Consider the following 72,089-nt stretch of genomic DNA (forward strand, 5'->3'; position numbering starts at 1 on the left):
TCAAAATCAAAGCACTGACTACTAAGAGGTGGATGTGGTCCAGTCAAAGCAAAAGCAGGCTGGTCAAGAGCAAAGGTGATGGCAATAGTGTTTTTTGATGCTCAAGGCATTTTGCTGGTTGGCTTTCTGGAGGGCCAAAGAATGATAACATCTGCTTATTATGAGAGTGTTTTGAGAAAGTTAGCCAAAGCTTTAGCAGAAAAGCACCCAGGAAATCTTCACCAGAGAGTCCTTCTCCACTGTGACAATGCTCCTACTCATTCTTCTCATCAAACAGGCACAATTTTGCAAGAGTTTTGTTAGGAAATCATTAGGCCTCCACTTTACAGTCTTGATTTGGGTCCTTCTGAGTTCTTTTTGTTTTCCAATCTTAAAAAACCTGTAAAGAGCACCCATTTATAATGTAAAACAGACTGCATTGACACGGTTAAATTCCCAGGACCCTCAGGAGTTTAGGAATGGACTAAATGGCTGGTATCACCACTTATAAAAGTATCTTGAACTTGATGGAGCTTACATGGAGAAAGTTTACACTTTTTATTTTTAATTCCATTTTTCCATGAACTTTTTGAAGTCCCTTGTACTTCTATGGTTTTATGCTTTTCCCACAGATCCATGTTTCTTTGAAAATTTTTATAGTATATTTTTATAAAATTTTAAAGTTTATATAAATTGCATCAGACTGTGCCTATCATTCTGGAATTCAACATTGTTATTCAACATGTCTTCAAAATTTATCCATTGACTATGTGCTTCTCATATATTATTTTTATATTTCAAAAGTTCAAAATTTTAAAATACATAATTAATATATAATTGCAACTTGAAAATGACAAGACAGAAAAATTTTACAGAATATTTAAATTAAAAAGTCTTAGTGCAGTTAAGTAAAATATTCAAACATATATTGCTATCACATGCATATTAAGAAATGTCTCAAGTTACTATAGAAACTTACATAATACTATTAAATATTACTAAAGTATTTAATATTTAGTTATTTGGCCTCAAATTCAACATCCTTTAAATTATAGGTATTAATATTAATATTTCTTTAAACTAAATTTCAGTATAAATTTTGAATGTGGAACCAGCAGACAATCTTATGTAATCTGACACTCAATGAAACCAAGCTCTAAATATTTCTGAAGGCAGACAAATATTTGTTTTAAAAGTCAAAAACTTATCAGGAGCTCTGTTTTTCTTTCTTTCTTTCTTTTTTTTTTTTTTGGAGACAGAGTCTTGCTCTTTTGCCCTGGATAGAGTGCCATGGCGTCAGCCTAGCTCACAGCAACCTCAAACTCCTGGGCTCAAGCAATCCAACTGCCTCAGCCTCTGGAGTAGCTGGGACCACAGGCATGTGCCACCATGCCCGGCTAATTTTTCTATATATATTTTTAGCTGTCCAGATCATTTCTTTCTATTTTTAGTAGAGACGGGGGGTCTCGCTTTTGCTCAGGCTGGTCTCGAACTCCTGAACTCAAACAATCCACCCGCCTCGGCCTCCCAGAGTGCTAGGATTACAGGCGTGAGCCACCACGCCCAGCCTACAATTTCTTTATCGTGATAAAAAGAGAAGGACCTAAGTTATGTCCAATAGGGAATTAATGAATATAATAGGGAATAGGGAATTAATGCAGTATATTTCATATGTCCACTTAATTTAATTTTATGCATCTGTTAAGTTGGTTATGAAGCTTATGTAGAAATAAGAGAAGTGCTTATAAAAGTGAAGCGACAGGAACAAACCTATGTTCATGCTATGATTACAACATTATAAAATGAATATGAGTGGGGAAAAAGTTCCAAAAGAAAATACGCCAAATGCTAAGAGTGGCTGTGTTACGATGAAGGATTTTTCTTTATCGTCCTTATGTCTTTCAGTGTGTTTAAAATTACTTTTACAATGAAAACAATGACAATTACAAAGGTTGGAGATAAAAAGCTTCCTCGCTGGCCCTCTGATTTGAATATAAAGTATTAAAAACCCATTTTATATTCATCATTAACAAATCTGTAGGCTTCTACAGACTTTAACAGTTTGAGATTGTCAACCTCAAAGTGTATCTACTTTCTGGTAGGTATTCCTGCCATGATTTGCATGGAAAGGCATGACAGTCAGAAGGGACTCTTCCATCCTCTTCAGTTTACAAATTGGATCGCTGAAGCTCAGCCCTCAGCCCTCTTAGTAGCAGAACCAAGACTGGGACCCAAGTTTGCTAGGCTATCGAACAGTATCTAATCCCATTTATAGCTTCGGGTCCGCCCTGAGTATTAATAAACTTGTCAGGTCTGTTGACTGCACCCTGGCGTCACTCCCGTTCTGGCTGGCCTGTGGGTTTGACTCCCTTTCCTGCAGTCATGCTCAAGCTCTATCGCTCTGTCACGCCGCGACCCGAGAGGCTTAGCCCTGATCTCCCTTTTCACGTTCCCCCTTCTCGCCCCCATTATCCGGCAGGGGGCGCTGCGACCCCCCTGGTTCCCTGGCCCCTCCCCCCGGCCAACCGTCGATTGGGCCGGCGCGTGACGTCACGCCGCTTTAGCCACACAAATGGGTTTCGGGGCGAGCGTTGGGCTCCGCCTCAGCTGTGGGGAGCTATCCCGGCTTCCAGCCGCCGCCGGCGTAGCGGGCTGGTGCATCCCCGGGCAGGCCCGGGCCCGGGCCGGAGCGCAGGTGGGTCGGGGCCGGAGTGGGGCGTGGCGTGAGGGCGGCGCGGCTGGGGTCCCGTGGCGGCCACGGTTGCCGCTCCGGGGCGCCCGGGGGGTGGGGGCGGAGGCGCGGCCGGTGCCCGCAGGTCTGGGGCTTGCGGCCGCCCGGCGCGTGCGGAGTAGGGGCCCGGCGGCCTGCGCCTTCTGGGCTGCCCTCAGCCGACGCACGCGTCCGGCGCTAAGCGTCTCCGGGGGCCACGGAGGGTTCCGCGGGCCGGCGGGCGGGAGCGGGGTCCCGGGTCGGGGTTGAAGCCGAGGAGATCACTGATAGGTCTTGAGCAGGCACCGGACCGGCGCTCCCACCCGCGATACCGCGCGGGTGAGGAAGTAGGGCTCTGGGTGGGGGTCGCCTCGGCCCTGTCGCACCCGGCCACTGTGTCCGTCTCTGCCCCAGCGCAGGTGAGCTGGCGCTTGTCCTTAACCTTCCTCGGGGACGGGGCAGGACGAGGGTCGGATGCTTCCCTGGCCTGGGCGGGCGCCAGTCTGCTGCGGTTCGGCCCCAGTCCGCGATTAAGTCATAATAATACTGTGGGTCCGCGTGTCTGTGACGTCAGGGGTTTCCAGGCGATGGGCCGTGATGTCACTGCAGGCCCGGGCTGGGACCTGAGCGCGCGGAAGGGCCAGGAGGACCAGCAGGGGAGGAAAAGGAAGTTCGGTCCTCTGTCAACGCCTGGGATCGTAACGGGTTTGAATGGAAAGTTGTTTGATACTGGCGTTTTACAATTTTAATGTAATAGCTATCAAGGTCTTTAACTTAATTTTAAACTAGGACCGTTATTACAGTTAAATATGAGACACATTTGATTTAGAAAAATCTAAGGTAGGAGGCTTTGGGGGAGGGGTTGGGTGTGTAATGTAAATGCCTTTTATGAAGCTGAACTTAGTTGGATGGCTTAAAAAATAGAACCAGTTGGTGTATTGATAATTCGGTTTGCTTTACTTTTTTTGTGTGTGTTAGACATTACCTGCTACAGCATTTTTTGTTAGCAAATGGCCAGGAGGAGGGAGTCGGATTTCAAATGAAATTTTTATTTTTATTTTCATTTTTATTTTTTTGAGACAGAGTCTGTGTCACTCTGTGTAGATTGCAGAGGCATCATCATAGCTCACTGCAATCTCAAACTCTTGGGCTTAAGTGATGCTCCTGCCTCAGCCTCCGGAGTAGCTGGGACTACAGGTGCGTGCTACCATTGTTGCCTAATGTTTTTTGTTTTTCATAGAGACAGGGTATGGCTCTTGCTCAGGCTGGTCTCCAACTCCTGACCTCATGTGATCCTCTTGTCTTGGCCTCCCAGAATGCTAGGATTACAGGCGTGGACAGAGGCTGCCCTAAAGGAACTTTTTGTATTGTAAAGGGGAGGGGGGGTTTGAATTAATGCAACATTCTTCTTAAATAATAATTACCTGATGATTTAATTGATCCAGGTCGTCCCTGTCCTACCCCGTGCTACCATGGATAATTGAGCGTTTTCTATGGCTTAGAGCTCAGCAACAAGCCTTTTTCTTGCTTTCTTACTGAGACTGGGCCATAACTTAGTATAATAACATATCCCCGAACTGCCGGTCAGGAATGGTAACTAAAATTTTGTCTGTAGTACTTTGAAATATGAAATTACAGAATTTCTAGAAAGTGATTTGTGTATGAATATTATTTTTCTTCCAAAGCTTTTAAAAAGGCATAGGCTGGGAGAGAAGCTAGTCATTTGCTATACTGACCCTCTTCAGGTATTCCAGCATATCAATACTTTCATTTCTTCTCTGTAGAATTATGCAAATAGTATCTAGTTCAGAAGGTAGAAAGCTTAAAATTCGAAGCTATAATTGCATTTGGTGTCTTCAGCTGGAAGTTTTGCTAGGAGGCCTCAATCCTTTCTCACTGACCTTGACTTGTAGTGGTAGGATTTTTGTTTGTTTTCTCAATACTTCCTGCTCTTTAAAGGTGATTGATAACATAGTGTCTCCAGGATTTCCTTTTTGGGGGGGGGGGGTCGAGGTTAAGCCCCTTTATAGAGGGGAACAGGGAACAAAAAAGGACGTAGAACCATGAGATCCGATGTCTTCCGCCGGCAGGGACCTCCCAGCCTTTGCAGACTCGGAAAAAAGCCTCCAGGATTTTCTATCAACATGCAGATGGAATTTATGCCCATTAATGCAGGAAATGAAATAAAAAATTTACCCCTGTTAATTACTGTTAGACTTGATTGGAAGTTCATACAACAAGGCTTTTCTGTAAATCTTATTTTGATCCTCACTAGTCTTGGGAGTTCGACAACATTGTGTGTACTACTGAAAGTTATTCTTTTTTTTTTTTTTTTCCTTTTAAGAAATTGGGAATTGTATGGTGACAACGTTGAGTGAAGGCTCTAAAGATGACATTTGAGCCTTTGGAAAGACTGATAGATACTTGACTTAACGTGAAACTGCTGATATTGGGGATGTTGATCAATCTACTCTTTAAGATGAAAGGACCTTGGGGTGGGGGGAGGGGATGGGTGCATACCTATGTGATGAGTGCACTGTCTAGGGCATGGACACACTTGAAGCTCAGACTTGGAGGGGGGGATGGGGGGGCATGGGCAATATATATAACCTGAACTTTTGTACCCCCATAATAAGCTGAAATAAAAAAAAAAACAACAAACAACAACAAAAAAGAACCAGTTTAAATCAACTTAAAATTATGAAAATAATTTTTAATGTAAAAATCTTCTAATAAAACCGTGACCCTATAAAAAAAAAAAAGATGAAAGGACCTTGTCAAAATATTATGTAAAGAAATTGAAGGAGGTACGAAAAGGATGTTTGCATGTTTCTTTCCCAAGGACTAGCCATGCTGGGGCAGGACACCTGGCTGTGTAAATTAAGTATACCAGCTTCAATAGGAAGGGATGAAAGTGAAACTAAAGGTGAGTTGAAAGACCTACAGGTGATGATAATAAAATAGCTCCTCCTTGGCAGTACATTTTTTCCCTTTATTTTGCTTATGGAAAATGAGTTATTAGGTGGCAAATAAATGTTAATTTATTGTATTCTGATGTGACTGAGAGACACTGACAAGTATCAAAAAAACCAGCTTCTGGGTATTGTTGTATAACTGTTTAACAAGCCATAACTTGCATGAAAGATTTTTACTGTCTGTTTCAACTTTTGGCAGAATGTTTTTCACCCGTGCTTTCCAGTTTTGGGTGTGAGAAGCAGCTTTTACTTATAAATGGTTTTATGGAAATTGATTTGAGAATTGAGCTTACTATTGATATTTTAAGACATTTGTCATTTTATTCAATTACAGCATTTGAAAGGACTAACTTAAGCAGTCATTAGTGATGTGGCATCTTTCTGAGGTATAAAAGCAAATGTCATGAAGAATGAGAGTGCTGTGTTTTAGAAATTCTTTAGGATATGTTTGTTGGATCAATTGTTTTAGTAACATAACATAGGATTCCTACAACATTTTCTACTTTATTTTCTATACTTAATTTATGCTCAGCCAGTTTAATTGGATAGTTTTTATTTTCTAGTAAACTTTAATCCTAATATTTTTTGGGGAGAGAACATACTTATCTTTAGAGATATAATTTAGTGTTATCTTCCAAAATTTGCAGCTGTTTAGAACCAGATACTTTTGGGGAAGCTACTATGGTATGATGAATGCCTTCCTTGTTAGGTCACGTGTGACAAAGGAAAATTCAGCAAGTGCATAATCTGCAGTCATTTGGAAGCAACAAAAACAAAAAAGAGCAGATTAACTTCAAATGCATTTAGATCATCTGGAAATTGAATTCCTGTCAATTCTTATCTTTGCATAATTTGTCTTCTCCCCTTTAATTCATGCTTATGGTATTTTGGAGCTGATGAACATATTATATTATCCAGGAGAGCATTAATAATTAAAATGTGGATGTTTCTTAGTTAAAAGAACTTGCCAACCTTTCATTTCCAACTCTATCTTTTAGTTAGTGCTCTATAGAAGAGGCTCTCAATTGTCCCTTTTTAGGTATTCAACTTCAGAAACCTAGCATGTACATTTCCCACCCTCAGCGCAGTATAGATATAAATGTGAAACTAAGTGCTAAATAAGTGTGGTTATTGCGTTATTGTCAGGCATGTTTCATTCATCCAATATTTTTGAGTACCTCTGTGCCAGGTACTCAACCAGGAGCTGTGACACACAGGTAAAATGTCTTTGCTGCAAGGACCGTTAACCTTTGTTTTAACATTCCCTTGCCATGGAGGGCCCTGGGTCTGAAAGGCTAGAATTGGGCCAAGAGGATGAACCATTTATGTTATGCCAGATTGGCCAGAGGTCTTACCTAAAGGTTGGTGTAAGGAGGTATTAGAAACTCCATTAAAATTAATAGGGAATAGATTATTATAGCCTAAGACAGACAAAGGGCCTAGAGCCTAGACACCACAGTTTTGGATTGTCCTAGAATGAGTGGAGTTTAGTAAGCTAGCACTTTCTTTGAGGCAAGAAGAAATGCTCAAGGTCAGAACTAGTGTAGGCACCTAAAATTAGAGGTCGAGGAAAGAGGGACAGTCCAAATATCTGTTCTCCTTTTCTTTCCACTCTCAGGCATGTATTTACTTTCTTTTTTTTTTTTGAAGTCAATCTTTTTCTTTAATTGATGAACTTGAGAAATACACAAGCCGCTCATGGCCTTAATTTCTGGTCTTTGCTTTTCTTCCTCTAACATTTTTAAAGTAGAAAAATTTCAGTCACAGAGCAGTTGAAAAAATTGTTTGTATGTTGAGTACCTAAGTACCCATCACCTAGATTCTGTAATTGAGCTACTTTACCACCTGTTCCTCTTCCATTCATCAATCTTATGTTTTTCTTGTATTTCAAAGTAAGTGTACTTTACACCTAGACACTTCAGCTTGCCTATTACTATTTGTTTTTTAGGTAACGTTTGTATGTAATAAAATGTTGGACTCTTATGTGTACCATTCCCTTAGTTTGGAGAGGTTCATACATCTGTGTAAGCCATATCCCTGTCTGATACAGAACGTTACCATTACTATCACCACAAAAAGTTCCTTCGTGTACCTTCCAAGTCATTGAGCTTTTTAATTGCCTGCAATCTTACTTCCACCAGTTTCTTCTGAAGCTGCTTGTTTAAAGTACCTACTTTGTTAGTACATTAGGGTGGCATTATGCTAGGAGTTTAGAGCATAAAGAAATGTACATATCCCCTGTTCTCTTTAAGTTTATAATTTAGTTTGGTTGTTTTTTTTGTTTTTTTCAAGAGATGGGGTCTTGCCCGGGCTGGAGTGCAGTGGCTGTTCATAGCCATGATCATAGCGCACTGCAGCCTTGAACTTCTGGGCTGAAGCGGGTGCCACCATGCCCTGCTTAGTTTGGGTTTTAAGTAGGTGTGTGAAGAGAAGTAAATAAATGTTACATGAATTCAGAGGAAGCAACTGTGACTGCCAGGGAAAGCTTTCTGGGTGTGGGCATTGAATTGGCCCTTGCTATGGTCTGAATGTTGGTGTCCCCTCAAAATTTATATATGGAGACTTAATCCCCAACGTGACAGTATTAAGAAGTAGGGCCTTTTGGATATGATTATGTCATGAATGGGATTAGTGATCTTAAAGAGGCTTGAAGGAGCTCTTTGTCCCTTCCATCTTGTGAAGACACAGCAAGAGGGTGGCATCTATGAGGAACGGGCCCTCACTGCAACACTGAATCTGCCAGTGCCTTGATCTGGGACTTCTCAGCTTTCAGAACTGTGAGCAATAAATTTCTGTTGTTTATAAATTGCACAGTGTAAGGTATTTTATTGTATTAATGACACCTGACCAAAGAGAAGTCTTCAAGAATCCAGAGAAGAGGTTTTTTTTTTTTTTTTTAAAGACTATATGATTAGAAGTTTTGGTGTTAAGAGTAGCAAACAAGGTTGGGACCAGATTTTGGAGGGAGTTTGAGTCTTACCTTATACCCAATGACAGTTTTTGAGGGAGGAAATAACATGAAGAACAGATCTTTTTGTTAAATCTTTATCCTGTTAGTCATCTTTGATACTCAGTTGTGTAGAACCTTCATTCCTTGAGTTCTCTGTTTTCTTTGGTTCTTTGCTTATCTCTAAATTCTCAGCTTTGCTGGCAATTCTTTCTCTTCCGGATTCAGACTATCCAGAGTTGTTTTTGGTTTTTTTTTGAAACAGGCTCTTTTTTTGTCCCGGAGTGCAGTGACGTGATCATAGCTCACTGCTGGGCTCAAGCGATCCTCCCACCTCTGCCTCCTGAGTAGCTGGGACCATAGGTTTGTACCAGTACACCTGGCTACTTTCTCTATTTTTTATAGTAATAGGATCTAACTGTGTTGCCAAGGCTGGTCTCAAACTCCTGGCCTCAAGTGATCCTCCTGCCTCAGCCTCCTGAGTAGCTGGGACTACAGGCATGTGCCACCATGCCCGGCCCCTAGAGATTTTATTTCAAGTTCAGTCATCAGGGTTATTCTCTGGAGGTTCTCTGTGCTTTCCACAAACCCCAGTCACTGTAGCCCTAGGGAATAGGTTTCTTGAGTGCAGACTGTCATCTTTGCTAGATGAAGGGCTCTATCATCATCACTCTATTTTAGCTCATTTGGGGTACTACAAAGAGGACTATCAAAATGTATCCTGAAACGAAGTCTAAAGAGGGTCTTAGAGCTTTATACTTCGAGGAATTATCTTTCATTGGACATTTTCTTTGCCTGTATTTTATTTATCATATGATATGATAAGCTTCATAAAAAGGTAAAAAACACACCAACATTTTTACCTTGTGGAATTTCAAGGCATATTTTATTCATTTACTGAAAAAAGTACAGTACACTTTATATGCCAGGCATTATATTAAGTGTGTTAGTTAACTTTAGTCATGTTTTTCTCTTAGCACAGTTTTGCAAACCTTATTTATATTCTTTAGCAAATGGCAGTCTTTATTTAGGAATTTATTCTTTTGTCTTTTATTATATTTTAAAAACACCTTGTGTTTTCCCCCCTTTTTGGCAAATATCATTAATAAAATTGGTTATGAAAGCCCAGATAAATATTAACTTCACTGGAGAGTTCACATGTTTGTTTTATTAGCTAGTTGCATATGTTTTTAAGACTGCATAGTATATTTTTACATTTAAAAATAACAGTAAAAAAGATTTTAAGACTAACCTTTTTCTTTTTTCTTTTTCTTTTTCTTTTCTTTTTTTCCCCCCCTTTGAGGGCCTTAAAATTTAGGTGAAAACTTAAACCATGTTAGTTTTATTTCTGAATCTAAAAAATGAATTATTTAAAATTTTCTTCCCTCCTTACTTAGCGCTCTGTATTATGGGTGTTCTCAGTTACCTAAAACATCGTTGTATGTATTACTAGCGAGTCACCTTGATTCTTGGGTTTTTGTCTTGTTTTATTTTGTGAATCTTTACCGTATCTATCTTCTTTGAATTTTAGTTCTCTTATTTTAAAATACAGAGAACAAACAATTGTAAATCTTCTCTTAAGAATTATTCCTTCATGAATGTTGCATGGGGTTTTCCCCTTCTACTTTTAAGGGACATGAGAAAGGGAACATACCTAATTAAAATGTATAATTAATTTTGGAGATTAAAATCTCCTTGCCAAATTATTTGTTGGACTGCTTAAGTATTACAGTTTTGTTAAAGTCCTTTTTAGATGTTTTGAGTGCTTCCAAGCATAGCTTTAACTGAACACTTGCTGAATCTTTCTCATGTTTGATGGCTCTGATTTAAATACCTGTTACCTCTTGACTGAGTTCATATAATCCAGTGGTAATTCCTGTTAAATGTCCTAAAATTTTGGACATTGAATAAGTCTGTTAAGGACTGGCCTGATTGTTAACTAATTTTTGTTTCCTGTAGAATCAAGAATGCTCTCTTAGCTTTAGATGTTCAGTCAAAATTGGTTAGAATTAAATTTGAATAACCCTGTGTTTATATTGCTTGTTTGGTATTCTTGGAGAGTGCTATATGAAATGAATTTGATGAGTCCATTTTTTCCTCCTCCAAATTGATAGCTTAGGAGAAGTTAGGACAAAATAAATTTCCCTTCCCAGTTTGGGGAAAATGAGCATAACTTCCCACCTTTCCATTTGTAAAGGTTGTTAGCCTGCTTGTTTTATTAAAGTAATAGTGATATAATTTTTTTTGTTGTTTTGTTTTTAGAGACAGGGTCTCTCTTTGTTGCTCAGGCTAGAGTGTGGTGGTGCCATCATAGCTCACTGCAGCCTGGAATGGCTGGGCTCAAGTGATCCTCCTGCCTTAGCTTCCTCGGTAGCGAGGACTACAGCTGCCTGCCACCAACCCTGGCTAATTTAAAAACAAATTTTTTTGGTAGAGACAGGGGTCTTTGCTATGTTAACCAGGCTGGTCTTGAACTCCTATCCTCAAGCAGTCCTCCTGCCTGGGCCTCCCAAAGTGCTGGGATTACAGGAATGAGGCAGTATACCTGGCCAGTGATATCATTCTTGAAGATTCAACATGAATTCAATTTAATGTTCTTGACAGACTCAAACTTAGTTTTTTTATCCTTTAAAAGAAAACCATATCAAGCCTTCATTAATGAATCTCGGTGTACTCAGTTTTTTAAGGAAATTTGCCATTTGTATTGTATGGCTGTGGTGTAGACATATTATTCAAAGAAGTAAAGCTTAATTTTATTTCCCTCTGCATTATTTTTCTAAACTATTCAGTTCACTCACCAAGTGTTAATTGTGTGTTTACTTTGAGCCTTCTACATTTGAGTGTCCCTTTACTGAAGTTCTGCTTTCTAGGATAATACAACGAAATGTATTGAAAAGTATAGTCTTTATCCTTAGGAGCATTTACTTTGAAAGAGTTAATGATTATTGTCTATGCCTACATGTGTTTCAGAGGCCCCAAATGAAATTTCCATACTAGTTACTAAGAATTTTTAAAGGATTAGTGATTTTGTTTGTATCCCTCCAACCGTGTTGGAAACGATTTGAAGTTTGTACTGCTTGTCAAGTACCCCTTATCCAACATGCTTGGGACCAGAAGTGTTTCTGATTCTGGATTTTTTTTTAGAGTTTGGACTATTTGCTTATACATAATGAGGTATCTTGGTGATGGGACCCGAGTCTAATACAAAATACACTTATGTTTCGTGTATACCTTCTACACATAGCCTGAAGGTAATTTAATATAATATTTTAAATAATTTTGTGCATGAAGCAAAGCATGTACACTGAACTGTCAGAAAGCAAAGGTGTCACCATCTCAGTCATGTGGGTAATCTGTGGTTGTTTGGCATTGACTCTGAATTGATATGCTACTGATAAGCCATCATTTTCATATACTTATTCACACATAAATACCTGACATTAAAAAAATGACATACCGTTATTACAGTGGAAAAATAATGTCTTCGGGGTGACTGAGCAGCACAGTAGCATCACCAGAATACCTGTGTCAGCTGTTAACAGCAGCAGCAAACAGTGATGGGCTTCCTGTGCTGCTGTGTTCCAATTAAAAGGTTACTGTACGTTGTATTTTATTTTTTTATGTGAGAAGAAACATCAGAAGTGCTCCAGGGACCAGGAAGTGGGTCCTTTAGGGATGAGGAAATATTCTGCTTGGTAGCTTTTTAAAATGTTTTCTCCAAAGTCATCGTTGTCACCATTAACAATGATTTTTGTTTAGTAGTCTCTTTTTGATTTTATAAATTGACATGATTTCTTGTTTGTTATGAATGTGTGCTGCTTTAGTTGTTCAATAAGCCTTTCACACATTTTGACCATGTTGTCTACAGGCACTTATGTGTTATGACATATATATTGGTTTTCATCCACAATTCCTGACTCATAACTCCCATAGTCCTTGTTACAGTCATCTGTTATGATCTTCGTTGCCTTAGGCCTCAGGAAACAGAATCTCTCTGGCTTCCCCCACCTTTCCGATTGTGGGTCATAAGACTCTCATTCCAGAGAGAGTTCCACCCCATAGCCTGAAGGCTAATCACATTTCAGCATGGTTCTCCATAAAAACCTAAGAGGTCTGGGTTCAGTGAGTGTCCACCTGAACACGTGGAGGTACCTGGAGGGTGGTGCGCCCAAGGGAAGGCCTGGAAGCCCCTCTACACCCTTTCCCCCATGCCTCGCACTATTCATCTCTTCCTCTATATCCTTTATACTAGGTCATTAAATATGAAATGTCTGATTTCGAATCAAAAGTTTATTATATCTTAAACAAGAAGCAGTACAATTAAAGTATGTGCCTAAACTATGGGCACAATTTTGCCATCTTAACAGTAGCTTGTTTATGCCAATAGCAAAGAAGTCTGGAGAGCAAGTGGTAATGAAATCGTGAAAGATGTTTTCCACAGCTTGTTGTGAATTGAATATTTTTCCTTGCAAGAAAGGGGTCCAAAGCCTGGAAGAAGTGGTAGTCATTTGGTGCAAGGTCTGGTCAATACGGTGGATGACAGAGTTTCCAAGTCTAGCTTCTGTGGTTTGAGCAGCATCATGTGTGCGACATGTGGTTAAGTGTTGTTTTCCGGAAGGATTGGCCTGTCTCTGTTGACCAATGTCGGCTGCTTAATGGCGAGCACCCTCATCATTTCATCCAACTGGCTGCAGTAGACATCCGCTATAATCAACTGACCAGGTTTCATGAAGCTGTGGTGGACAATACCAGTGCTGGACCACCAAACAGACACCATTAGCTTTTTTTGATGAATATTTGAGTTTGGACTGTGTTCCTTCACTTCATCTTTATCCAACCATTGTGTCGAACACTTGCGATTGTCAAAAAGAACCTGTTTTTCATCACATGTAACAATAGGGTGTAGAAATGGGTCCTCTTTATGTCCTGACAACAGAGAAAGGCAAGCTTCTAGATGATTTCTGGCGCTCGTTTAATTCATGCAGAACCCATCTATACAGCTTCTTTATCTTGCTGATTTGTTTCAAGTGGTCCAATATTGTTGGAATAGTAACGTTGAACCTTGCTGCTATTCATGAGTAGGTTGAGATGGATTCACTTCCACTACAGCTTTCACCCCCTCATCCACCTTGGCCTCAGGTCACCTGCGTGGCTCATTTTTCAAGATTAAAATCACCACAGCGGAACTTCTCAAACCATCAGTGTACTGTGCATGAATTAGCCATATCCTTCCCAAACACTTCGCTGATGTTTTGAGCTGTCTGCACTGCATTGGTTCCACGACAGAACTCCTATTCAATAATAACACAAATTTTTTACTTACCCAGAGTTTCACAAAAATTGCTCTAAAAAGAATTTGAAAGATAATCACAAGCCAAACAGTGCTTTTGAAACAATGAGGATGTACCTTCACAATAAAAAATAAGAAGTATAAAAGTGAAAGTGTTGGAGATATCAACTATGTAATGCAGTACTTACGAAATAGAACATTTCATACTTGATAACCTAACAACCTTTGTAATAAACTGATAAACCTAAATAAGTTTTTTCTGTGAGTTTTTTTTTTAGCCGCTCCAGCAAATTAATCAAACCCAAAGAGAGTGTCGTGGAAACCTCAACTCGAAGCTAGTTGGTAAGAAGCTCTGGAGGCCCGGACTTGGAACTTGTGTAGGGTGGGGGGCAGTTTTGGGGACTGAATCCTCACCCTGTTGGATCTGATGCTGTCTCCAGGTAGATAGTGTCAGAAATGAATTAGGGGACACTAGCTGGTGTCTGCTACTTGGTGTGCGTGGGGAAAACCTGTGACTTTTGGTCACAGAAGTCATCTTGTCTTGATTGTGGTGGAGTTTAGAGGAATGCACAGTTTGAGGGATTTTTCCTAAAACAGCATTTTTTTCTGCAGAATTAACAATGTCACCTTCATTGTTGTGTGCTGGGTTTTGACTGTGACCTGTCACATGAGGTCAGGTGTGGAATTTTCCATTTGTGTGTCATGTCAGTGCTCAGAAAGTTTTGGATTTTGGAGCATTTTGGATTTCAGAGTTTTGGACTAGGACTGCTCCATCTGTACTGTCAGCCTGAAGGTGTAAGTGATGTCTCCTTTATGGGTTTTAAATGTATTTACCTCTTAAGAGATTGTTTGTAATTGGGATGGATCAGTTGCTGTTTGGTGGCTTCTATCTTATGATCTGGATAGTCATTTTTTTTTTTTTTTTTTGAGACAGAGTCTCACTTTGTTGCCCAGGCTAGAGTGAGTGCCGTGGCATCAGCTTAGCTCACAGCAACCTCAAACTCCTGGGCTCAAGCGATCCTACTGCCTCAGCCTCCCGAGTAGCTGGGACTACAGGCATGCGCCACCATGCCCGGCTAATTTTTCTATATATATATTTTTAGTTGTCCATATAATTTCTTTCTATTTTTAGTAGAGACGGGGTCTCGCTCTTGCTCAGGCTGGTTTCGAACTCCTGACCTTGAGCGATCCACCCGCCTCGGCCTCCCAGAGTGCTAGGATTACAGGCATGAGCCACCGTGCCCGGCCTGGATAGTCATTATTTGGCATTGGTGCAAGAAACAGTTTTCTTTTTTTTTTTTTTTTTTTTTTTGTTGAGACAGAGTCTCACTTTGTTGCCCAGGCTAGAGTGAGTGCTGTGGCGTCAGCTTAGCTCACAGCAACCTCAGACTCCTCGGCTTAAGCGATCCTACTGCCTCAGCCTCCCGAGTAGCTGGGACTACAGGCATGCGCCACCATGCCCGGCTAATTTTTTCTATATAGATATTTAGTTGTCCATATAATGTCTTTCTATTTTTAGTAGAGACGGGGTCTCGCTCAGGCTGGTCTCGAACTCCTGACCTTGAGCGATCCACCCGCCTTGGCCTCCCAGAGTGCTAGGATTACAGGCGTGAGCCACCGCGCCCGGCCAAGAAACAGTTTTCAAAAAGGAAATCCAAAATTTTTATGGATATTGCTGAAGTAAAGGAACATTTTTTATTTGTGCAATTTAATTATCCATATACACAGAAAAAAAGTACATGAAAATTGGTTAAAATTATATACACTAATCATAGCTACACAAATATAGACCAAGACTTGGATGACTGTAAAATTAAATGGTCTAGTAAAAGTAGGTAGATTTTGAGTAACTCTTGTTACATTGTTTATGCCATGAAAAGGTAAGAGTTTATAAATGCATATTTTAAAATAGTTTTGAAAACCATCTAAGACCTAAGATCAGAAATCCTCATTTCAATTTCTAATCTGATTCATAGACTTTCAAATGATCCTATTTGTAACTCTTTAGAATGTGTACTCCTTTAGTAAAAGAAAGAAGCTTTATATGACTTCTTCAGTTAATCAGAAAAAAAGGCTTTTTGGTCTTTTTGATTTAGCTAGCCACCTTTGTTTTCTGGAAGCAACCCATGTTATTAGTTTCTTAACTTTTTAGTGTATATTCTGGTCTTCCTACTTTCTTTCTTTTAAAATAAGAGACAGGGTCTTGCTCTGGCTTCCAGGTAGCTGAATATGTGGAGATTCCTGGAGGGTGTTGTGAGCTTCCCAAATAGCTAGGACTATGGGTACCCAGCACTACACCCAGCTAACTTTTAAAATTATTTTTCTGTAGAAACAGGGTCTCACTATGTTGCCCAGGCTACTCTTGAACTCCTGGCCTCAAGTGGACCTCCCACAGTGTTGGGATTATAGGTGATAGCCACCGTGCTTGGCTGCTCTTAAAAATATATATATATATACACACACACAGACACATATGTATATATGGTAGCATACTGTACATACTGTTAATTAAACAGTACATTTTTAAATTCTTTACATATTGTATGAAGAGGGTATTTGAGATAGAAAACCTAAAATCACAATGACTTAAGAAAGTATTTTCTTTGTCTTATGAAAGTTCAGATAGGTGGTCTATTGCTAGTATAGAACTCATGGTATTGTTCTTTTTCTCTTACTCTCTTTAAACTGAGGCATAAGAAGACAGTAAAGTGCACAGATATTAAGCATACGGTACAGTGAGTTTTGGCTGTTGTATGTGTCTGTATAACAAATGGTCAGGATAGAGGCCATGCAATCCACCCTCATCCCCCCGCCATCACATCTGTGATTGTCTGGGCTTTTTCTGCACTTACTGCTCTGTGTGTGTTGCCTATGTCCTCACTGACCCAGCTGGGTCTCCAGCTATTGCAGCGCATTCTGAGCCACGGAATGCAAGAAGGAGCAGAGGTTACACGTATCCTTTTTAAAGGGAGGTTTCTAGAAGCTGCCAGTTCACAGCACTTTGGATTATATTTCATTTGCTAGAATGTAGTGTTACAGTCACATCTGAATGCAAAGGGGGTTAGGAAATGTAGTTTCACTGTCTTTTTTCTATTACAAACAATGGTGCAGTGAATAACCTTATTCATATGTTCTTTTTGTGCGATAAATTCTTAGAAGTGGAACTCCTGGGTCAGAGTATTTGCAGAGATTTTTTCGCATCCTTGCTGCCACAGTTTTTATATTTGCTAATCTCATAGGGTAGTGCTTGATTTGCCTGATAGGACATTTGTGTAGAGAGAGAAAGTACTTCTATCTTAAGGTACCGACGATGCCTTGAAAACATGGATGACACAGTAGCTAATGTAATGCTACGTCAGGTGAAGCATGTTTTCATTGTATTTAGTCCAATCCTCAGGGGAGACTGATGGTTAAGGTTACAAGAGGAACCTTTCTACTCATAAATACTTCACAGTAAACTGACAGCAAGACAAGGGAGCAATGTGTTTTTCAGGAATTATCTTAAGTAAAAAGTAAGTTAGGGTATAAGGTTAATGTAGCATTAATATTTTTTGTTCTGTTTTCTCTCACATACATTCCTTAACATGTAGAAATGTGTTTTCAATTAATCTTAGAGTATCCTTTAACCTAATGGGGAAAAGAAAGTAATCAATACTGTTTTTTCGGGGGTGGAGGGGAAGGTCTCACTCTGTTGACTAGGCTGAAGTATAGTGGCATAATCATAGCTCACTGTAACCTTGAACTCCTGGAGTCAAGCAATCCTTCTGCTTCAGCCTCCTGAGTAGCTGGGACTACAGGCATGAGCTCCCACGCCTGGCTAATTTTTAAGGTTTTTGTAGAGACAGAGTTTTGCTGTGTTGCCCAGGCTGGTCTTGAACTCCTGGCCTTACAGGATCCTTCTACCTCAGCCTCCCAGAGTGCTGCAATTACAGGATGAGCCAACGTGCCCGGCTGTACTTTTGAAATTGTCATTTCTTTAGGTAAAGAAACTTAAGATCCAGATAGCTATGCTCTAAAGATAGAGATTTTGAGATACTTTCAGTACGGTATCATCCCCCTTATTTAGAGATCAAATTTGTGTAAATCTGCACTATTTTTTTAAAAAAAGCAGTGAAAGCTCAATAAGCCAAAGAGCAGGAAAAAAGTATTCCTTATACATATTAAGTAGGCTTTGTAGTCAACCTCAGGTCCTTTCCTGAGGTCTTTATGGCTTAGAATAGAAACTGGTGCCTGTCATGTTCTTTTCTGTGTCCTTAGCACTGAGGGTGTTAGCTAGTACATGGTTGTTGTCCACTAAACGTTTGCTGAATGAATGAATTTTTTTTTTTTTTTTTTTGTTAGCACAGATATTTTTGGGTGGGGGGAGAAGGATACATTGTTAAGAAACTAACAGCAATGGCTGACATTTTTGCTTATTTGTTAGGTAGTGGTGGTGGTGTTAATCAGCTAGGCCTATGCTTGCCTTAGGATTTCCATTGGCTGTGTCCTGTGCACACCTACCTTCTTCACCTCATTGGAATCTTTTCTCATATATCACCTTCTTAAGGAAGTATACTGAGCACCCTAGTTACAACTGCACCTTCTCTGCACTTCCAACGTCTCTCCCCAAGTCTGTTTTTTCCCCTTGGCAGTACCTTCTTGAAACATTCTATTTTAATATATAATTTACTTATGACTCAGATTTATTGTCTCACTACCAGAGTGTTAATTCCTTGAGGGTTTTGTCATTTGTTTACTCTATTCCATGCCTAAAAAATGCTGAGAAAACATTTGTTGTGTGAATGAAGATAGGAAAGAATGTAACATGAGAAATTTAGCTATGAAATAGTTTGTTTTAATTGTATTTAAAAGTGCTATTTCCATTATTTTAAAAATAATTGAAAAATTTAAAATAATTTAAAATTTTTGCTTTTGGAACCCATTGTGTTCCACGGTGGTACCAAGGCAAACAAACCTGTGCTAAGTTTAAGGACTGTATATTTGGTGGGTGGAAAAGGGACTGAATTTTGGCCTGCTCACATACATCATCTGTCTTCAAGCCTCTGGCATCTTTTTGGTGAAATTGTATCTTGTAGCTTTCAGTGGTGGTTTAGTTAATGGGAAAGAGAATACAGATGGTCCTTGATGTAAATCCTAATAGACCCATCATACGTTGAAAAATTGTAAGTTAAAAATGCATTTAATACCCCTAACTTACCCAACATCATAGCATAGCCTAGCCTACCTTAAACGTTCTCAGAACACTTACATTAGCCTACAGTTGGGCAAAATCTTCTAACACAGAGCCTATTTTATAATAAAGTATTGAATATCTTATATAATTTATTGGATACTGTACTAAACGTGAAAACAGATCAAAATTTGAAGTATGGTTTCTATTGAATGTTTGACTTTTGCACCCTGGTAAAGTTGCAAAATCTTAAGTTGAGCCATCGTAAGTCAGGGACCTTCTGTGATTAAAAAACACCTCACTGTAGGTTTGAGTATGTCCCACAGTGTGCAGATGGAACATGTCTTTCCTACTGAACGTAGCTTTCCACAAAGGGAGGTGTGACAATATTAATAGCAGGCTTGCTTTCTTTGTTAATGTGGACTAGGCCTTATGCTAAACACTTTATATATATTATCTTTACTTATTTTATAAAAGATGATTTTAATCTTTATAACAACTCTATGAGGTAAGTATTCTTGCCCCTTTTTTCTTGTGGAAAACTGAGTCTTACATATTAAGCACCTTGCCTAGCTCTGGTAAGTGTTGGAGCTGGAATTCAGACTGAGGCAGTCTGACCTACAGAGGAACTGGACTACACAACACACTTCCCTGGTGAAGAATGCTTAGAAGCAAAAAAGAAATTGGGAACAGCTTAGTGGAACACTAATGTCACAAAGACCTTTATGTTTTATTTGCTGTATGTAGCTCCCCATGACTTAACTAGGTTGAATGAGGCCACTGTGATGGAAGCAGTAATGTTATGTTAAAGTTAACCAATGCTAATTTAAATAAAGTAACTATATTTTCAATAAAGCCAGAGCTAGCTCCTAACTAGATCTTCTACTACTTAGACTTAGCTTAGTTCAGGAACGATTTAGCTTATCACAGGGGAAGAATTTGTATGGTCTTTGTTTATCTTCCCTAAAAATTAGATTTAGCAAGAGGGCAAAAGTTGTAACTGTCTAGCTGGATAGGAAGTATAATCTAGTGGCAGAGTAGAGAGGGGAGGACAGTGGATGGATTTTGCTATTCTAGACTTTTAAAAGAAAACTACCCATAATATATATAGAATTATACTAATGGAAACAGTCTTCCTCTGCCTACCATAGAAAATAATTTTTAATTTAAACTTTTGATTAGAATATACTGATTCTTAAATGCGAATTACTTTTTGAAACTTAATTAGCAATTTGTCTCTTTTTTCTTGTGATAGGGTATATTTTATTCTCCCTCCCATAAAAATATTTCTGTTCTGTTGTAAGGAGCCTCAGATTATACCTGGTTATCTCCAGTATCATCAATTAATTTTAATTTCAGTTTTAAAACAATGGTGGTTTAGGGGGATAAATTAGAATCTACAGTTACAGAAATTATGTGTAAGGATATATATTCATATGCTGAAGCCAGTAACGTGTTCTGTGTATGAGAGGGTGTAGGATCCTACTGTGTAGACAGCTAGTAGATTATTTTATATCAAAGTCTTAAAAGCAAGACATGAGGTACTTTTTTTGAGATCTGTTGAGACTGTTTTGTAGCTTGAGATGATTATTGGTGAGAAAGTCATTCCCTTCTAGAACTGTGATGAGAACAGCATATTTAAGTACTTTGCTTGGCACTTTCACCCAGTTTTAGTGGATGAAAATACTGGAAAAAGGTTTTTCTTGTACACCCTTCCCTCCACCCCCAAGTAGCCAGTAAAGCCTTCTTTCCCAAATGTATGTTATTGGTGGGGAAAAATTAAAAATACAGTGGTTCAGAAGCACTTGTGAAAGTGGTAGTCCCCTCGCCCCACCCCACCCCCCACCTCAGTTTTCTCTCTAGGGGAACCACTTCAGTTGTTTCTGTTTCTGATTCTTGTGGAGATAATCTCCCACATTAATATGCTTATACTTGAGTTTCTTTCTTCTTTTTCTTTTTTTTTTGAGACAGGGTCTTGCTCTGTTTCCTGGGGCTAGAGTGCAGTGGTGTCATCATAGCTCACTGTAACCGGAAACTCCTGGCCTCGATATCCTCCTGCCCTAGCCTCCCAAGCAGCTGGGACTACAGGCATGTGCCACAATGCTGGGCTACTTTTTCTGTTTTTTGTAGAGACAGAGGTCTTGCTCTTGCTCAGGGCAATCTCAAACTCTGGCCTCAAGCAATCCTCTTGCCTCAGGCTCCTAAGTAGCTGGGACTACATGTGTGAGCCACCACGCGGGGCTAATTTTTTGTTTCTATTTTTAGTTGACCGGCTAATTTTTTGTTTCTATTTTTAGTAGAGACAGGGGTCTCACTCTTGCTCAGACTGGTCTCGAACTCATGACCTCAAGAAATCGTGCTGCCTCAGCCTCCCTGTGTGCTAGATTACTGGCGTGAGCCACCGCACTGTCTCTCTTTCTTTCTTCCTCTCTTTCAACTTGAAATTTGTTTTCAATAAACCAGGCATTTTTTGCTCCGTGATTTCCCACAATCTACATTTTGCTGTTTTGTATCCCTCAGGTGTTGTTTCACATATTTCTCTGCCGCTTGTGTTTCCTGTAAATTTGTAGCTGGCTCTAGAGGATGTAGCAGGTTAGAATTGATTTGTTTTTTTTTTTTAATAATGGTTTTCCCTCCCATTAGGAGGCATGGAATGTCGTCTGGTTTTGTTTCAGTTTTATGATGTTAGCAGCTACTGATGATCAATGCCTAGCTATTAATTTAGTAATACTTGCAAAATGGTGAGATTTACTTCCTCTGTTCTTTCTATTTATTTTATTAAAACCTATTAGGAAATAAAATTTAGGGCATTTAATGGTGTTAAGTGTATTTTCTTTTGAATTAGTTATTCTCTCTGTGACATCATAGCAATGATTAATATACAACACCCGATTTGGTGTTGAGCTATGTAGTGTATTATATTGGAGAGTTGATCACTGCAGAATGACTTCAGTCCCCTTGTTCATCTAGTTAGGAGGTTGTCTTAAAGTGCTTATTGGAAGTTACTTTCTAGCTAGAAATCATAATTAGGGATTAGTGTGCACTCAAATTAGTGCATACTATGTTACTTGTATAATGTTATAAATAGATTTTTTAAAGTCTTAGCTGCTTCTGTTAAAGTTTTTAAAAACACATTCATGTGCTTAATTTTGTAAAAGTGCTTTTTAGGCTTGATTTGGTTTTGTGGGTTTTGGTTTTTTTTTTTTTGAGACAGAATCTCACTTTGTTGCCCAGGCTAGAGTGCCGTGGTGTCAGCCTAGCTCACAGCAACCTCAAACTCCTGGGCTCAAGCAATCCTTCTGCCTCAGCCTACCCAGTAGCTGGGACTACAGTCATGTGCCATCATGCCCGGTTAATTTTTTTCTATGTATTTTTAGTTGTCCAGCTAATTTCTTTCTATTTTTAGTAGAGACGGGGTCTCGCTTTTGTTCAGGCTGGTCTCGAACTCCTGAGCTCAAACAATCCACCCACCTCGGCCTCCCAGAGTGCTAGGATTACAGCCGTGAGCCACTGCGCCATATTTAATGACCCATATTTAATTTTTGAAGTTTCTCTTTACCAAAAATAAAATTTGAATGTTTCTAATGATGTCTACTTTTATTGCTAAGTTTATTTCAATTGATTGAAAAGGTTTAGATTTGGAAATGAACGAAAGGCTAAGGGATCAATGTGTATTTCTCAGGTTTGCCATGAGGGCAGAAATCCCTCTGATTTGTTCATGCTGAAGCCCTGGGGCCTAGCACAACTCATGACACATACAGGGAAGTTAAATATTTGATAAACAAATGGATTAGTTTTAAGTAAGGTATCAAACGTGAGCCATTCAAAATTGAACCCATAGCCCCAGTTCTGCTTCCTTTCATGCCTTGAGGCATAAGCTTGCTAAGGAGTAGCCCATCCACTCCTTTCCTCATTGCATAGTGTGGTAGGTGAGAGCGTGGGCTTTGGCTCTTGACTGCATGCTCATCCAGGTTCCATGATACACTTGCTGTGTGATCTTTGCAAGTTCCTTAACCTCACTGTGCTTTGGTTTCCTCATCTATAGTAGGAGATAAAGAGTATTCACTTGTTAGGATTTTGTGCATATTATAAGCTTAGAACAGTGCCTGGTATGTAGTAAACATCTTAAAGGTGTTGGGGCTATTATTCTAGAATAAAAACAAGGTATTCTATTATTATCACTTATGTGTACCTTTTATCGCTAACAGTACCTTGGTTTCTTTCCTTAAGCATAAAAAGAATTCTCCACATTAAACAAAACCCTTGCCTTAAAACTGGCACACTTGTCTTGCTGGTAGCAGTGAAAATTAGCCCTGTCCCTTTGCAGAGTGATTGGGCAAGATAGATCCAATCATAAAAACACTCGCATTCTGACTCAGGAATTCCATGTCTGGAAATCTTTTCTAAGGACATACCTTTAAATGTGTAGGAGACTGTATCTATGCAGATGTTACATTATAATGTCCGTGGTTAGAAGGAATGGTTAATAAACTCTTGTACTTACACATTGACAGGTGATGGGTTTGAAGACCATGTATAATAAGATGGAAAATACTTGTGATAGGAAGTACAGTATTGTATATGCATTATGATTACAACCATGTTAAGGAATACATACTCACGTTCAGGTATTTCCCTAGGATAGGACTTGTAAGGGCTCCTTTAATCCCCCCTCTTTCCCCCCAGAATCTGGATTTATGCAAAGCTGGTTCTAAAGGCTCAGATTTTACCCTGAAATTAGGTGTTCTGTAGACCTTGTTATAAGCTAGTATCTTTGATATATATGGCTTTAGGAATTCCAGGTTTAGTCAAATTTCGTGGAATGGGTTGGCTGTGGCTTTACAAAGATGAAGGTCACTCTGTGTACTCAAGGAATAGTTTTATATGAGGGATAAGCAAGTACGCAAACCCCAGAATGTACTTACCAGGTAACATTTACAGTTTGGGCTCCTTGGTGCCTAATGATTGATTTTTCTATAATGTAGATGTCTCATATTACCTCTTGGATACATACAGCCTGGTAGTGCTGTATTTAAATACCATTGTGAATTCTAAGATGGAAGCTGTGAGCAATGAGTTCTTGAAAACCATACGTGTGTTTCCAAAGCCCATTCTGTGTATTATTCAGTGTCTGTTAACAGACAGCAAAGGATTTTTCCATGGTGTACCTCCAACCACCCAACCCTCCTGAGGCAAAATTCAGAGGTTCCATGAAATGGCTTTAGAAAATATTCCTTAAAAAGGAAAAATGGGAGCCTGGGCAACAGAGCTAGACCCCATCTCTAAAACCTAAAAAATAAAAGCTGAGCTCTGTACTATGAGTTTGTAATCCCAGCTACTCAGGAGACTGAGGCAGGAGGATCTCTTGAGCCCGGGAGTTTGAGGCTGTTGTGAGCTATGATCATCCCCTGGCACTCCAGCCTGGGAGACAGAGCAGACCTTGTCTCTTGAAAAGAAAAAGAAAAAATCGGTGAACTCCCTCCCTGAGAGAGTCATTCCCCCAATATTTTGGAGCTTAGTTTGAGAAATACTATCTTTTCTGACCTGTATTTTTATTGTTATTGTTGTTTGTTTTTTAAGGCACTCTGTGGGAGTTAGGTGCGTTCTTTCTGTCAGTGTTCAGAGGCATATTGGGAGCGTGGGGGGCGGGGAGAGTCCTGTGCCTCTCCCTGTATTCACACCCTCCTGGTCTTGGCACTTTTTCCGGTTCAATAGCCATGGAAGCAGCTTTTACATACCTTTACGTTGGTGTGACATATGTGATATGGCATGTCTTTTTTATACATCATAGTTCTGTAAGTTTTTTGTGGCACTTAAAAATTTACCTAGTTTGAAAGAGAAAGCCATTTGAATAGATGCTGTCAGAGTAACTTTATTTGTGCCATAATTGAACCTAGGTGTTTGATATGCCGTCTTTCGTAGTGCGGAAAAGTATAGATCCAGGAGCCTCAGTTTTCTACCTAGCTGTAGTCTTAATTTTACCACTACCTACCTGTGGAGCTTTAAAAGTCATTTTAGTTCTCCTTCTTCATTTGCAAAAACAAGGATTTCATTATATATGGATTCAGTGCTTTGCTGAAGTTGCTACTCATTTGTATAATGTGCCGGTGAAGAAATCTATCATAAGATGGTCTCTGGAAGCTTTTAGAGTTTTTAAGAAGCAAATGGTGCATTTACTTACTGTGTACTTTTTTCCTCTGAAGATATAATGGGAAGGTTCTTTCATGTACTATTCTATTTTTATTTCTCTGATTTTTATAAGCAAAGAATGGCTCTTATGTTGGTAAATGACTTCTTTTTGGAATTAGTATTCCTGCCCTTAACTGAAACAGGGAAGAAACAGGAAATCCCTTATCTTCTAACCTGTTTTGATGGGCAAGGCTGAAGACTAACAAGTAAGAAAACAGGCACCTGAATCAATTGGCCTGAGGATATTTCTGTCTTGCAGACACTCAAGCCCAACATCTCTTAAACTGAACACCTCTGCCGCTCCTGCTCTAAATATGCTCAGCCACGTTTGTGATTCCTCCCTGGGAGGTATCACTCTTCACACAGTTGCTGAGCCCTAAGATGAGGACCCATCCTTGACTCCTCTCTCTCTTCCTCCATTTTTTAGTCACTAGTTAGAATCTTGTTTGTTTTTCTTACTATTTCACTTACTTGTCATCTCTCCATTCCTAGTGCCTTAGTTCAGACTCTATATTTCTCAACTACCTGAGTTTCCCCAAAGCATCATCTACTTTTGAACCTCCAAGGACTTCAAGGCTTAACTTAGAAAATCAGAGCTTCTCTGACCTGTTCCTACACCCTCAAGTCTGAGTGTGGTGCTGGTGGCCCTCTCTCCCCGCTTCATCCACACTTCTTCCCTCTGTCTTCTCCCACGCCGTCATCATCTCTCCCAGCACCCTGTACTATGCTTGCGACACGTATTTCATTCTGCTATCATTGCCTATTTTCTTTTCTGTCTCCGTAAGGGCAGCAACTATGTTTTTTTCATAATTGCATCAGTAATATCCAGCCCAGAGTGGTTAGTAAACTTATGATGATAAATGGGTGGAAGAAAATGCACATTTTTAGGGTAGAGGTTGGTAGGAAAAAAATTTGAGGCTGTTAAGTTAGTTTTGCCGTCCTGGCTGCCTTAAAAAATCTTACTGATATGATTTGACTTCCCTACCTGGTCTTGTGGTCATGGTTCTGTGAATAAGTCTTCCAAGTGTGAAGTATGATAGGGTAAAGCTGATAGGTTGGCTGAAGTGGGCTCCAGCACCTTGCACTGACAGAAGGTAGGCTTTCCTGCAGCTAACATCAGTGTAGCAGAGATGACTGGAACAGTTGTGCTAGGGATGCAGAGGAGGGCATAGTTTAGTGACCTGGTGATTGGATGTGGGAGTCAGGGAGGAGGAATCTAAGTGACTCAAGTTTCTGGCTTGATGGACTAGGTGGTTGAGGCTATCAACTAGTATTGTTGATTTTGAGATTCTTTTTGACATCCGGGTGACTATGTCCAGTAGGCAATGGATATGACATTTGGGGAGCACGCCTGTGGATAGATGGGAGAGTTAAAACTGCAAGAGATCACTTAGACATATACTTTCAGTGGAGCAGTGGTCTAGAAAAAGAACCTGGAAAGAACACTGATCTTTAAGGGCTGGGAAAGAAGAGAAGAGAGCTGGGAAGGCTGTGTCAAAGAAACTGAAGAGTTGGAGTTGAAGAGGTAATTAGCCATGAAAAGGCCATCAACTTTATTGTGCTTCAAGGAGAGAATAACAAGTAAGAAAATGGGTCTGTTTTTACCTCTTAGAATAGGTACTTGAGTATGAACTGTCTGCCTAGTTTTTGGTGAAGCATTACCGCCTTGCCCCTGTTAGTAGCCTATTAATAGTACCCCAGCCCAAATCCAGAGCCCCACTGACACTCTTACATTGATTGGATCTGACACATGACCTGTAAAGTCCCTTCAAACTCCAATCTAAAGTTAACAAGAGATTCTGGGCCCAATCCCAGAATTCTGATTCGGTGGACCCAGGGATCTTAACAGGGGCCCTTCTGAGAGTCTAAGATGTGTAGGTGCTAATAAACCTCCATTTTATTTCATTGCAAGCGAGCAGGACTTTATTATAGCAAACTCTCAAACTATAATTGTGATGCAGAGCATGGCAACCATGGAAACCTAGCTGGAGCTTTACCCATGCCTGTCTTTGTGTGGGGGGTTTGTTGGGGATGGGGAAAGTGCCACTACCTGGTGTGATCTGTTGGAGGTTTAAAGTTTTAATTTCATGGATTTTTGCAGCAGATGTCCCTGGTTCCCTGCATCATGTTCTCAGTCTACCACTGATTTCAACCAGAACTCAAGATTTTTGGTCCGGGCATGGTGGCTCATGTCTGTAATCCTAGCACTCTGGGAGGCCAAGGCAGGAGGATTGCTTGAGGTCAGGAGTTGGAGACCTGCCTGAGCAAGAGGAAGACCCTGTCTCTACTAAAAATAGACAAATTAGCCAGGTGTGGTGGTGCACACCTATAGTCCCAGCTACTTAGGAGGCTGAGGCAGGAGGATCACTCCAGCACAGAAGTTTGAGGTTGCTATGAGCTAGGCTAATGCTATGACACTCTAGCCCAGGCAACAGAGCAGAGCAAGACTCTGTCTGAAAAAAAAGAAAGAAAGAGGAGAAATGCTCTTTGGAGCATTTTGGATTTTCAGATTTAGGAATGCTTAACTAGGTATATGCCAATATACCAAAATCTAAAAAAAATTAAAAAAAAAATTGAGATCCAAAACACTTCTGGTCCCAAGTATTTCAAATAAGTGATGTTAAATCCATAGAAAATATCCAGTGTGTGTAAATGGAGCACAGAGTAAGTCCTAAGAGTAGCTCTGCCTGTTTGAGTTTTTACAAAATTTAATATTTTGCATTTTTGGAACCTATCAAGTAGTTGACATTTATTGGACCCCTTGGGGGCAATGCCATTGTTTAAAATGATTGAGTAAATGTCACAAGTGGGCAAATGAAGAAGAAAGAGATTCTGATTGTTTCAAGGTCCAGGTAATTTTGGCCATAGCACAGGTGATCCCGAGCGTAGGAAGAAGTCACCCTGGCTGCAGAAGCCAGAAGCTGCCCATCTCCCCTCACCACAGGAGCCCCTGCAGTAGCTGTAGAGCCTCTTGTGCTTTTGGAGACTTGGCACTGCAGAAGGAGCGAGAGAAAGCAGGATTGATGTCTCAAGACCACCCCTGTGGCACTGGGCAAGGCAAACCCCAAAATATCGTCTTCCATGTTGCCTGCCTTTTTTTTTTTTTTTTTTTAACCTTAGTTTCCAAAGATTTTATTTGGAATAAAGAGTATCTTAAAAAAAAAAAAAAAAAAAGCACTTCCAAATCTCACCTGTCCTTGAAAGCTTAGCTCCAACACCACCTTCCCTTCCCCTCTTAGAAGTAAGCTCTCCGGGTTTAAATTCCGTGGCACACAGTCTGTCTCACAGCATTGATGACTTGTTATTTCCATGAATGCCTGTCATCTGCCCTGCTGGACTGTGGGCCCTTTGACCGTACAGATCTATTTATCTGTACACCCAAACCGGAGCCCACAAAGTGCCTGGCCCAGAGAAGGCATAACTGTGTGTAAATGAAGGAATAAATAATGGAGCAAGAGCTGTGTCTGGAGGTCATTGCCTTTCCTATCTCAGTAGGGGTCAGTCAACACTGCTTTCCTTCAAAAACCCAGAGTGGGGCTGTTAGTGGGAACAGAGGGGAGGTGGGCAGTACGAACACACCGAACCCTTTGTAAGGGTGGCGGAACGAGTGCAGGAAGGCAGGTGAAGGAGAGCCAAAGGTAAACCGTGATCGTATTTGTTACCTAGGAAGGGGGCAGAACATCTTCCTCCTCCCACTTCTCCGTCATGCATTGAATGGCCTCTTACTCTCGGGATTCAGATCACAGGCTGGTGTGATCAAAGTGGAAATTATAGGTTAAATAGAGTTCAGTAACCTCGCTGGAAAGCATCCCCACCCCTTGGTGAGATGTTTTTATGGTTCCACACTATTGACTTAGGCATAATGCCTGTAGATTGACTAGAAGTGCCCAGTGAAATAGTGGTGATGCTCAGTTTAAGTGAAATCTTTCAGGACCAGATGATAACCCCTCTTTTTTTTTTCCCCCTCAGGAAAATGGCAGACAGTTTTTCGGTAAGTGTTTCATGTCTGTTTTCTTACCCTCATAGACATCACACATAGGTTGAAGGGTTGGAGGGTCTTGTTTTTACCACAACTTTCCCTTTCCCACTGCATAGCTCCCTTTGGCCTCACTTGTCCAATGAGGGCTTGTTAGCTGGAGCCTTGTGTTTTCAGCAGCAGATTTGAGAAGGAAGCCAGGCAGAGAGAGGCCTAGGACTTACCAACAGTAACCCTTTCATCAAAAGGCCCAGAACAGTAGAGAGTAGACTCTGCTGGCAGGAGCTAAGAAATCCTCTGAGCAGCAGGAAGGGACATGCAATCTGAGCATCTCGATGTTTGTGATTGTTTTTCCCATGTTGATTAGAAAGTATGTGCTGTAGGTAGAGGAGAGCTAACTCCTGACTTGAGCAAATTACAAAAATGCATCCCCCCAGTCTGAGATGATGGGAGGCAAGAATAAAGTGAAAAAGCATATGTAATCCCAACCTCTAATGTTAGTCTTTGAAACTCAAAACTATTAGCAGGTGGAATAAAGCTTACTGATATGAATTTCATATCTTTATCATACTCCTCTGCTTCTCAGAACATATATTTCTGTTTCCCTGAAAATTGTTTTTGTGAATGTTTTCTATCCTGTAATTGCTTATGTCTTTCTTTCCAGCTTCATGATGCATTATCTGGGTCTGGAAAGCCAAACCCTCAAGGATGGCCTGGCTCATGGGGGAACCCGCCTCCTGGGGCAGGGGGCTACCCAGGTGCCTCTTATCCTGGGGCCTACCCTGGGCAGGCACCTCTGGGGGCCTATCCTGTGCAGGCGCCTCCAGGGGCTTATCCTGGGCACGGGCCTCATCCTGGGCAGGGGCCTCATCCTGGGCAGGGGCCTCATCCTGGGCAGGGGCCTCCTGGTGCCTACCCTGGCCCTCCAGCACCTGGAGCTTATCCCGGACCACCTGCACTTGGAGCCTACCTGGGGCAACCAGGCGGGCCTGGCCCCTACCCACCTCCTGGACAGCCCAGTGCTCCTGGAGCCTACCCTGCTGCCGGCCCCTATGGCGCCCCTGCCAGACCACCGGTAAGATGGAATCATTTTATGTACTAAGTGTACAGAGGGCTTCAGGGAGACCCATAGCTTTAAAGCAGCCCCTTAGAGCCACTTCAAGGACCAGCCATGGGTGTATGTTGGGCCACTAGAAGAAAAATAAGTGTTTGTATTGAGTTTAGGGTGTGTGCTGTTAGTATAAAGATAAGGTAATGTATCTTTTGAAGGCATTGATAAAGCTGCCTTAATATAAATGAAGATTACAGTAATGGGGGAAAGTTTTGGTTATTCTAACACTTTGCTGAGTACATAACACGTGCCAACAGTATGCATCTACCTGGATTATCTCATTTAACACCACTACCGCTCTATAAGATACTGTTATTATTCTCATTTTCCACATGAGGAAATGGGACAATAGAGAAGTTTTTATGATTTGCTCAGAGTCATTGAGTGAACATGTGGAGGAACCAAAATAATCTGGTTTTCAAAAACCTTCTAAAGATAATTTGTGACCTAAAGATTGAATTTTCATGCAATTTAAAACACATTTTGGTAAGTGAATTCTAAATGTAAAACCTAACTCTGTGGGGGATTCAGACACATCTCAGTCCCAGATCCTTCCCTTTCAGATTTATAGACTAGTTGGGTCTTGGGAAATAGGGTTAAAAGACATGGAAAATTTGAGGAGTTTTGCAGGGCTTTTGTCTTGAAGGAATCTGTGGGCGTATTAGTTCACAGACCAGAAGTTGCTTAGCAACAAGGGACACAGTCCAAGAGATCAGGGGCGACCACAAAGCAGTGCCAATCTCAAGGCCTGCAAGCCATCGCCTGGAGCTTGTGCAAGGCAGAGCTCGGCACGGGGCCTAAGGTTAAGGGACTAATCAAAGGATGTCAGCCCAGAAGACACCTGCAGCTGCAACCATCATTAGCCTCAATGCTGTTCCTGTTTCACTCCTGACTACATGTCTCAGTTAATGAGGAACTAGATAAAGAAATACATGGTCTCTATGTTTCTGTTTATGCTTTACTGCTAATTGATAATTTTATCTTTCATTTATATACTCAGCCAGGTCTATTCCTAACTGAGGGCTAAAGAAGTTTATCTTGGAAAAATTTTATAACTGTTAGGCCGGGCGTGGTGGCTCACACTTGTAATCCTAGCACTCTGGGAGGCCGAGGCGGGTGGATTGTTTGAGCTCAGGAGTTCGAGACCAGCCTGAGCAAGAGCGAGACCCCGTCTCTACTAAAAATAGAAAGAAATTATATGGACAACTAAAATATATATATAGAAAAATTAGCTGGGCATGGTGGCACATGCATGTAGGCCCAGCTACTTGGGAGGCTGAAGCAGAAGGATTGCTTGAGCCCAGGAGTTTGAGGTTGCTGTGAGCTAGGCTGACCCCACGGCACTCTAGCCTGGGCAACAGAGTGAGACTCTGTTTCAAAAAAAAAAAAAATAACTGTTTGCTTATGTAGATATAATTAATTATGCCATCTCTTGAAACCTTTGCGGGGAGTCTTGAAACTTAAACAAATAATCCGTGTACATAAATCTATAACCACTAACAAGTAGTTGCTGTACTAATAAATGCTGATGTGGGATTTCACTCAGTGCCTCCTAGCTCACGGAATGCTGTAGGACCCTTCACTTCCCCATCACTTTTAAGCTACACTTTGTCTCTATTATTTCCAAATCTCTTGTGACAATCCTGCCTGGGACCCGTTTTGTTGGGCGAGTAGGTGACTTCCAGCAACTGGCGCAGCGAGCAGGGTCCTAAAGGCGGAAACGTCGACCAGAATGAGGGAGATTCCCGTACAGCATCTCAGGGACCTGGAGAAGGCCACGAGCCACCGTCTCCAGGAAGGGTGAGTTCATCTCTGGGGATTTCCCTCCGTCAGGGTGACAAATGGGGCAGAATCAGTCCAAGTTTACTGAGTACATTGAATTGTTGCAGGCTCTGTTACAGAATTCTGGGGTGGTTGCCAAGCAGAAAACTTTCGAGGAACTATTTCATTTAGTTTCCAAACACTGCTATTGGTTTCCCCCTCTAGGTATGCTTAAGCCATGGCAGTGGCGGCGGGTCGTCTAAGTGCTGCCCTGTGCACACCATAGAGGGGAGAGGGTCCCTCTTTCTGTGTGGCAACTTGGCTCCTTAATTACTCAGGCTCTGCAACCATTCCAATGGGACTCGGACTCTGATAGTGAGACGGCTCACTCCTGTCCTAAAATAAAGACAGTGACAGATCCGGAGCCTGGCTTTCATACAGAAGAGGAGATTATGTACCATCTTCCGAAGGAATCAGGCAAGGATGAGAAAAAGCCGCTAAATTTGGCTAGTGGTCCTCAATATGGATCCATGGAGAGAATGAAGGAGAGGAAACATTCTGAAGATGCCTTTCCACTTCCCCCTCCCTTTGCTCCTTATGAGACTGAAAAAAGGGACAGAGCATCAGATAGAGACTTCCCTCCCTCCAACTGTGGAGCTTACCAGCACTGCTTTGTTATGCTGAGTTTTCCGTGAAACATTATCCTCCCCTATTATAAAAGGCTTTAAACAGGCAGCATTCAGGGAGGTATAAGAGAAGCACAGTTAAAAGGAGACCTGGAAACTTATCTTTTCCTGGTTACTATAGTACAGCCAGATTCGGATTCTGATGATCAAGGCGGGGCAGCGTGGGTACCTTGAAGCCCACGCTATGTTCATGATCATATTCCATTTAAAACGCTCAAAGAACTGAAGCAACCCTCTGTCTCATATGGTACCAACTCTCCTTACACGAAGGGCTTGCTTTAGGAATTGGCTCAAGTGGAACGATATTGCTTGGGATTGGGAAATGCTTGCTCGAACAGTTTTCTCTCCATCTGAATTTCTTCAGTTCACCGCCTGGTGGGCTGACAAAGCTTGTCAGCAAGCGTGGCTGAACCACTCCCAAGATGCGCCAACACGTATTTCGGCGACACAAATTACGGGACAAGGAAAATGGTTTTGCATAGGCGCTCAGTTAAAATATGATGATCAGGCCTTTGCTCAAGTCCGACAATGCTGTCTTAGAGCGTGGAAGAAGATAACCCCACCTGGACAAACTGTGCCTTCTTGTGTAAATGTTAAACAAACTGCTAATGAACCTTATGTGGATTTTATTACTAGATTGCAGGATATTGTACAAAAAATGGTCAGTCCTCCTAATTTAGGAAACATGCTGTTACATATGCTGGCTTTTGATAACATGAATTCTGAGCCTCAGCAGCTTTTGCGCCCTTTAAAGTCCGGTAACCTCCTTTAGAAGAATATATAAAAGCCTGTTGGGACATCGGGTCAGACACCTATAAAATGCAACTGTTGGCTATCCAGGGGCTCCGGAGGACAGAAAACAGCCTCTGAATGTTTTCATTGTGGCTGAAAAGGTCATTTGAAAAAAGATTGTAAGCAACCCCCCCCCCCCCCCGAATAACTAATAATGGTCAGCTGGCCGGTCCTGCTCCTGGAGTGTGTTTTTGCTGTGTTAAAGGATATCATTGGACTAACGAGTGCCATTCTAAATTTCATGCTGACGGCCACCCCCTTATGGACCAGGGAAACGGGGCATGGGTCCCTGGTCAGCAGGGAGTTGAGGGGAAGAAAAACAATACGGGAAACAGTCTTGTCCAACAGTTCCTGACCTGGCAGCCACAGACTCAGGAAAACAATGTGGCGAAGGACAGCCCCGGCCAGCAGCTCCAACAGTTTAGAACCTGGACTCCCCAAAAGTAAAGGTTGCTGACTTGTCACCTGCCAGAAGTGGGAGCGCGGCCTTAGATCTGCCCTCCCTAGATACTGGTCTTCTAGTGCCATCTGCTGGCATACGTAAAGTACCTACACCTGTATGTGGTCCAGTTCCTCCAGCCACGGTGGGGTTATTCATTGGCCGGAGTTCTCTTACTATGAAAGGAATTTCAGTGCCTTGGGTGTAATTGATTCAGACTATTCAGGGGAGATTTTAGTCATGATGAGTTCCAGTTCCAATTATCCTATCCAGGCTAGAGATCGTGTTGTACAACTTCTATTATTACCTTTTATGCAAATTGGAAAATCTAATGTTCAAAGACAAGGAGGGTTTGGGAGTACTGGAACTAAAATATATTGGCAAACTTTTATTAATGATCAGAGACCTCAACTAGAGATCAAACTAAATGGCAAATCTTTTGTTGGACTTGTAGATACTGGGGCTGATGTTACAATTATTTCTAAAGGCTTTTGGCCAACCACTTGGCCTTTACACAAGGTCCCCACGTACTTACTGGAATTGGAACTATGACTAATATATTTGAAAGTCAACAAATTTTAAGTTGTGTTGTCCCTGATAAACGAACAGCCACCCTAAAACCTTACGTGGCTGATACAGCTGTCAATCTGTGGGGGAGAGATTTGTTGCAACAATGGGGAGCTTACGTCAGTATACCCACTCTATATGCTCCCGCTAAACCAATGATGCTTGATAGGAATTATAATGCTTGTTTTGGTTTGGGTAAGGAAGGCCAAAGGGCTAAGACTTCCTTGGTGCCCAAAGAGCAGCAGCAGAGGTCAAGCCAGTTATTTGGGTCCTTTAACTAAAGTGTGGACCACACCTTATAATTCAGCACAAAAAGTGGAACTGCAAGGTATTACTCAGCTTTTACAAGATGTTCCTTCACCTTAAATATTGTTTGTGACTCACGATATATTGTAAATGCAGTTCTATCTAACCTTAGAAACAGTCAGTATTACAGAAACTGATGAAGTTTCCCAGCTGTTTCAGCAACTTCAGTCGATTATACGGAATCATCAGTTTCTACTTTTTATTACTCATATTAGATCTCCTACTAATTTTCCAGGCCCATTGGTGGCTGGCAATGACAAAATAGATCAGTTACTTGTTGGATATGTTCAAGAAGCAACTCAATTTCATCAATTAACTCATATCAATAGTAAAGGTTTCATTAAAAAATTTCACATAAGAAATAATCAAGCCAAGCATATTGTTTCTCACTGTCCCACTTGCCAAACAATTAATCAGCCTAGTCTTCCTGTGGGGGTTAATCCCCGAGGCCTCTCACCAAATGAATTATGGCAAATGGATGTTACACACATTCTTGAATTCTGCAAGTTAGGTGTTGTACGTGTTACAATAGATACTTATTCTGGTCCCATTATGGCTACTCCATTCCCTGGAGAAACTGTTCAACATGTACTTTCACACTTATATTCCTGTTTTACAAATATGGGAGTCTCAACCGCCATCAAAACCAAGAACGGCCCTGCTTATAGTGCTCACTGTTTTGCAACCTTTTGCACTAAATGGACTATCAAACACATTACTGGCATTCCTTATAATCCTCAAGGACAAGGCATTAGAGAATGTACTCTTGAAAACTTAAAATATATGTTATTAAAACAAAAAAGGGGAGGAATATGGTCCCCCACAGATGGAATAAATCAGCTTTATTTACTCTAAATTTTCTGAATATTCCTAAAGAAGACAATTTAACAGCAGCAGGGAAATATTGGAATGGGAGTCGACAACCAGACTCTTTTCCTCACCAGCCCATCTGGTAGAAAGCTGATATAGAAAATAAATGGAGAGAAGGGTGGGCAGAGGTGTGGGGTCAAGGTTATACTTGTGTTTTGACAGATGACAGACAAACGACATGGATCCCCCGCAGAAGAATCAAACCCAGAGTGGAAACCTGAGGGGAAAAAGCAGAAGACGCCACCCTCTACATCTGAAGCCCTGACCAAGGATTCTCAAAGGAAGAAACCAAAGTACAAGAAACTCCGATCCAAGAACACACAACAGTCGGAACCCATAACATGGGGCCAGCTGAAGAAGACCTATGAAGAAGCAGACAAGATACTGGATCAGACATCTGTGCCTAAAACGTCTGCAAACCTTTTTCTTGCTATGATCAGCGCAGTGAGCATGGCGGTAGGTGTATCTGGCAATCAGACCTATCACTATTGGGCCTATTTTCCTAACCCACCTTTAAATGATATTGTTAACTGGGCTGACGCTCCTTTTTTAGTATTCGTTAATGATTCCTGTTGGCTATTGGGACCCTATGACTATTGTGGTCCAATGGAACCTGACGAGGTAGGCACTAAAATGAATAGATATGACATTGGAACAGAGGGCCCTCCCATATGTATTGGTAAAGGTATTTATTGTTTAAAACCTGCTACCCGAACCTGTCTGGTCACCAGCAAATCAACCAGCGATAAGAGTAAGGCCTGGTTATTCCTCCTGACTGCCTCTTCTTTTTCTTCTTTTAGACATTCTAAAATCACACCCACAGATGTACCCACTTATGAACAGGTAATAATTACTGTCTCTAAAACCTGGATACATGTGGGAAAATTGTAGAGCCCATGTGGGGCGCATTCTTACCAGATCACCATTTTACGGTTACGTACTTGATTGGAGCCCTTATGGGCATCCTGCTTCCTCTCGCAATCTTAAAAAATTTTACTGGAGGGCCGGGCGCGGTGGCTCACGCCTGTAATCCTAGCACTCTGGGAGGCCGAGGCGGGTGGATCGCTCGAGGTCAGGAGTTCGAGACCAGCCTGAGCAAGAGTGAGACCCCGTCTCTACTAAAAATAGAAAGACATTATATGGACAACTAAAATATATATATACAAAAAATTAGCCGGGCATGGTGGCGCATACCTGTAGTCCCAGCTACTCGGGAGGCTGAGGCAGGAGGATCGCTTAAGCCCAGGAGTTTGAGGTTGCTGTGAGCTAGACTGATGCCACGGCACTCACTCTAGCCTGGGCAACAGAGTGAGACTCTGTCTCAAAAAAAAAAAAAAAAAAAAAAAAAAAAAAATTTTACTGGAATAAAACTGCCACCTCAATGTCTGTAAAAGACACTGGATTTCAAAGTCATTTTAGATGGCTCATTGATGATATGAGCCCTCCGGCCCCTCACATTTTCAATGGCCCTATTCATGATCAATTGTGGAAACTCTCAGCCGCTTTGCACCCTGTACAGGCCCGGGTTAGCACACACATATTGGATACAAACAGTTAGTCGAGAGTGGACTTTCTATTTGAACTCTACTCATTATATCCAAGCTTGTGTTAAACTGCCTTACTTATTCATGATTGGGCCTGCCGAGTATAATGAACCTTCCTTCCTTGTGACCCGTAACAACTGTCCTTATTATACCTGTATTGACAATTCCATAAAGTTTAATCCTTACACAGAAACACCTTATATTCTCACAGCCAGAAGGGTGCTGTGGTTACCTATAAAAATGAATAGAGTCTGGCACAAAACCCCAGCAATGTTCCTTTTAGACAAACTACTTAACCACATTCTTAAATGTACTAAAGGATTTATAGGTCTCCTAATAGCAGTTATTTTGGGAATAATTGCTGTGACCGCCTCTGCAGCCACAGCAGGGGTGGCTTTCCATCAAACTGCAAACTACTGAATTTATTCAGAATTGGCATCATGAAGCAAATCAATTATGGTCCACCCAAAATCAAATTGATAACAAATTGGCTACTCAGGTGGCCAACTTACAAGAAGCGGTCACCTTACTGGGAGACCAGGTTATAAGCCTACAAAAACAAATTAGACTCTGTTGTGATTGGAATATCACTCAATTTTGTGTTACACCTCGCATATGTAATCAGACTCGGTTTTCTTGGGAAAACATTAAAAAACACCTACTTAAGGAAATCTGAAGAAATTGGAAATTCACAACAGGAAATATTAAGTACCTTCAGTCACAAAGTTGACCTACGCTCTGAGGCTGACATTATTAACAGTATTTCATCTGGAATGGAGTCAGCCCACCCACTTTCTCCTCCTAAGATCTATAGGCGTTCCGCTGTAGGAACTTTAGTAATTATTTTAATCATTTGCTTGTGCTTACTTATAGTCTAGAAAAAGCTCTGAAGAAGATGACACTCCGGAGAACAATGCCTCGCAGTGATGGCTATGGAACTTCGTCAGCTTGCTTCTAAAAAGAAAGAAGGAGATGTTGGGAAATAGGGTTAAGAGACATGGAAAGTTTCAGGAGTTTTGCATGACTTTTGTCTTGAAGGAATCTGTGGGCGTATTACTTCACAGACCAGAAGCTGCTTAGCAACAAGGGAGATAGTCCACCCATCAGGGATGACTGCAAGGCAGCACCTGGAGCTTGTGCAAGGCAGAGTTCGGCATAGGGCCCAAGGCTAAGAAACTGATTGAAAAATGCCAGCCCAGCAGACAACCTGCAGCCGGAACTATCAAAAACTTCAAGACTATTCCTGCTTCACTCCTGAGCATATGTCTCACTATTTAGAGAAATAGATTAGATTAGTATGCAGGCTCAGTGTTCCTGCTTTATGCATTTTTATCTTTAACTTGTATGCTCAGCTAGGTCTATTCTTAACTTAGGGCTTAAAATGTTTGTCTTAGAAAAATTTTGTAACCGTTTACTTTTGTAGACAGAATTAGGTAAGGTTCCATTGAAACCCTTGGGGAGTCTTGAAACCTACACGAATGATCCGTACACATAATTCTATGACCAAGGACAACTGCTGCCTGTAACAATAAATACTGATGTGAGACTTCACTTAGTGCCTCCTGGCTCACGGGAATGCTGGAGGACCCCTGAGGTCACCAACACTGTAAACTATACTTGTCTCTGTCTCTATTATTTCCAAATCGCTTGCCACAATCCTGCCTGGGATCTGTCTTGCTGGGAGTATGGTGATTTACCGGCAACTGGTGCAGCGAGCAGGGTCCTAAAGGCAGAAGGCTTCAGTGGAGTGAAGGAGATTCCTATAAAGTGTCGAAGAGACCCGGAGAAGCCTTCCAGCCGTGGTGCCCAGGAAGGGTGAGTTCAGCTCCGGGGATTTTTCAGTCAGGATAACACATGGGGCAGAATCCGTCTAAATTCACTGAGTACACTGAATTGTTGCAGACTCTGTTACAGAGTTCTGGGGCGGTTGCCAAGCAGAAAACTTTCCAGGGTCTATTTCATTTAATTTCCAAATACTGTTATTGGTTTCCCCCTCCAGGTACGCTCAGACTGCGGCAATGGAGGCTGGCCGTCAGAGCACTGTGGCACGCGTTCCACAAAGGAGAGAAGGTCCTTCTTTCTGTGTGGCAACTCTGCTCCTTAATTACTCAGGCTCTGCAACCATTTCAGTCAGACTCAGACTCTGACAGTGAGATGGCTCACTCCTGTCCTAAAATAAAGACAGCAACAGAGCTAGAGCTTGGCTATCCTACCGAAGAGGAGGTGTTAAATACAATCTTCTGTATGAATCAGGCAAGGATGAGAAAAAGCCATTAAATTCGGTTATTGGCCCTCAATACAGGTCTATAGAATGAATGAAAGAATGGAAAAATTCTGGAGATGAATTTCCTCCGCCTCCTCCCTTTGCTCCTTGTGAGACTGAAAAAAGGGAGGAAACATCAGCTAGAGATTTACCTGGCTCCTGCTCCCTCCTTCTTGGCTGCTCTAAGCTCTTGCCCTCAGCACCACTGCTTTCTTATGCTGATTTCCCCCCATCCACCCTCAAACATAATCCTCCCTTTAAAAAGGCCTTAAAGAAGGCTCCTACAGAACAAACAGAAGCTCAAGGTGGCATTCCGGGAGGTATAAGAAAAGCACAGTTAAAAGGAGACCTGGAAGCTTGTCTTTTGCTGGTTGCTGTAGTACAGCCAGATTTGGATTCTGATGATCAAGGCGGGGCGTTGCGAGCACCTCGGAGCCCACGCTGTGTTCATGAGCCCATCCCATTTAAAACTCTCAATGAATGAAAGCAAGCCTGTGTCTCATATGGTACAAACTGTCCTTACACCAAAGGCTTGTTGGAGGGATTGGCTCAAGTGGAAAGATTAATTTCTTGGGATTGGGAAATGCTTGCCGGTACAGTCTTATCTCCCTCGAGTTTCTTCAGTTCACCACCTGGTGGGGTGGTGAAGCTGGTCAGCAAGCCTGGCTTAACCAGTCCCAAAATCTGCCAACGGATATTTCAGCAGCACAGATTATGGGACAAGGAAAATGGTTTGGCACAGATGCTCTTTTGAAATGTGATGATCAGGCTATTGCTCAAGTCTGGCAATGCTGTCTTAGAGCATGGGAAAAGATAATCCCCCCTGGAGAAACTGTGCCTTCTTGTGTAAATGTTAAACAAACTGCTAATGAACCTTATGTGGATTTTATTACTAGATTGCAAGATGTGCAAAAAACGGTTCATCCTCCTGATTTAGCAAATATGTTGTTACATGTGTTGGCTTTTGATAATGTTAATTCTGAGTGTCATTGGCTTTTGCGCCCTTTAAAGTCCAACCACACTCCTTTAGAGGAATATATAGAAGCCTGTCGGGACGTCCAGTCAGACACTTATAAAATGGAACTGTTTCTTGAGGCTATGGGGGGGGGGGGTGGCAGGGAAGGGCCCCGGAGCACAAAAAAACAGCCTCTAAATGTTTTCATTGTGGCTGAAAAGGTCATTTGAAAAAAGATTGTAAGCAACTCCACCCCAGAATAACTAATAATAGTCAGCCGGCCTGCTTCAGGACTGTGCCTTCCCTGTGGTAAGGATATCATTGGACTAATGAATGCCATTCTAAATTTCATGCTGACGGCCACCCCATTATGGACCAGGGAAACTGGGGACGGGGCCTTGCCTGGGGCCCCAATAAAAACAATATGGGAAACAATCTTGTCCAATAGTTCCCAGCGTGGCAGCCGCAGACTCAGGAAAGCAATGTGGCGATAGACAGCCCCGGCCAGCAGCCCCACAACAATTTCAAACTTGGATTCCCCAGAATTAAAGGTTACTGACTTGTTGCCTGCCACGAAGGGTGGTGGGGCATTAGATCTGCTGTACCATGATAATGGTCTTCTATCGCCATCTGCTGGCACATGTAAAGTACCTACAGGTGTATTTGGTCCAATTCCTCCAGCCACAGTGGGATTAATCATTGGCCGGAATTCTCTTACTTATGAAAGGAATTTCCGTGCATTTGGGTGTAATTGATTCAGACTATTCAGGGAAGATTTCTTTCATGATGAGTTCCACTTCCGGTTATCCTATCCATGCTGGAGACCGTATTGGGGAGAGATTTGTTGCAACAATGGGGAGCTTACGTCAGTATACCCACTCTATCTGTTCCTGCTAAACAAAGGATGCTTGGTATGAATTATAATCCTTGTTTTGGTTTGAGTAAGGAAGGCCAAAGGGCTAAGACTTTTGTGGCACCCAAAGAGCACTCTTCTGGACTTGGTTTAGGCTATCCAAATTTTGGATAGCGGCCACTTCTGTTGAAGCCACTATGCATTGGCTCTAAAATGGATATCACAAGAGCCTATATGGACAGAGCAGTGGCTGCTAAACCAGGAAAAATTGGGTGCTCTTCAAATGTTAGTAGAAGAACAATGACAAGCAGGACATACAGAGGAGTCCACCAGTCTGTGGAACTCCCTGTATTTGTTATTAAAAGGAAATCTTGGCCGGGCGCGGTGGCTCACGCCTGTAATCCTAGCACTCTGGGAGGCCGAGGTGGGCGGATCGTTTGAGCTCAGGAGTTCGAGACCAGCCTGAGCAAGAGCGAGACCCCATCTCTACTAAAAATAGAAAGAAATTATATGGACAGCTAAAAATATATATATATATAGAAAAAATTAGCCGGGCATGGTGGTGCATGCCTGTAGTCCCAGCTACTCGGGAGGCTGAGACAGTAGGATCGCTTGAGCTCAGGAGTTTGAGGTTGCTGTGACCTAGGCTGACACCACGGCACTCACTCTAGCCTGGGCAACAGAGTGAGACTCTGTCTCAAAAAAAAAAAAAAAAAAAAAATCTGGTAAATGGCGAATGTTAACTGATTTAAGAAAGATCAATTCAATTATGCAACCAATGGGGACTCTTCAGCCGGGAATCCTATCTCTGGCTATGATCCCTAAAGATTGGCATATTGTAATAGTGGATTTAAAAGACCGCCTTTTTTAATAATCCCTTTACAAATATCTCATTGAGAAAAATTTGCCTTTTACCATTCCTGCTTTAATCAATAGCCAACTAAATGATAGCAATGGAAAGTCTTGCCTCAGGGCATGCTTAATAGCTTGATCCTGTGCCAACATTCTGTCAATCATCTTTTGGAAATACTACGAAACTGTTTTCCCCACAGTTATATTATTCATTATATGGATGACATTTTATTTGCATGTTCATCTAAACAAAAATTGGAACAATGATACCAATAGGCCAAACAAGTATTGCCTCAATTTGGTTTAATAATTTCTGAAGATAAAGTCCAACAAAAGATTTACCATTTAGTTTGATCTCTAGTTGAGGTCTCGGGCCATTAATAAAAGTTTGCCAATATACTTTAGTTCCAGTACTTCCAAACCATCCTTGTCTTTGAACATTAGATTTTCCAATTTGCATGTAAGGTAATAACAGAAGTTGTGTAATAAGGTCTCTAGCCTGGATAGGATTTTTGGAAGTGGAACTCATCATGACTGAAATCTCCCCTGAATAGTCTGAATACATACTTGTTTATTCCCAGACTGTGCCTTATGACCTGCATTTGCCTGGAGGAGTCATGCCTCGCATGCTGATAACCATTCTGGGCACAGTGAAGCCCAATGCAAACAGGTAAAGAGAGCAAAATTAACAAGGCTAACATATTTGTTGATGGGTTTTTTAATAAAGAATGGTCTATTTTGAATTTCAGTAGGAATTTTTAAAGTACGTATTTAGAATCCTGGCTATATCCTCATATGGGATTATCTAATAAATTGACATGTGTTCCCACATAATCTAAGTGCCAGGGTCACTCACAGTAAATGGTAACACAGTCTATTCTGTATTTTGGTATGTATTATATCAGTCAAATTTCATGGTTGAAGGCAGGGCAAGCAAAATTGCTATCCTCTTTTTATCAACAAAAGTGGGGTTCAAGTTCTACAGATGATAAGTGGCAAGCCTGAGAACCCCAGATTTCTGAGTAGATACTATTTGCTTAAAGAGTTTGAAGAAATTCTACAAGTTAAAAAGTTCATCAAAATAAGTCAGCTTTTGCCATTGGAAATGGTTTGGCTGAGGTGGGCTAGGATGGGGTGAGGATTTGTTTATGAAAATTCCTGCTGATTTATGGCTATTCTGGGACACTCTGCCCTGGTTGTCACTACTGGATATGCAGTACTTACATATACTACAAAGAGGCTGAATGTCCTGAAGCCATCCGGTATGCCTGTCCCTGAGGTTAGTGGAACCACTAAAGCTCCTGCAGCCATTCATGGTCTATGTCTCTGGGTCTTAGAGAGAGTACGTAGAACGTACACATTCAAGCCATGTACAGGGTTATTCAAGAATCCATAAACAGCCTCTGTGTCTGTCACCTTGCTCCTGGTGAATTAACAGGAGCCACATCCTGTCACCAGGAGATGGACTCAGCTTCTGATCTGATAATTTTACATTCAGATAGCCCATCCACTCCACCTCCAGCCAGCCTCGTCTGGTTCTGCATGGTGCTTACCACCCTAAGCCAACCCTTCTTTCCACATAGCCTAGCCAACTTCTCTAAGCACAGTACTTCCCTGCATAATAAAGCTCATCTCACAGGAAATTACAAAATGTATATATCCTCTGCCTGTGTCCATATGCATGCTTCCTCCCAACAAAATGTAGAAATTAGCACACTTTTTCCTGTGCATATAGCACTCGTGATTTGTCAATATTCGTTAACATCTGCTCTCCTCCCAAAACCCCTAACACACAGAACCACACCAGTATCCTGGCCTTATTAGGGTCATTGCACTGGAAAGTTTAATTCTAATGCTAGAGATGTAGACTGAGACTGTGACAAATCAAAACTAAGTCTGGCTGACATGGTTAAGGGCAGTAAGCTGAAAAAATTGTTGTTTAGTGCTACAAATTCTATGAGGAATTGCATGGAAAAATAAAGTGCTTAAAGGTCTGGGTGTGGTGGCTCATGCCTGTAATCCTAGCACTCTGGGAGGCTGAGGCGGGAGGATTGCTTGAGGTCAGGAGTTTCAGACCAGCCCGAGCGAGACTGAGATCCTGTCTCTACTAAAAATAGAAAAAATTAGCCAGATGACTAAAACTAGAAAAAAAAAATAGCCGGGTGTAGTGGTGCATGCCTGTAGTCCCAGCTACTCGGAAGCCTGAAGCAGGAGGATCCCTTGAGTCCAGGAGTTCAAGATCAGCCTGGGCAACTGACATAGCAAAACCTCCTCTCAAACAAAAAACCACCACTCAGAATGTGCTCCTAAAGGTCTAGGCAAGACCTCTCCACCTAGAGCTGGCCTGCTCGATTCCGATTTCCTGATTGAAATTCACTTCTGGTAAAGTGTGTAGGATGATCTTTTCATTCAGAGAAAGACAGGTAAATGGAAGTGGCCTTATTAAGTGCAACAGGATAATAATATTTCAGTACAATTTAAAAGTCTCAATATTCAATGGAGAAAAATGCATACATACAGTCGGGCAGAGAGGTTCAGATGTGTAGTATCTGTTTCATTATAGTAAAATGAAAAAATTCCTGGCCAACAGTTGAAGCTGGATTTCAGTCTTGGTCATACCATTTATTAGATATCTATCTAATTAAAATATTTTTAAGTGGGAATAAGGGAAAGTATGTATATAAGTAATATCCACTTTACACTATTTTTCTAAAATTACTAAGTAGGCTTTTTAATATAGGGTCTTTGGAAACTGTTTCCTAATAGTGATTGGGGGTAATTGTTTCTTTTAATAAATTCATAAATCATGCTAGTAATTTCAACAAACAAGATAGGCATAGAAGGAAATAGATTGGTTGGACCTCTGGAACAAAAGGAGTTAGTGGATTTCTATGGAATTTTATTTATCTCTGTTTATCTTTAAGTTCTTCCAAGTTTAAGTAGTTGGCAAAGATAGCCCCGTTAATTTAGTTGAGATTTTTACTGTCAGAAGGACAAATTCTTTCCAATTAATGAAACATTTTTAAGTTAATAAGTACAGATCTGCAAAATTATTGTCCTTTCTATAAACTCTGTGCAACCATTGTAATACATTCTAACCTAAAGTAAAACCTAAAATCAGGATGTTATCTCAGTATTGAAAATTAATGCCTCAGCAGTTATTGTACTTGTGGAAACCCTAAAATAAAAAACTGTCAGGAAAAAGGCTGTGGAAAAGAGATCACAGTGCCTCTGAAAAAGTATGTAAAATTCCATTATTACGTATTTTAGGGAAAATGAACATGCATATATAAAAGAAAGAATGCTGTAAATAAATTGGCGATTTTCTATGTGGCAGGGAAATTATGCCTAGATCACATTTATAACATTAATTCAGGTGTGTGTATGTTGAGTCATTTTTACATAGCTGGTGACACTGTAAATTAACATAATCCTTTTGGGAAGCAATTTGGCTGTATGTGCCAAGAGCTATACGAACTTAAGAGTCATTTTGGCCCCCAAATGCCCTATCTGATAATTTATCATAAAGTCATATGCCCAAAGATGTTCACCAGTTTCCTGACAATGAAAAAGTAGAAATAATCTAAATGTCAACAATAGAGGAATGGTTTAGTAGAGACTATAATCTATTTGCTGGCATATTGTGTAATAATAACTATGAAAGCCAAATAACAGTCTTGAAAAATGCATATACCATAATGTTTAATGAAAAGTACAATGTTTGTTCACTGCTTAAAAAAGTGAAGAAGATGCCTTCCTAATGTAGCAGAGCAAAAAAAAAAAAAAAGTGAAGAATATACCAAAATTATAATAGCCATGTTAAGTTGGAGAGATGGGTTTTTTCTTTTCTTTTTCCATCAAAATGTTTAAGTGAGGAGCTGTTATAGAAATGTGTTAAAATATTATCACAATGCCAATCATAAGAATGATCATAATTGTTATGGAAAGTTCAGCACTTGTCCCTGAGGCTGCCTCCGAAGAACAAGGACAAGTGGTTTGAGGAGAAGACAGGAAGAGTTAATTAATTTGCCAGCAAATGAGGAGGTCGGCACACTCATCTCAAAGTACCAATGTCCTGCCTCTGAGCCAAAGTACAGAGCTTTTAAAGGTTCTGCTTAATTCCATAGTCCCATCTTTGGCTAAAACAATCTCATGACCTCTGTCCAGGCAATTCCCCGAAGCCATCTCCTGTGGCACAAAGAACAAAGGACACTCTCCTGCCCCTCCCAACCACTGGCCTGAGGCAGGGACATAGGTTTTTTTTTTTTTTTTTTTTTTGAGACAGAGTCTCGCTTTGTTGCCCGGGCTAGAGTGAGTGCCGTGGCATCAGCCTAGCTCACAGCAACCTCAAACTCCTGAGCTCAAGAGATCCTACTGCCTCAGCCTCCCGAGTAGCTGGGACTACAGGCATGTGCCACCATGCCCGGCTAATTTTTTGTGTGTATATATATATATATATATATTTTTTTTTTAGTTGGCCAGATAATTTCTTTCTATTTTTAGTAGAGACGGGGTCTCACTCTTGCTCAGGCTGGTCTCGAACTCCTGACCTTGAGCGATCCACCCGCCTCGGCCTCCCAGAGTGCTAGGATTACAGGCGTGAGCCACCGCGCCCGGCCAGGGACATAGGTTTTAGTTCTCAAAAAGGGTGAGGGGGTTTTGAGGAGACAGAAAACATTTTTACCCTTTTTCAGGCCATTCTCTCTGTCACATAATTGCCTGGTAAATTTTAGACATTCTCCATGTGTATCTGGAAGCTCGGAGATTATAAAATCTCAGTGTACTTACATAGTCTGGAAGGTGGGGCAAATTGTTCCCCTACTCTAATTGTGGTAGCCATTGTTAATTCCCTGAAAGAGTATTAATCAAACGGTAAAGAGTGGTGGGTGGTGGTGGGGGGAGGCAGATCCAAAAACTCACAGTTAGCCAAGCTGTAGTATAACGGGGATGGAGTACAGTCTTGCTAGGATGCCAGTGAATTGTGTCCTCCATAAAAATCTCCAAACAGTTCTTCATAGAAGAGGATTCTGAGCAGTCTGGAGCAATGGCGGTATCGATGAGACTTTTAAAAATAATTCACATAAGAAAAGAAATGAATGAGATGGGAAAGTGCTGTCAAAGTAATGATTTTTTAAAAAGCAGGACACAAAGCTGTCAAATAGCTTTAATCCAATTTTGAAAAATAAAAATTTATGTCTAATTATAATAATTGGTAATAGTAAGGTCTAGGTATATGCCAGCCACTGTTCTGTAAGTGCTTTACTTATTTAATCCTTGTAAGAAACCTATGAGGCAGTTAGGATTAGGAAACTCAGATTCAGAGGGGTTAAGTAACTTGCCTTAAAGTAACCTACTCAAGATCACACATAGAAAGTGGACAAAGAAATAATACTTGGTTAATTCTTAGATCCAGAGGGTGTAACAATAGATCATTTTTATTTTCCCCTTTATATAGTTACTTATTTTCCTAGTTTTTGTATAATGAACTTAATACATTTTATAGTAAAAAAATTGTTTAAAAATAAATTATTCAGGTCTTACAGTCAATAAGATTACTTGATAAAATGGGACTAAATGGAGTGTTGTTTGCTGGCAACTGAAGGAAATGATGAGGTTCATAAATTTGGAAAGGAGAGCTTTATTTCTCATAATGCGTTGCAGCCCACAGGGTGGCCATTCTGACAGGCTGGGAAGCAATAGCCTTGGACAGAAGCCGACAGCATGTACTTAAAGAGAGGAACAACAGGAACAGAAATTTCTGCTGAGCAGGGTGGCCAAATATTATATATTTAACAAGCTGTAGGACTAGTCATGAATATTTATGAAAGGAGAAAGATGCACATGCCCAGTTGAGCTTCATGCCCTTTCATAGGTGGTCTGTTGAAAAAAATGGCAGAGTTAGCATGATCCGAGAGTGGCTGTTTTGGCCCTTTGACATCAGAAGGTGAAGCAGAGGACATGAAAACCCTTACTGAACCGCTCCATGGTTGATGGTCCCTTACCAGGAAAGAATGCTGGCCAATTGTGCCAAAACTGCAGAAAGAGAGGAGCAGCATTAGGCAGTTGTTTGCAATCAGCTGTGGGACAAGTCTTCCAAAGGCTGGTTCTGTTTAACCTTAGGGGAAAACGCCTAATGGCAGTTAATGGGGAGGGGGTATAATGAGGCTTGTCTGACCTCCTATGCCATCATGGCTGGGAACTCAGCTTTAAGGTTTCTCTAGGGCCTCCTTGACCAAGAGGGGTCTGTTCTGTTGGTGGGGAGGGGCTTAGGATTTTATTGTTATTCCTCAGTGCTGATATATTTCAACATGAGCATGCAAAGAGCATTTGTATTGCCTATTTCATGACATTTTGTTGCAGCTTTGAATAGGGAAATGAAATGGCTTAGGAAGTTCTTTGATAAAGTTAGAATGATTTTTTCAGTGAGTGTGAACATGGGAACACATACTATAAAAAATATAACTTTACACAAAAGGTCTCCAGAATTAATCTAATATATACAATTAATCCAATTCTAATCTAAAGAAACAGCATTGCAGCATCAGCAGTACTGCTACAGTAGCTGGTTTTTTACTCCAATTCCCCATTTTAAAGCAGCATCACTGGCTACTTCTTGGTGCCTGGACTACTTGGCTCCTACTTTCAATCCACATCTCTCTGAATATAAACAGTGCCGCTGGGTGCTTACGTACAGCATGACTTTTAAAAAAAATCTAGTGTTTAGTTTAAATAAAATTCATATTCTCATGTCAATTCCAGCCTGAAATCATTTTTTCTTTATATGCTAAATATACAAGTAGAAAGTTATATGCTCAATTTAACTATAAACATGTGATGTCATTATCTAACTGATATCAAATTCTTCTTTTGGAAGATAAATCTTTTTCTTTTTTAGTAAAAATATTAAATCATCTGTTTTAATTATTAACCACATCAGAATCTGTGTATGTTATGACTTCATTTTTGGAAATCTGTTGCAGTACAACAGACTCTCCACGTGGTGGCACCGAAGAGCCGAGAAACCAATATACAGTCCTGTTTTAGGCGTGTGTTCCTTTAGGCAGATAGCTCTCTTGTGGAGAATAATGGGAAATAAACAGCATTGTCTAAGGCAGTCATATTAAAAGGATACTACGAATGTTGTATATCTCAATCTGGGTGATAATTACATAGGTAAATATATGTGTAAAAATTCGTGAAGCTTTATACTTAAGATTTATGAATTTTACTATATATGTTGTACTTCAATAAAAAATTTATGTGACTATAAATGAGAATCATTTTACATAAGCCATCTTAAAATTTCCTCTATTATTGAATACAGTAACAAAAAAATTTAGAGGGAATACTAGGTATTAGCAATCTTCCTAGACAGTATAAAACCATTTTATGATAGTTATTTTAGCTTATTGCAATATATTTAAAACTACTTAAAATTGTCAATGTAAGTTAAAACTGCAGTATCAACAGCACAACAGTGCAATGGATGAATAAATCATGGGTGTAATCACATATTGGAACATTATACAAAATGGGAATTAAGGAACCACAGCTGCATCCATCAACATAGATGAATTTCATAAATGCAATATTGGGTAAAAGAAACAAATCACAAAGATCACTTGTATATAAACTTTTATATAAAGTTCAAAAACAGTCGAAATAAACCATATTGTTTATCATTGCATGCATAGGTGGCAAACCTAGAGAAATGCCAGAGAATGATTATCATGAAAGTCAGGACAGTGGTCACCCCTGGAGGAGGAGGAAGGGGAGGCCATCTGAGGAGGGGAACACCAATGGCTTCTAAGGGACTGGTATAGTTCTACTATATTTCTTAACTTGGGTGGTGGTTACACAGGGAGCTACTTTGTAACTGCTTTTTAAGCATAAAAGAGATTTAAAAGTAAAAGATCCAACAATCGGGTATTTTATGATCCAGAAAGCCCAGGATTTTACCCGTTAGCAAACTAAAAGTAGTCACAGGCACCTGGAATTAAGTGTAAGGTTGCCAGATTTAGCAATTAAAAATACAGAACTACAGTGAATAAAAATACAGGATTGCAAGTCAAATGTGAATTTCAGGTAAATAACAAATAATTTTCTAATATATCCCTATGCAATATCTGGTTCTGTGCAGTTTCTGAGACATATTTAATAAGAAGAACGATTCATTGTCTATCAGAAATAACCGGGCATCCTGTATTTTCTCTGGGAACCCATAATTTTGTGTTAAGTTGCACAGGCAGAAGCAGTTTGCAGTAGTTCAGTGAATGGAGTACCCAGAGGAGGCTCAAGGAAAGGGAAAAGGAGGAAGAAGAGAAGTCTTAAAATAAATTAGTCTGACCCTAAATTCCCATTTGAATAAGGGTAAATGAATTTGCTGAGTTCAACCATTATAGCAATCATTCATAAGTAATGAATCTATGTAGTGTATTGAATAATTTCTGTCAACTAAAAGCAATATCAGCAAATGTTCAAAAGAGCCATCAGTGTTTCTCCACTGCATCAGCCTGTCTTCTATTCACTTTAGATGAAGACATTGTGGAAGACAGTCTTGATGATGCTCCTTGTATAATTAATGCTTTTCTAATTTGTAGCCAATGATTTGGAGTGAAGTTGCAAGGTAGTTTGTTTTGTTTTTCTTCTAGAAATGCATGTAATCTCCTGACTGTAAGCCAGGAACTGACTTAGGCCCAAAGGACAGGATAATGAGTGACACAGACATAGTGCCTTCCTAGGTGACTCTGAGTGTAGGCCCTAGGGGACTAAAAGATGTGTGTGTGTGTGTGTGTGTGTGTATCACACACTCATTAAAACATTATCTAACAATAGTGGATACATGCTGTTTGCTGCCCAGTATCCCTCCTACTTTTGGGAAACCATCCCTAACTTGAGGGGAGCCATGCAATCAGGGTTGTCAGGTGCCCACCTCTATAGGGCACCATTCGCATGTGCAAAGGGTAAAGTCAACACCCAGAAGAAACATCCTGGTGACATTGGGGAGTCTTGATTCAAGATGAACCTGCAACTACCCACAGATTTCTCAGTTAAATTGAGCCAATAAATGTACTCATTTTTCAGGGTGGTTTCAGTTCTCTGTCATTTCTGCAGCATAAAGAATCCTAACTGGCTTAAAACAGTCTAGGAGGAAATACAAGATTTATTTCCTATTCTCAACTTCCAGTTTCATCTCCTAAGATAATCACTATTATGTTTTTCCAGACATATGCTCTATGCACATTGAAGCAGACATTGCATAACATATGCCTTTTAATGCAAATAGAATTGTATTAAATTCTGTGTATGTTTTCCCCACTTGTTCTTTTTTAACTTATGTTGTATGAGACATCTTCATTTGTCAACATACAGATCCACTTCATTTTCTTTATGGATGCATAGTATTCTGTAAGTTGGATGTACTATCATCAATTTACTCTGTCTTCCATTGATGGAAATTAATTTTTTCCTCAATTTTTTACTATGACAAACATTACCTTTATGCATATATTTTTGTGCATTTGTGCAACTATATCCAAGGGTAAAAAAAAAAAAAGAAGTGGAAGCACTTAAAAGAGAATGTTAACTTAAAATTTTGCCCTCCAGAATGATTACAGTAATTTACACTCCTCTCAGAAATAGATGAGGATGTTTCTCCTCACCATTGCTAACACGTGTTTTATCAAATTTAAGATATTTTGGGCCAGGCCTGGTGGCTCATGCCTGTAATCCTTGCACTCTGGGAGGCCGAGGCAGGAGGATTGCTTAAGCTCAGGAGTTCGAGACCAGCCTGAGCAAGAGCAAGAACAAGACCCCATCTCTACTAAAAATAGACAAGTTAGCCAGGTGTGGTGGTGTGCATCTGCAGTCCCAGCTACTTAGGAGGCTGAGGCAGGAGGATTGCTCCAGCCCAGGAGTTTGAGGTTGCAGTGAGCTATCATGATGCATGCCACTGCCCTCTAAAAAAAAAGACATTTTGCCAGGATGATAGTGAAAAGCAGTATTGTTTTCTTGATTTGCATTTGTTTAATGAGTATATTACACACACATAGAGAACCATTATCTATTTAGGTTATTTTATAAATTTATTAACTATTTTACCATAAATTCCTCATTCATATCTTTTGCTGATTTTTCTATTCTGTTATTTGTCTTTTTCTTAGTGTATTAAGAAAACAGCCCCTTTTCCCAGGTCTTAATATATTCTATGTTGAATATTTTTTCCAAGCTTGTTGTTTGGCCTTGCTTTATTTTTTAATTTCCTTTTCTTTTAAACATTTCAAGCATAAAGAAAACAAGAAGGAATTATATAATGAGTGCTCATACACTAACCATCCAGTTTTAACATATTATTATATTGCAATATTTGCTTTAGCCACTTTTTATTTTTTATTTAATTAATTAATTTATTTATTTTAAGGCTAGTCAAGTGAAGCAGTGGGAGTGGAGAGGGAACAAAGGAATCTGTAATTGGTTGTGATCAATTAGTTGTAAACAACACTGCACTCGGACCAGCCACTTCAGCCCTTTCTTAAAAACATGTTACAGATACAATTGAAGCTCTTTTATACCCTCTCTGATTCCATTTCTTTCATTCTCCCCCCAGGGGTAACTACCACGTTGAACAAGATGTGCAATCTGGCCGGGCGTGGTGGCTCACGCCTGTAATCCTAGCACTCTAGGAGGCCGAGGTGGGTGGATCGTTTGAGCTCAGGAGTTCGAGACCAGCCTGAGCAAGAGCGAGACCCCGTCTCTACTAAAAATAGAAAGAAATTATATGGACAACTAAAAAAAAATATATATACGGAAAAAATTAGCCGGGCATGGTGGCGCATGCCTGTAGTCCCAGCTACTCGGGAGGCTGAGGCAGGAGGATCGCTTGAGCCCAGGAGTTTGAGGTTGCTGTGAGCTAGGCTGATGCCACGGCACTCTAGCCTGGGCAACAGAGTGAGACGCTGTCTCAAAAAAAAAGAAAGATGTGCAATCTTTTTAACAGAGATTAATTTCACATTATTGCAGTAGTAAGGCTTGCCAAGTTCCTCTGAGAAGCTGTTCACAAACCGTGCAGCCTCCTGATTAATGTTGCTAATACAAACCAGAGAAAGACCTGCCCATCAAACTTGCCTCATGTAAGGTCGTTGAGTTATGACCAGATGGCATCGTTATCATTTATTTCAACCTCAGGAGAGATTTTTTTTAAAGCCATAATACCTCTTTCTATCTACTTTGAAGCAGACATTGGTTGGCATCAAAGCCCTCCATGTCTGCTTCTGCAAACGGTGATGGTTGAGGGGTCTGGGGATGTTAACGTCTACTTGGACCTATGAACAATGAAGAAACTTCATAAGCAGAGTGATAAAACCAATGCGGCCATGTCTGAACACTTTTGAAGAAAGAGTTAAAAGAAAGTTTTTTTTTTTTGTTCTTTTGTTTTGTTTTTTTTTTTTGAGACAGAGTCTCACTCTGTTGCCCAAGCTAGAGTGAGTGCCGTGGCATCAGCCTAGCTCACAGCAACCTCAAACTCCTGGGCTTAAGTGATCCTCCTGCCTCAGCCTCCCGAGTAGCTGGGACTACAGGCATGCGCCACCATGCCCGGCTAATTTTTTCTATATATATTTTTTAGCTGTCCATATAATTTCTTTCTATTTTTAGTAGAGATGGGGTCTCGCTCTTGCTCAGGCTGGTCTCGAACTCCTGAGCTCAAACGATCCGCCCACCTCGGCCTCCCAGAGTGCTAGGATTACAGGTGTGAGCCACCGCGCCCAGCCTAAAAGAAGGTTTTAAAAAACATTTTGAATGGTCTCTAGTCTTTTGATAGTCTGAGACTTCTTCCTAATTGCTTATTTTTAAAGGAACCCAAATTAGGCCTAATCTAAACAAAGGAGTCACCTCAGATTTTGACAGGTACCTTAAGCAGTATAAAACGAGTCTTCAAAAAGTTAATGGAAATGCATATTATGAAAAAAACTGTGCATGGATTTCAAAATTTTTTTGCACCAAAATAACCTTGTCCCTGTCTGAACAGTTTGAGCCACTAAGAAGGATAAGACATCAGTTTGGGCAGTACACAGTGGCTCACACCTGTAGCCACAGCCACTTGGGAGGCTGAGGCAGGAGGATCACCTGAGCCCAGGAGTTTGAGGTTGCAGTGAGTTATGGTGACAAAATTTGACTCTAGCCGGGGCAACAGAGCAAGACTCTGACTCTGCCCCCCCCCCCCCCACACACACAGAAAAAGGACATGGATTTGAAAATAGCCCCCAATCAAAGCAACAGGAAATTCTGCTAAAATTGAAGCTAGAATAAGCATTGAATTTATGGTGAAGCTTGGGTGGAAGAATAGGGAAATCACTGATGCTGTATGCAAAGTTTATGGGGACAATGCCCCAAAGACATCAGCAGTTTACAAATGGTAGCTCATTTTAAGAAGAGACGAGACAATGTTGAAGATGAAGCCTGCAGCGGCAGACCATCTACATCAATTTGTGAGGAACAAATTAATCTTGTTCTGCCCTGATTAAAGAGGACCTGGTAACGAACAGCGGAAACAATAGCCAACACCATAGACATCTCAACTGGTTCAGCTTACACAACTCTGACTTAAAAATTAAAGTTGAGCACACTTTACACTTGATGGGTGCCAAAATCATTGCACCCAGATCAGCTGAAGACAGAGAAGAGCTTTCAGTGGAAATTTTAAACAAGCAGGATCAGGATCCTGAGGCATTTCTCCAAAGAATTGTAATAGGAGATGAAACGATGAAACGTGGCTTTACCAGCACAATTCTGAAGAGAAGTCAAAATCAAAGCACTGACTACTAAGAGGTGGATGTGGTCCAGTCAAAGCAAAAGCAGACTGGTCAAGAGCAAAGGTCATCAAGGCATTTTGCTGGTTGACTTTCTGGAGTGCCAAAGAATGATAACATCTGCTTATTATGAGAGTGTTTTGAGAAAGTTAGCCAAAGCTTTAGCAGAAAAGCACCCAGGAAATCTTCACCAGAGAGTCCTTCTCCACTGTGACAATGCTCCTACTCATTCTTCTCATCAAACAGGCACAATTTTGCAAGAGTTTTGTTAGGAAATCATTAGGCCTCCACTTTACAGTGCTGATTTGGGTCCTTCTGAGTTCTTTTTGTTTTCCAATCTTAAAAGACCTGTAAAGAGCACCCATATATAATGTAAAAAAATTGCATTGACACGGTTAAATTCCCAGGACCCTCAGGTGTTTAGGAATGGACTAAATGGCTGGTATCACCACTTATAAAAGTTTTTTTTTTTTTTTTGAGACAGAGTCTCACTTTGTTGTCTTCAAAATTTATCCATTGACTATCTGTTTCTCATATATTATTTTTATACTTCAAAAGTTCGAAATTTTAAAATACATAATATATAATTGCAACTTGAAAATCACAAAACAGAAATATTTATTTATTTATTTAATTTTTTTTTTTTTTTGAGACAGAGTCTCACTCTGTTGCCCAGGCTAGAGTGCTGTGGCATCAGCCCAGCTCACAGCAACCTCAAACTCCTGGGCTCAAGCGATCCTCCTGCCTCAGCCTCCCGAGTAGCTGGGACTACAGGCATGCGCCACCATGCCCGGCTGATTTTTTCTATATATATTTTTTAGTTGGCCAGATAATTTCTTTCTATTTTTAGTAGAGACGGAGTTTCACTCTTGCTCAGACTGGTCTCGAACTCCTGACCTCGAGCCATCCACCCCCCCCCTCGGCCTCCCAGAGTGCTAGGATTACAGGCGTGAGCCACCGCGCCCGGCCTATAAAAGTATCTTGAACTTGATGGAGCTTACGTTGAGAAAGTTAACATTTTTGATTTTTAATTCCATTTTTCCATGAACTTTTTGAAGTCCCTTGTGTTTCTGTGGTTTTATGCTTTTTCCACAGATCCATATTTCTTTAAAAATCTTTGTAGTATATTTTTGTAAAATTTTAAAGTTTATGTAAATTGCATCGGACTGTGCCTATCATTCAGGAATTCACCATTGTTATTCAACATGTCTTCAAAATTTATCCATTGACTATCTGTTTCTCATATATTATTTTTATACTTCAAAAGTTCGAAATTTTAAAATACATAATATATAATTGCAACTTGAAAATCACAAAACAGAAATATTTATTTATTTATTTAATTTTTTTTTTTTTTTGAGACAGAGTCTCACTCTGTTGCCCGGGCTAGAGTGCTGTGGCATCAGCCCAGCTCACAGCAACCTCAAACTCCTGGGCTCAAGCGATCCTCCTGCCTCAGCCTCCCGAGTAGCTGGGACTACAGGCATGCGCCACCATGCCCGGCTAATTTTTTCTATATATTTTTAGTTGTCCATATAATTTCTTTCTATTTTTAATAGAGATGAGTCTCACTCTTGCTCAGGCTGGATCGAACTCCTGAGCTCAAACGATCCACCCGCCTAGGCCTCCCAGAGTGCTAGGATTACAGGCATGAGCCACCGTGCCCGGCCAAAATAGAAATATTTTAGAGAATATTTAAATTAAAAAGTCTTACGGCAGTTAAGCAAAATATTTAAACATGTATTTCTATCACACATGCATATTAAGAAATAACTCATAAATTCCTATAGAAAGTTACATACATAATTGCTATTAAATATTAGTAAAGTATTTAATATTTATTTTGTTATTTGGCTTCAAATTCAACATCCTTTATAGATATTAATACTAGTTAATATTTCTTTAAACAATTTCAATATAAATTTTGAATGTGGAACCAGTAGACAATCTTATGTAATCTGACAATGAAACCAAGCTCTAAATATTTCTGAAAGCAGACAAATATTTGTTTTAAAAGTCAAAATCTCAGCAGGAGCTATGTTTTTAACATACTTTTATATATTCTTCATTATTTTTTACTTATTGAATTAGAAAAGCTATATTCTGCATTTTTAAATTTTAATAATTTTTTTTTTTTAAGAGACAGAATCTTGCTCTGTTGCCCAGGCTGGTCCTGAACGCTTGGCCTCAAGCAACCTGCCTGCCTCAGCCTCTCAAAGTGCTGGGATTATAGATGTGAGCCACCAGGCCAGGCCTACACTATTCATTTGAAAACAAGCAGAGACAATCTCTTTTGAATTTTCATTGCTTAGAACAGGTCTGATAATAGATAAGTATTTGTAGAATGAGTACTGTCTGGGAATTCATTCAACTTTTAGGTATCCAAAATTATAAAATTTCCTGTAAATTATGTCATTAAAAAAGGAACACATAGCTATTAAAAAATGTAAGTGAAAATTGTTGGTTATTTTAGAGCTGCAGTCCCCAACGTAGGGTCTCAGACCGGTAGTGGTCTGTGGCTCCTTAGGAACCGGCCGCACAGCAGGAGGTGAGCGGTGGGTGAGCCAGTGAAGCTTCACCTGTGATTAGGGCCGCTCCCCGTGGCCGGCTTCACCGCACAGGCTCCGCCTCCTGTCAGATCAGCCTGCAGCATTAGATTCTCACAGGAGTGCCAACCCTGCTGTAAACTGTGAACGTGAAGGATCTAGGTTGTGCACTCCTTACAAGAATATTATGTCTGACGATCTGAGGCAGTGTGCTAGTAGTGCTGACCAGTGGCTGCAAATACAGATTATCATTAGCAGAGGTTTGACTGCACAATAAGTGTAATTAATGCACTCGAATCATCCCAAAACCACCACCACCCCCACACCCACCACCAGTCTGTGGAAAAAGTATCTTCCAGAAAGCCGGTCCTTTGTGCCAAAAAGGTGAGGGACTGCTGTTTTAGAGCAGTCAAAATACAATATAAAATTGGTATCTTGATGTCTTAAATCAAGCAGTCATGTTACCATATGCATTTAAATTTTTTTTCATTTATTTTAAGTTGATGGTTAATTTAAAAACAGTTTTTTTTCTAGGAGGATAAAACATTTATTAGGTGGAAACACTAATCTTTATTTTCATTATGCTGAAGTGTGTGGTTATAAACAATTTCCAATAAAACACTATATATAATAAGCAAAAAATAAGTTAGTACAATGTAAACTTACATACACTTTCATCAATTAATAGGTTTAAGGCCGGGCACGGTGGCTCACGCCTGTAATCCTAGCACTCTGGGAGGCTGAGGCGGGTGGATGGTTTGAGCTCAGGAGTTCGAGACCAGTCTGAGCAAGAGCCAGACCCCATATCTACTAAAAATAGAAAGAAATTTTATGGACATCTAAATATATAGAGAGAAAAAATTAGCCTGGCATGGTGGTGCATGCCTGTAATCCCAGCTACTCGGGAGGCTGAGACAGGAGGATTGCTTGAGCCCAGGAGTTTGAGGTTGTTGTGAGCTAGGCTGACGCCATGGCACTCTAGCCTGGGCAACAGAGTGAGACTCTGTCTCAAAAAAATAAATAAATAAAATAAAAAATAAGACTTTAGAGCTACATTTAGTAAAAAATTGCAAACACTCAAACCTTACCGACCCCAAGTAAGACACTAAAGAGCTATTCAAGACTTTTTCAGACCAATTACACGAATACATTTTCATTTTTCGTTACAGTCCCCTGCTGTGCACAAGACCATTGGAATGCTAGAACAATTACACATTGTACAAGGGCGCAAAGCAAAGCAAGGAGATAACATGCCAGCCTTAGAAAAGCTGTCTTGAAAGTGTAAACTTTGCATTTTTCTCTTCCTAAACCACTAGGATAAGAATGGGTACCTCAGTAAAAACTGAGTTTTAATCAAGGTCACTTTGAAGAGTCTTATCAATGGTACCCGCCATCTTCTGCACAGGAACTTCACATTCAGATTCTAATGCCATTCTGTCACTGTCACCAGATGGAGGCATCACAGGCCCTTCAACAGCTGTTCAAAATCACTTCCTTGCTGATCCGAGAACATATTTTAAAAAATATGCTTCTCATATTTAAAAAAAAAAATTATCCATGTCAATACATGTAGGTGGAGTTTATTCATCTTAACTACTGTATAGTAGTCCCTTTTATGAATTTATTTTTCTATTATAAAATTAATAAACATTTGAATAATTCCCCCTTTTTCCTCTAGCAAAAACAAAGCTACATTGAACATACCTCCTTGTGCACATGTCTGAAAATTTCTATAGGTTACCTACCTATTAATATAAGTGAAACTGATGGGTTATAAGGCACACACACCTCTTTACTGGATATTGCCAAATTGCTCTTCAGAATGGTTGTATCATACAATCTCTACTGAGCCAGCAGTGAATGAGGGTTCCTGATTACTCACATCCTGTCTTTGGTATTTTTGTTTTGATGTTGTATGACTTTGACAGCATAATCTATAAACTATTGCTTTATGGCTCCTAGCCTGTATGTGTTGTGGTACGTGTGTGTGTTGTCATGTTTAGAGGGTTTTTATCATGCTTAGTTTGGTAGTACATGGTTATTACAGCTTAAGTTGCAAATACAGTTTGTTTCACAATGATGAAATTAAAAGAGAATAGTACTAAGAATGCCGAAGTCTGGTAAGCCTGCAGCAGGATTTTATTTAGATTGTACAACTCCTTGCCTGCCAAGTGCAAAGAGAGGCCAAGAGTAAAGTCAAATAAAATTCAGAGAATTGTGTTGGGAAACTGTGCTAAACACTCTATGTAATAGCCAGTCATTTTTCATTGAAAGTTTTTGCTCATTGCACAGAACTGGGTTATCTAATGCAGCATTAATTACTGTATCAGGTCCAGGGTACACAGTCAATCTGGTGGGACCCAGTACTGATGTTTCTTTCCCCCTATTTTCCTTCTCCTCTTTTTGAAATAGTGTTGACTTTCTCTTCCTTATCAGGTCAATCTTAAAGTCTTAGGACAATCCTAGAAGTAACATAGTTCAGACTAAAAATTTTTGCAGTATAAGCTTATCCAAGGCATTAAACTGTGCCATGTCCTCCCAGCTAAAAGCAAACTAAAACTCCAAACCTGTAGGATAACCAGATGTGACATCTGCCAAACTGTCCTGTATAAATAAGCAATAAATTACAGTGAGCAAGGAATGTAGCAGGTGTGGTAAATCAAGAATAGCTTCTTGACATAAACCAATGATATGCTTATTTTTGAAACAATCTGAGGTGTTTCTTATTTTACATTTTCAACCCTCTTTGTAAAACATTTCACAACAGTGTAAGATCTAACAATGTTTATAACACTATCCCTGGATGTGGGGGTAGAGATTACTTTATTTCATCATCTGCATATCCCTAAATGAAGAAGTTTTGCCTCAAGATGAGTATTCCTCCAATTTTGTGTGAAATTTCCTTTGGAGAGAGCCCATCTATTTTAGAAAAGTTTAAATCTTGCATAGAGATAGTCATTTTGTTTTTGAATATTTCATAATTTTTAGAAGGTGGCAAAGTCTTTAAACCCATCTGGCCAGATCTGGGTTTTCTAATAAGAAGCATTTTAAGAAAACAAATAAGTCTTCATTCAAGACATATGGAAAGACGTCCCTCGTTTATGAAGCCTTCTGAGACTTCAATGGTAAAGTATTCGTAATCCTATTCCCTCCAAGCAAACTCCAAGACACTTTTGGTTACGATTTAGGTTGCAACGTCTCTCATTCATGTATTACCTTTTGGTTATTTAATTATTGGAACTCACTGTTCCATAAAGCTGTGTGAGCCATTTACTCTCCACCTGACTCCCTGATCCATGGCTCCTAGCGGCCTCCACCTTCAGCTCCAGGTGAAATAGGTAAACTCCGATGTGATGTGGGAAATGACTGCTGCTTTGATGATGGAGACGTTGGATTTAGAGCAGCTGCTTGGGAAGCAGGCATTTGTGCTGGGCAAGAAGGTGAAGGTTCTTCAAGGCCATTACTATCTCAGCCTAGGAATGAGAGTGTCCGGGGCACTTAGTTTAATTGTTTCAAGATTAACTTCACAATCCTTCTCTCCTACTGTTTATTTATTTATTTATTTTTGAGACAGTGTCTCGCTCTGTTGCCCGGGCTAGAGTGCCATGGCGTCAGCCCAGTTCACAGCAACCTCAAACTCCTGGGCTCAAGCAATCCTCCTGCCTCAGCCTCCCGAATAGCTGAGACTACAGGCATGTGCCACCATGCCCGGCTAAGTTTCTTCTATATTTATTTTTAGTTGTCCAGCTAATTTCTTTCTATTTTTAGTAGAGACAGGGTCTTGCTCTTGCTCAGGCTGGTCTCCTGACCTTGAGATATCCTCCCGCCTGGGCCTCCCAGAGTGCTAGAATTACAGGCGTGAGCCACCACACCCGGCCTCTCCTACTGTTTAAATCCCATTATTATTGGCCCATTGTTTCTGTCTTTTATATTCTGATATAGAACTAGTCAAAAGTTTGCAAGTCTTTTCAGAAGATATGAAGCTACATGTAATTATTTATTCAATTGGTGAGTCTGACTGCTATCACAGGATATTACTTACAAGGAGTGAGTTCTAAGACCAAAGATGTAAATACAAAGAGTAATAATTAGTATATTCATATAGCTTGTGTCTATTTTTTACTAGACATTATGTAATTTGTTAGCTTAAGAAAGATACTTCACTGTAGTATAATTGTCAGGGAGTGAAAATATTTGCTAAACGCCTTGACTGAGTTGTGCCCCTACTGTAAACTCTTTTATGTATGAAATGCAAGTGTATTATCACATCCCAATAGACACCAGGCCTTTTAGGAAGTCATAGCTATCAAAGACAAAAATCATTTGACGACAGATGTATTAACAAGATCCAAGTATGAGTTCATTATTCATCCTTGTTTCAGATATCCGGGTAAATTCTTTTCTCAGCACATATTGACTATATTGTGAAGAAAAAGGAACATAATATAACCTTTGAGTCCTGAGAACAATTTCAGTCAATGGATTTTAATAAATTGTTTTTTTATTGTCTTCGATGGTATATAGAAAAACGTTAGTAGAGCCTCTCTTTTCACATCTGGAACTTATAAATCAATCCTAATTAGTAGCTTGCTCCCTCCATGCTCACTGATAAACTCACAGCAGCTGGTGGTTGGTATTAATCTCTTCCTCACTGGAGAAGCACACTGCAAATGTATCACTCTGAATGAGAGCAATGTGTTTAATCCGTTCCCCGGATTCTTCTTGCCTCATTCTCCATTAAGCAGCCCATGATGATTTTCCAGCTTGTCATGCAAAGTATGGGGTGATAGGAGAGCGTGGATTGGGAGGTGGAGCATCTGGATTTGAGCTGAACCTCTAACTAGCTGTGTGATCTCAGGCATGGACCTGAATCTCTCTGAGCCCTGGATTCTTTGTCTGTAAACAGAGTCATCCTAATTCCCTCACAAGACAGTTACGATGATTAAATGAGGCAATACATGGGAAAAGTGCCACACATATTCCTTTTTAAAAACTTGTAAGTGTTGAAAGTTTCAAACATATCCTTAGGTTGAGAGAAAAGTATATTGTACCCGCATAAACTCATCACCCAGCTTCAACAATCATCATTCATGGCCAGTGATGTTACATGTATACCCAGTTTCCTTTCCTATCTCAAAAGGAATATTATAAAATTAATTCCAGATATCATATCATATCCATTCTTAAATATTTTATTGTGTATTTCTAAAAGGTAAGATATCTTTTTTAAAAAGTATAACTGTGAAACTATTATCACACTTTAAAAATGTAATAAATATCCAGTCAGTTTCCATTTCCCCAATTGTCTTATAAAATTTTTTTTTACAATTATTTTGTTTGACTCAGTATTTAAATAAGTTCTACACATAGCATTTGACTGATCTGTCTTTTTAGTCTAATCTATGACTGTACTGTCGAATATTGTAGCCACTAGCGACATGTGCTATTTAAATGCAAATTTAAATCAATTAAAGTAAAATATTCATTTTCCTCAGCAGCAATAGGCACATTTCTAATGCCAAATACCATGTGAGTGGTACAGATACAGACTGTCCTTATCACTGCAGAAATTTAGGATAGTGCTAATCTACAAGTCTCTCCTTCCCTATTTTATTCTGTCCAATTTAATTGTTGGAAAAAAACCAAATCATTTTGTCTTATAGAATTCCCCACATTCTGAATTTTACTCATTGAATTCCTATGGTGTCTTTAAACATGTTCCTCTGTCCCATGCATTTTCTATAAAGTGGTGGTTGGAACTAGAGACTAAAAAGCTTAGTCTCTTTGTGAGCTCAAGTTCTACCATGTGCTCTTGAGCATACAACTTGGAATATCAGTTCTCTCGTATTTAAAGTGGAAATAAAAACAGTACTTACATCATAAGGTTGTTGTGAAAACTAAATGAAATAATTGATATAAAATGCGTAGCTTGGCACATGGATTTTAGTATATATGTTATTATTTACATGATTATCATTGTTATTAGGCAGCTATTCTCAAATCCCAGTCCATCAATATCCTCTGGGTACATAAATAAAGCTTTCTGGAGATTCTAACTCAGTAGGTTTGTGGCCCCCCAAAATCTGTATTTGTAACAAATTCTTAGACAATTTTGATGCATTTGTAGGTTTGGAAATTGATGGCTTTGTGATGTGTCAACTTGGCTAAGCTGACCTAAAGTTCCCAGAATTCCCTTTCTAGCATATTTCTTGTTAGGTTGAATGGCAACAGATCTCTTGCAAGAGTTAGAAGATGAAAGGGAGGCAGCAGATATTTTGTAGCATACACATACTTTCTCCCAGCTATTCCATCAAACATAATCTAGATGCTATTGTGAAGGGATTTTACAATTGTAGTTAAAGTCCCTAATTGGTTCACTTTAGATTAATCAAAAGGGAGATTATCCTGGGTGGCTGGCTCTGCATTTCTCAATTGGAAGGCTTTTATTTTATTTTATTTTATGTATTTTAGTTTTTGGAGATAGGGTTTCTTTCTGTCACCTAGGCTAGAGTGCAGGCTCTGTCATAGCTCACTGCAACCTCAGACTCCTGGGCTCCAGTGATCCTCTTGCCTCAGCCTCCCAAGTAGCTGAGACTACAGGCTCATGCCACCACACCCAGCTAATTTTTTGTGTGTTTTTTGTAGAGACAAGGTCTTGCTATGTTATCTATGCTGGTTTCAAACTACTGGCCTCAAGCGATCTTCCTGCCTCAGCCTCCCAAATTGCTAGGATTACAGGTGTGAGCTACCATGCCTGGCTGGGAAGGCCTTTAAAAGAAGGCTTTGCCCAGGCCCTCCTGGCCTTACTAGTAAATTCTATCATACATTTAAAGAAGAATTAATACAAATTCTTCACAAATTCTTCGAGAATATAGGAGAGGAGAAAACACTTTCCACGTCATTCTATGAGTTCTGGTGCCAAAATCAAAGACATCACAAGAAAAAAAAAAAAGACTAATATCTCTTTGAACATAGATGCAAAAATTCTCAATAAAATATGAGTGAACTGAATCCAGTAGCTTATAAAAAGGATTATACTCCAACAAAGTAGGATTTATTCCAGGAATGCAAGAAGGGAGAAAAACCACATGATCATTTCAGTAGATACAGAAAAAGTATTTGACAAAATTAAGTAATGTTCATGATAAAAGCAATGAACGAATCAGGAATAGAAGGGAACTTCCTCAACCTAATAAAGGGCATCGATGACAAACCAACAGCTAACATCGTACTTAATGGTAAAATATTGAATGCTTTCCCCCTAAGGTTTGCAAAAAAATAAGAATGTCTCCTCTCACCACTTCTAATCAACATATTACTGCCGGTTCTATTTAGGGAAATTGAGCAAGAAAATTAAATAAAAGGCACCCAGATTGGATAGAAAGAAGTAAAACTACTTCTGTTTGGAGATGACATGATTTTGTATGTAGAAAGCCCTAAGGGATCCACTAAAATCCTATTTAAACTAATAAAGGAGTTTAGCAAGGTTGCAGGATATGAGGTCAGTATACAAATTCAATTGTATTCTATACATTTGCAGCAAACAATATGAAAATGAAATTAAGAAAGCAATTCCAGGCCGGGCGCGGTGGCTCACGCCTGTAATCCTAGCACTCTGGGAGGCCGAGGTGGGCGGATCGTTTGAGCTCAGGAGTTCGAGACCAGCCTGAGCAAGAGCGAGACCCCATCTCTACTAAAAATAGAAAGAAATTATATGGACAGCTAAAAATATATATATAGAAAAAATTAGCCGGGCATGGTGGTGCATGCCTGTAGTCCCAGCTACTCGGGAGGCTGAGACAGGAGGATCGCTTGAGCTCAGGAGTTTGAGGTTGCTGTGAGCTAGGCTAACGCCACGGCACTCACTCTAGCCTGGGCAACAGAGTGAGACTCTGTCTCAAAAAAAAAAAAAAAAAAAAAAAAAAAAAAAAGAAAGCAATTCCATTTACAATAGCATGAAAAGGAATAAAAGACTTAGGAATAAACAAAAGAAGTATAAAACTTATATTACAAGACCTACAAAACATTGTTGAAAGAAATATAAAAAGACCTAAATAAATGGAAAGTCACCCCATGTTCATGTATCAGAAGACTTAATATTGTTAAAAATGGCAATACTTCCCAAATCAACCTACGCATTCAATGGAATCCCCATCAAAATTCTGGTTACATGGCCGGGCGCGGTGGCTCACGCCTGTAATCCTAGCACTCTGGGAGGCCGAGGCGGGTGGATCGCTCGAGGTCAGGAGTTCAAGACCAGCCTGAGCAAGAGTGAGACCCCGTCTCTATTAAAAATAGAAAGAAATTATATGGACAACTAAAAATATATAGAAAAAATTAGCCGGGCATAGTGGCACATGCCTGTAGTCCCAGCTACTCGGGAGGCTGAGGCAGTAGGATCGCTTAAGCCCAGGAGTTTGAGGTTGCTGTGAGCTAGGCTGACGCCACGGCACTCACTCTAGCCAGGGCAACAGAGTGAGACTCTGTCTCAAAAAAAAAAAAAAAAAAAATTCCGGTTACAGCCTGGCTTGGTGACACGCACCTATAGTCCCAGCTACCCAGGAGGCTGAGTCCTCAGGATGGCTTGAGCCCAGGAGTTCGAGGCCTGCCTTGGCAACACAGGGAGACCCCATCTCTTAAAAAAAAAAAAAAAAATTCAGCTTCACTCTTTGTAGAAATTGACAGACTGGTCCCAAAATGTATGTGGAAATGCAAGGGACCCAGAATAATCAAAGCAATCTTGGAAAAGAACAGAGTTGGAAAATTTACACTTCCTGATATCCAGACTTACTACAAAGCTATAATCATCAAGATTAGTGTGGAACTGGCACCAGAATAGACAAATATGTTAATGGAAAAGAACTGAGAATCCAGAAATCAGCTCTCTTACATTTACAATCAATTGATTTTTAATAAGGGCACCAAGATAATGAATGAGGGAAAGAAGAGTCTTTCCAACACATAGGTTGAGACAACTGGATATTCACATATAAAAGAATGAAGTTAAACTCTGTACCTCACACTGTACATAAAAATTATTTCAAAAGGGAGCATAGGTCTAAATGTAAGAGCTAAAACTATAAAACACTTATAATAAAACATAGGAGTAAATGTTCTTGATCTAGGGTTAGGGAATGGTTTCTTATTACGACACTAACAGCACAAGTGACAAAAGAAACATTTATCTATAAATTGGACGTCTTCGAAATTAAAAACTTTTGTGCTTCAAAGGATAACATGAAGACAGTGAAAAGACAGCCTACTAATTGGGAGAAAATATTTGTACATTGTATAGTTGATAAAGGACTTGTATTCAGAACATATAAAGAATGCTTACAATTCAACAATAAAAAGACAACCCCATTTACAAAATGGACAAAGGATTTGAATAGACATTTTCCAAAGAAGATATATTAATGGTCAATAAGCACATGAAAAGATGCTCAACATCATTAGTCATTAGGGAAATGCAAATCAAAACCATAATGAGATACCATTTCACATCCATTAGGGTGGCTAAGAATTTCTTAAAAATAGACAATAACAAGTGTTGATGAAGACGTAAAGAAATTGAAATCCTCATTAGTTACTGATGGGAATGTAAAATAGCGTTGCTGCTTTGGAAAACAGTTTAGAAGTTCCTCAAAATATTAAACATAGAGCTATCATATGACCCAGCAATTCTAAGTATATACCCAAGAGAATATATGTTCACACAAAAATTTTTACACAAAAATGTTTACACAAAAGGTCATAGCAGCATTATGTGTAATGTAAATGACCCAAATATTTATCAAATGATGAATGGATAAATTTTTAAGCATGATATATTTACACAATGGAATATTATTTGACAAAAAAAGAATGAAGTACTGATACATGCTACAATATGGCTGAACCTTGAAGACATTATGCTAAGTGAAAGAAATCAGACACAAAAGGCTGCATATTCTTTGATTCCGTTTATATGTGTTATCCAGAACAGGCAAATCTGCAGAGGCAGAAAGTGGTTGCCTAGGGCTGGGGCTAGGGGTTTTAGAGGATGTTGGTAGGAAATGGGGAGTGTATGCTAATGAGTACAAGCTTTCTTTCTGGGGTGATGAAAATACCCTAAAATTGATTGTGATGATGATTGTACAACTTTTGTAATATACTATAATCAATAGAACTGAATTCTTTAAATAGGTGACTTGTATGGTATGTGAATTATATATCTCAATAAAGCTGTTGTTTTAAAAATGGGGTAGGGAGTATGTCTTCCCTGAGCTCAGAGACTGCAAACAGCAGCTGGGTTTGCAATTGCTCTCCCTTCCCCCTGGATCTTCCTTCCTGACTGCTGGAGCCCCATGGCAACAAGCGAAGCTCCAGCCTGCTTGTGATCTTCCCTTACTGACTGCCTGTTCTGTGCACTTCGGGTTTGCTTAGCCAAACCCACAGTTGGGTAAAGCCAATTCCTTGTAACAAACAAACAAACAAACAAATTTATTCTGCTTCTCTGATTGAAATCTGTTACTAAACCAATGACCAAAAGGATTTATCTAAATATTTATCTCAAGAACCTGGGGTAGGTATCTCATTGAGGATTAAGGAACCCCGGATTCTGCCAGAGATCAAATCCCCACCCACTTTTAGAATGATTGTAGACTAGGCTTTGGCAGAGGGTAGAGCAGCGGTTGGGATTGGAAGAACAGCCCCTCAGGAGCAAATCCTGCTGATTCTTTCCTCCTCCAAGGGGAAGAGCTATCTCTCTTCTCGACCATGGGCTTAATTTTTAAGCTCAATGGGTAAAGAAAACAAAAATCTGGGGAATATTGGGGGTCCAGGGGACATTTATTGCCTAACCTGACGTTTTCCTTGCTGCAAAGAATCATCCATGATTTTAACACCCTTGATTGTATCCGTGCCTTCACTCATTCCTCTCAAGCAACTTAATTGATTTGTGAGTTTGGAGAAGAAAATGGGCATGTGCAGCCTAACCACATCCTCCTTCTCTGGAAATTAAGCTTTCTTCAGGGAGCCGCACTTTCCTTTGCTCTTCCATCCCATAAATTTTACTTATACAGTATGTCCTCACTTAACATTGTCGATAGGTTCTTGGAAACTGTGACGTTAAACGAAACAACATAATCATAAAACCAATTTTACTACGAGCTAATTGATATAAATAAGAGTTAAGTTCCTCTGACATATTTCTGGTCACAAAAACATCACCAAACTTCCAAATAAAGACTCAAAACACTTCTATTTTAATGTTAATTAAACATTAAAATAATTGTGAGCTATACATACATTTAAGAAAGATTAATAAAAACAAGTGAGATAATTATTTACCCAATTTTTGGTGAATCAGTGAATGACAGCAGTCGTAGTGGCAGTGGGTTAAATCAAGGAATAAATGTTTGCAAAGTGAAAGTGTCCAGGAGCACCTTCTACCACCATGAAGTTCAAAAAGAAACCATAACAGATATGGTAGACTCGATGAGAGCTTTCCCAAGGCATCGTTTATTGTCACAGGTTTGTATGATTACTGTAGACTTCACTAATACTTATATGACAATAATTTGTATTCATTCATTCTCCAACCCACTTACTCCAGTTCAGGGTGTGAGTGTCTGGAGCTGGAGTCCATCTGCCTGCAGGTAAATGTCATATTATCTGTTCGAGTCTTTATTAATAATAAAGATGATATGTTTTCTCCTCCCAATCCCTAATGTCTTACACATTATCTTATCTGTTGTCAATTGATTGAGAATTTGACAAGGAGTGATAGTTATTGGCCCCCTCAAAGAACTCAACATGAGCCAACAGAAGGAGCAATTTACAGAAGAGTGTTGGACATGCACAATAGTAAAGCCTGGAGCAACGATTAGAATCGTAGATTCAGAGCTGGAAGGGATCCCAGAGATCATCTGGCAGCTGGATTCTAACCCACAGAGGTTAAGTAATGTGTCCAAAGTTCCCCAGCTAGTGACATGTCAGAACTAGAATCCAAATTTTCTTTCAGCTCACTGCACTTTCCACCACACCCTGCTGCTTCTATAATATGCTGAGATGAAAAATAGCACAGTATGCTATTTTTTTTTCTCACTTTATCTGCTTCCCTGAGGATCAGACTTTTGTCATTGCTATAGACAAAGAAATAAATGCACTTTAGGTTAAAGAATTTTCCCATGGTAATGGGGCTTATCAGAGGTAGCACTGGAAATGAAATACAGTACTCTAATTTTAGCCCAAGGCTGTACTCGTGAGATTATTATTTCTGTCAAAATGCCAAACTGAAATAAATAGAAGAGTGGGACACCATGGAAGTACAGTTGCTGTGGCAGAGTCTCCGGTTCATATATTAATTCAACGAACGTTCTCTGGTTCCTTTTCTAGCATGATGTCACAGTATGTTGTGGTATTAAAATTTCCTCCAAAAGAATAGAAGGAAACAAGTAGGATGGGGTGTCACTGCCTAACTCCAAAGCCTGTGATCTTAATTAACTCTGATGTTGACTGCCTCCCCAGATCTGTAAGGTGCAAAGGTAAATTTTTAGACTGTAAAATGAAACTTTAAGCAAATTCCTAGAAGCAGTTAACTTATACATTATTCATTAAAGTAATAGAATTTAGCACTTGTATGTTAGGAGTTTCTTTAAATAACTGTCCCTGCAGTTTTATTCCTTGAAATGCAGTAACGTGAAAGATACACATTAGGCCACAATCAGGACAGCAAGGAGAATTATATTACAGACTTTGCTATCTGTGAGTGAAGCCATTACTCTGCTTTCTGCAAAATCTACAAAAGAATTTGATTTGATTTTCTACAAGAAGTCTTTCATCTTATCTGCTTTCCATGTTGAGAATTAAAAAATTCATTCATTCACAAAGTAGTATTTAAGCACCTCTTGTGAATCAGGCACTGTTTTAGGCATTCAGAATAGAGTGATATTAATATGTAGAACAAAGTTTCTGACCCACTGAACAGAGGTTATCATAAAATAATAAGTCCAACAGAACCCCTTATTTGCTGCTGCTAGAGACAGGCATAACTTCTCTTTAATAAAGTTGTTACACTTTTCTCCTTAGAAAATAAAAAAAACAAACAACTATGGTCAAATAAGTTTGGGAAATAATCAGCATTAGTCCCTGTTTAATGCTTCAAAACACATATTTGCTTATTAAAGCCCCTAGATACTAGACAATAAAGAAATCTGTTTAACTCTGTTTCCCTAACTTATTTGACCATTTCAACTTTATTTTTCTTTTTTGGAATAGTACTTCTTAACCTGTGGAATGAGTGTTCTAAGAAGTCATCTTTAGAAAATACTGAGTTGTAAAAATTTATTATCATACATAGGATAAAAGCGTCCACGTCTTTCATGATGTTGACAGTTTAAAAGTGAACAGGCAATTAATTTGTAGCCTGTCACTGTTTGAGTTTGCTTTATGTTTCTCATGATGAGATTCAGGTTATATTTATTTCTTTGAGGTGCACCACAGGAGCGATGTTATGTTCCTCTGAGTGCATCGCCAGGAGACGACAATGTTAATTTGTCTTGTTTTTATGAGTGTTGCCTCTTATTTCGTTAAGATGGTATCTGTAAGATTTCTTCACTGTGAAATTAATAAGCATTTTGTAATTAATTTAAAAGTGATTAATAAGTATTTTGTGGAGAGCCACTTTGGTATTATGTAAATATCCTGTTCCTCATCACATTTTCTTCCACTAATTTTAGCATCAATTGTTGATTCTTGCCTAAAACAATTGTTACTATGGTGGTTGACAAATGGTGCTATTCTAGTTCCATTATTCTTTGTACATTTATTAGTTGGCATTCTGTTATAAGGTAAAGCTTTCCCTTCTCCCTCATTTATTTATTCATTCACACATATTTATATGAGGATGGACTCATGGATTCCTATTTCATTCAATGGGTGACAATCTGTTGCTTTCATTATTTATTTTGATGTTCAGATTGTTCCAGATTTAGCTAATGGAAGCTCTTCAAACTGGTTCTTGTCCTTCTAACATGTCCTCATAATTCTTTGAGTACTTTCTTATTTTCATGCTCAAGAAAAATGTTCCAGGAACATTTTGTAATTTCCTTGTTCCACCCCTAAAATCAACCATTTCTTTAAGGATTTCTGGATCCTGTTAATGGAGAATGGTATTCAGAAGCCACCATCTGCATCTGCATGCTAGTTGTGATCATTATTGCTAGGAGATCACTGCTTCCAGGTTTAGTTTTCTCCCTTTCAGTATTGTCAATTCCCTCCTCTGTCAGTGGGAAACCTGGCTCCCTTTATGTCAATACACTCACTTAATCTCCCCATGTGTAACCAGTCTCCCACCCTTATGACTGCCCTGTGGACCAAGGTATCAACCTCCATCAAAGCCATTGTCTAGTGGAAATGAGGCCTCTTCTAATCCAACCAACCCCATTTCTCTTCCCACTATAACTTGAAAAATGCATTATACAAAGCATCCTTTTTTTATACTAATTAGAGATCCTTTTT

At 40.0% G+C, this 72,089-nt stretch overlaps 1 protein-coding gene across 2 annotated transcripts; it reads left to right on the forward strand.

Annotated features, from left to right (window-relative positions):
* The first annotated feature begins 2,577 nt into the window (after positions 1–2,577).
* On the forward strand, positions 2,578–39,169 carry LOC138380419 (MAPK-interacting and spindle-stabilizing protein-like). Of its 2 annotated transcripts, XM_069464969.1 has the most exons (8): positions 2,578–2,674; positions 3,773–3,886; positions 29,230–29,251; positions 29,901–30,311; positions 32,022–32,147; positions 35,931–36,224; positions 36,569–36,611; positions 38,186–38,238. In XM_069464969.1, exons 3-7 carry the CDS (start codon positions 29,234–29,236, stop codon positions 36,575–36,577), a joined length of 858 nt encoding a protein of 285 aa, XP_069321070.1. In that variant the 5' UTR covers positions 2,578–2,674; positions 3,773–3,886; positions 29,230–29,233; the 3' UTR covers positions 36,578–36,611; positions 38,186–38,238. The 2 variants fall into 2 exon arrangements, with proteins under 2 accessions (XP_069321070.1, XP_069321068.1); XM_069464967.1 differs by lacking the exon at positions 36,569–36,611 and having other exon boundaries at positions 38,186–39,169.
* The last annotated feature ends 32,920 nt before the right edge of the window (positions 39,170–72,089 follow it).

Source organism: Eulemur rufifrons, chromosome 2, assembly GCF_041146395.1.
Source record: "Eulemur rufifrons isolate Redbay chromosome 2, OSU_ERuf_1, whole genome shotgun sequence".
Taxonomy (NCBI): domain Eukaryota; kingdom Metazoa; phylum Chordata; class Mammalia; order Primates; family Lemuridae; genus Eulemur; species Eulemur rufifrons.

Coding starts and splice junctions, on each gene's coding strand:
- LOC138380419 (XM_069464967.1), top strand. Junction 32,148..35,930: donor AGCCACCGTCTCCAGGAAGG/GTGAGTTCATCT, acceptor GTGTTTTGACAG/ATGACAGACAAACGACATGG. Junction 36,225..38,185: donor TCAGCGCAGTGAGCATGGCG/GTAGGTGTATCT, acceptor GCTTACTTATAG/TCTAGAAAAAGCTCTGAAGA.